Raw genomic sequence first — 59,573 nt, 5'->3', positions numbered from 1 at the left:
TCATGTCATCTGACCTCACACACTCCTCGCGACAGGCTACTACAGGTGGCAGTTATCGCTAGACTAGTGACAGAGCTCAGATTGGGAATGTTTTTTTTATTAATATTTTATAATAACGCAGGTTAAAATAAAAAAATTAAAAATAAAATATGGGAGATTTACGGGAAAATACTAATACGGGAGGACGACGGGAAAGAAGGGTAAAATATGTGACTTTCCCGGCCAAAACGGGATACTTGACAGGTATTAAATCAAGATTTCTTTTTCTCTCTCTGTGTGTGTGCTGTCTTTATGTATCTGTTATAGCCTATAGTGTATTATATCAATCAAGTTATTAATTTCTCCTGATGTCTATAGCTTTTAACATATTCAGATGGTACTTTACAGTGTTGCAGTCTGTGGTTTTACTTTATTGTTTTTTTTTTTTACTTTATTTAAAAATATTTTATAGTTTGTTATAGAAAATAAAGTTATGCTCAGAGTTCAGAGCCTCCATCATACGATTATAACAGATGCCTTCCGAGTGGAGACCTGCACTATCGAGTGCGGTGTGGGACACTTGATGGGCGAGTAGAGACTCGTGTGTGTGGATGCAGGAGAATAAGGGTGTATCTAGTGTGATCACTCCGTGCCGCGGTTCGTTTAGCTGGCCCCGGCTCGGTTGGAAGAGGTGGGCCAGAGCACGGTTCAGTTCGGTTCGGGTGTGGTGCACATGTAGTGTGAGCGGACCGCAGAATTTCTAACACATGCAGCGTGATTGTGTGAACATTTCTGAGCAACAAATGTGATAGATCTGTAAAACAATATATTCAAGATTCAAGATTTTATTTTTCACATAAAAGTTATATAACATACAAAAAGCAGTGAATTGTAGGTCTGGCATACTCTTTATAGACTGTGCTAAAAATAAGAAAATTAAATATACACAATATATTAAACTCTACACAGATGATGTGCAGAGATGCTACACAGAAAACTGCTTCACGGATGATTTCAGCAGATTTCTGTGTATTGTGAGAGGGCCGTGTTTTACCGCTTCCCAAAAGACTCAAAACAAATCGATGCACTCCACTGTGCTGAGCGAGAGCGCTTCTCTGCTGCCTTTACGTGTTAACAGAAACTTTGGGTTTCCCACTTATGAAGTCCTGAGCACTTCATGTGAGCTGCTGCAGTCTTAGGCCCACCACAAATGCTCTCATTGGTTGAGACACGTGATGACACCCATCCCAAGCCAGTACTGATCAACATCCCAATACTCCTAAAGCGTTAACGCGACAATAACACTTTAACTTAATATATATTCTAGTTTAAAACAGCTTTTCTGGGATGTTTTGGACTGCAGGGGACAGACGTGTAGACTGGGCCTCTGATACTGCTGCAACTATTGCAGGAACCATTGGAGAGCTGAAGATACAACAACTTCTGAGGTGGTCTTATGTGGTGGCCTGAAACAAAACAGAAACAAATACAGTATTATTACAGTGTTAAATACACTACGAATGACATTTTTATAAGGTAAAAACATACAACTTCTTAAATCTAACAATAAAAAGCAAAGCGAGAAAACTTGATTTGAAAATTGAAAAGAAAAATGTTAAACACGTCAAATTATTTTAAGGTGATCCTTAGGTTTAGTACCGTAAACCACTTGTGGAAAGGATTTCCTCCAGCTGAATTCGGTTCTTTGGCTTTATTTGCAGGAGAGCGCGGAGCAATCTGCAGCATTCTGTGCAAAAAAGATGAGAGGGACATCTGAATATTACTTTAAACTTAACACATGCTTTAATTTAATGATCATATTAATTGTACGATCTGAGTTCAGGCATCAGAAATCAAGAAAACTTCATGCATTTTCTAACGCCATCTTTCAGAAAGCCACTTGTCCTTGTTTTGTATGTTTTAAAATGATAACTGAACTCTTACCGTTTGACAGACCAGTTTTGGACCAGAGATGCAGTTTGAGCATGTGCAGATCTAAGAAACTTGGATAATATCCGGCCACTATTTTAAATAACAGAACCCCCAGTGACCAAACCGTCGCAGGCTTGCCGTGGTACTTTCCCTTTATGTGAAACTCAGGAGGGACGTATGTTGCTGTGCCTGGAAGAAAAAGATTTTGTTAGATGCGCAAGTTGGGTTCACAACAGTGACGAGATCCATGACTGTAACAGTGTCCGTAATTCTACTGTAATATTATATCGGGTGCTTCTTGTTGTTTTGGTGACCCACGCCTGGTCAACTCATAATATAATCGTCACTAGAGTTGTAGCTTTTAGATACAGTACATACCAGAGTATGACATGTAGACAGTTGTCCACAGAATGTCCCCACACCCAAAGTCAATTAGTTTGACTTCAAGTGTCTGGTTGTTGATGAGAAGGTTGCTCAGTTTGATGTCACGGGTGGAACACTTGGCGCTGGCAGCACACGTTCGCAGCTTTAGTCACCTGCATCATGACTCGCCGTGCTAAGCTCTCGTTGAGACGTCCACCCTGACGCCCCACAAAGTCTTCCAAAGTCTCGCAAGGAGAGGGACATTCAAGGATCATGACGAAATGGTCATTGTAGTCCTTCCAGTCCAGCAGCTGGATGATCTCTGGCACTCTGGGGCCTTTATTAGCCAGGATTGTGAGGGCGATCTCCAGTGGAACATGTTGCTGATATCCAGGCTAAAAGAAAGACGTTGGTAAGATAGAAGTTGTTTTCCAAATAAGCACTTAGTCCAGTTTTCCTACTAGTTAGTGAGAGGAGAACAGAGAGAGTGCATCTTACTTACAATGTATAAACTTGGCCTGTAGGTTTCGGTCTTATTAACATATTTGACCGCCACCTGATCAAGAAAACAAACAACAATTAACTTGTGAAGAGGCCACCATTAAATATATACAGACAAGTTTTGTAAAGTTGAATTTAAGTTCAACCAGGACAAAAAGATACACTGAGAGGCCTTGCAAACAATAGCATGACATCACAGGAGTATAAAGATGAGACGGGGCAAAATCACTTCGCTAGATGCATTTTCATCAAGTTTTCACTTACTTTAAGGTCATCCTCCAAACGTCTCGCCTCATACACAGAACCAAATCCACCTTCACCCAGCAGATCACCCAGCTGGTAGTGGCTGGAAATGAAGTCTGTTACAAGATAAACAACTGCACTTTTAAACATTTGTTATAGTTATTATTCCATTTGATTTTATATAAAATTCTTAAATTACAGATGATAGCATTTACATCAGTAGAGACTATATTAAATATGTTCATGTTATTATTTGTCATCCCTAAACTATGTGCATATAAAATTACAAAAACTGTTTATTTTACATTTCCCAGATGAAAGATCTGATCATGACCTTAATCCATTTTCAAGTTGATTTATATGTGTTGAAGTGGATTTTATTTATTTATAATTTCAGATTTAACACATTTTATCAATTCTTCATTGAGGAAACCTTAAAAATTAGACCAAATTAGAGACCAAACAAGATGCTTAAAAGCTATTATAATCTATAATTTAAAACTAGAATGATTCAATTGATTAATTAATGAATGTCCCAGTAATGGATGTGTAGGTGTGAATGATGACTGGTCATGCTCATGTCATTTACCATCACTGCATCTGGCTTTCTGTTCTTTCTGGTTCTTCACTTTCTCTCTCTGCTGCTCTTGCTCTTGCTTCAGCTCTTCTTCACCCTGAACTGGGTTCGAGCTGCGCTTCAGATGTTTCTTCACAGCTCCGTAGAAAGAGGCCACCCTCCACCACTTCTTTTCTTCTTCTCTTTCTCCATCACCTTCCTCTCCTGGTCGTTTCCCTCAGCAGCATCAGCAGTGCTCTCATGAGGATGTTGTTCCTCTGTGCTGCTGCTGGGGTTTGGGGGGGTGCTGAGATCACATCCGTGGCTATCTGGGCCTCTATTTGCCAGGATGTTGAGGTCCTTCTCCTCTGGAAGACGTTGTGGAGATCCAAGCTAAAAGAGAGACAGTTTTTACAACGGTAAGGTGAAAGTTCTTTTCCAAACGAGGATTTAGTTACTCTACTGAAATAAATAACTGTTTGTTTTAAAAGAGAGAAGAAGTGCATCCTACTAACAGTGTATAAACCTTCCACATCTTCATCAGTCTTGTTAAGATGTTTCACAGACACCTGATCAAGAAAATGAACAACTTACCTCATGTGTAGACGCCTCATCATTCCTGTCATGAAATCTATGCTACATTTTGTAAAGTTTGATTTAATTTAAACCCAACCAGGACAAAAAGACACACTGAGAGGCCTTCCTAACAATATAATTATATAACCAAATGATGAAGATAAGACAGGACTAAATGTATTTTCTAGCTAGGCAAGTTTTCATTCATCTTTTACTTACTTCAGGGTCATCCTTCAAACGTGTCGCCTCAGCGTCAAATCCACCTTCACACAGCTGATCACTCACGAGGTTGTGTCTGACAGTGTAGTCTGTTAAAAGATGAAACAACTGCAGTTAACCTAAAAGTTCAAATATTTGTATTATTCAATTTTAATTCATATATAATCTCATAGAATTATTTTTAAACATATCCTGGATCTTATCCTTGATCAGTCTTCAAGTTTCTTTATTTATTATTGTGCTTATATGAATGTTTTTATTTAAGATTCCCCTGATTTGACTTATCTATATTGAGGAAACATTAAAAAGATAGGAAAAGGGTATTGAAGACTAAATAAGACAACTATTATAATCTATCCTCTAGATTAATTTACTACAAATGGATATCCAGGGATAAATGATGGCATTTGATGTAAAGTACAGAGCTTCAGTAAACTGTGTAACATATTCTTATGAGTTGATCATTGATTTACCATCAATTGATTTACCACCACTGCATCTGTCTTTACACTGGTTCTGGTTCTTCACTCCCTCACTCTGCTCTTGCTCTTGCTGCAGCTCTACTTCACCCTGAACTGGGTTCGAGCTGCGCTTCAGATGTTTCTTCACAGCTCCAAACAAAGAAGACAACCTCCACCACTTCTTTTTCTTCTTCCCTTTCTCCATAACCTTCCTCTCCTCGTCGTTTCCCTCAGCAGCATCAGCAGTGCTCTCATGAGGATGTTGTTCCTCTGTGCTGCTGCTGGGGTTTGGGGGGGTGTTGAGATCACACACCTGACTCTCCGTCAACGGATGAACTCGACAAGGTCGCTGAAACATTGTTGTCAAAATCGATAACAATCGCTGAAAATAACTACTCAGTTTCACTCACCACTGCTACTAAACCCACAAAATGATTTCTTGGACTTATAAGTTCTACGAAATCGAATTCTTTCTGTGACGTCACGATAACCCGCGCGCCCTTTTTTTTTTTTTTTTTTTTCACGCCGCTCGCGCCGGATTCACGAAGCATTCTTAAGAAAAAAATATTCTTAACTGCCATGTTCTCCTTCTAACGTAAGGGGGAAAAAAGTATGCAATTTTCTTGCATTTTCGAGAATTTTAATTTTTTTTACAGAACAAGTCAGAAAGGGAGTTCATTTTTAATTTAAGCCAACAAATAAATGAACAATCTTTGGCGGTATTAAGCACACGTGCAGCGCGCGCACACTTCATCTCGTGACAGGCTCTTTATTCAAAAACATGCGCGTTTATTGTGATTATTACGAAGTGTTTTTCATTGAGTTTATCAGCGAGTCTTCAGCAAGAACCAGCACTGATTCAATAATGCATGTCATTTTCTTCTTCGGATTTTTTTTTTACAAGAATCGCATTTTTTAAGAACTTTTTGGAATTTTTCTTAGGATATTTCTTAACTTATTTTTCTTACAGATTTCTTAAGATGATTTTCGTGAATCAGACCCCTGATTTTAATATTTTAAACTGGAATCATAATGAATCCCAGGGGTCTATCATTCAATGACAATAGTAAACTATACCTAAAAGACCGATTAAACAATTGTTAAACAATTCACAATTAAACTAGTAAAGAAAAACATGTTGCCCACCATATGAAACAAAATATATGTATTAAATGTATTTTATGAATTTAAATATTTAAATTTCATATAAATGCAACTCTTATAATTATCTAGGCCTATCTGTCTATAGATATAGACTAAGGTGACCAGATTTCTGAAATTAAAACCGGGGGCACTTCAGTGGTCAAAATATCACTGAAATCTCACTTGTTATTATCTACGAATTAAAAAACTGGGACAGTATGTTTTTGTGTTTTTATTTGATTGTTGTGGGTTCCATACATTAATTTCATAATTGATACAGTGGTGTTTGAGGATCAAACCTACCCCAGGGTTTTATTTTTATTTTTATACAATTCACCAAAAATCACACCGAAAAATAATAACCATTGCAAATATCCTGGAGTGTAAAAAGTCCACTCTGGTAAGAACAACACTAAACATTTAAAAAAGCTGTCATGTCTATATATCAAAACATGAATTATATTTAAATTCTTGTCACTGACAGTATTTGCACTCAGCCATTTTGTGCATTCAACCAATATACTACAGCTTAAACATATATCAAAATGAAATATATATATATATATATATATATATATATATATATATATATATATATATATATATTAGGGCTGTAACGGTACTCAAAAATCACGGTTCGGTACGTACCTCGGTTTTAAAGTCATGGTTCGGTTCATTTTCGGTACAGTAAGCGATAGAAATGCAAACATTAAACTGCAGGTTGTTTATTACTATAAACTTTTTTTTTTTAACAATTTGTTTTTTAAAATACTTTTTAATGAAATATATATAAAATAAAAAAAGAATAAGAAATAAAATACTGCTGCAAAGTTCTCCACTAAATAAAATACTCTCAGTCTTAAACCACGCCACGCTCACGCCACGCAGCCAGTGTGTCACAGACCTTAGAATCAGGGCGGGATTTGCGCTGAACGCGGAGACTTCCGCCACTTAATATGTTCATTTGGAAACACAAAAATGTACCCATATTCTGCATACAAAATATTGCATTCGGTACACACGTGCACCATACCGAAAGCCCTGTACTGAAACGGTCCGGTACCAATACACGTACCGTTACACCCCCAATATATATATTTATATATATAAAGAGAGAGAGATATCTTTTAATTATTTATTTATCTATAAATAAAGCACAGAATTTCTAACACATGCAGCGTGATTGTATGAACATTTCTGAGCAGCAAATGTGATAGACCTGTAAAACAATATATTCAAGATTCAAGATTTTATTTTTCACATAAAAGTTATATAACATACAAAAAGCAGTGAATTGTAGGTCTGGCATACTCTTTATAGACTGTGCCAAAAATAAGAAAATTAAATATACACAATATATTAAACTTCTATACAGATGATGTGCAGAGATGCTACACAGAAAACTGCTTCACGGATGATTTCAGCAGATTTCTGTGTATTGTGAGAGGGCCGTGTTTTACCGCTTCCCAAAAGACTCAAAACAAATCGATGCACTCCACTGTGTTGAGCGAGACCGCATCTCTGCTGCCTTTACGTGTTAACAGAAACTTTGGGTTTCCCACTTATGAAGTCCTGAGCACTTCATGTGAGCTGCTGCAGTCTTAGGCCCACCACAAATGCTCTCATTGGTTGAGACACGTGATGACACCCATCCCAAGTCAGTACTGATCAACATCCCACTCCTCCTGTGACCCATGCTTTGACTGTATGTGTATTCAGAGCCAGTGAGCAATGGACTTTCATATTAACAAACAACTGTTAACGCGCGATAAAATAATTGTTGCCGTTAATCAATTAAAACGTTAAGGTGACAATAACATTTTAACTTAATATATATTCTAGTTTAAAACAGCTTTTCTGGGATGTTTTGGACTGCAGGGGACAGACGTTGTAGACTGGGCCTCTGATACTGCTGCAACTATTGCAGGAACCATTGGAGAGCTGAAGATACAACAACTTCTGAGGTGGTCTTATGTGGTGGCCTGAAACAAAACAGAAACAAATACAGTATTATTACAAGTGTTAATACACTACGAATGACATTTTATAAGGTAAAACATACAACTTCTTAAATCTAACAATAAAAGCAAAGCGAGAAAACTTGATTTGAAAATTGAAAATTGAAAAGAAAAATGTTAAACATGTCAAATTATTTTAAAGTGATCTTACGTTTAGTACCGTAAACCACTTGTGGGAAAGGATTTCCTCCAGCTGAATTCAGTTCTTTGGCTTTATTTGCAGGAGAGCGCGGAGCAATCTGCAGCATTCTGTGCAGAAAGATGAGAGGGACATCTGAATATTACTTTAAACTTAACACATGCTTTAATTTAATGATCATATTAGCTGTACGATCTGAGTTCAGGCATCAGAAATCAAGAAAACTTCATGCAATTTCTAACGCCATCTTTCAGAGAGCCACTTGTCCATGTTTTGTATGTTTAAAATGATAACTGAACTCTTACCGTTTGACAGACCAGTTTTGGACCAGAGATGCAGTTTGAGCATGTGCAGATCTAAGAAACTTGGATAATATCCGGCCACTATTTTAAATAACAGAACCCCCAGTGACCAAACCGTCGCAGGCTTGCCGTGGTACTTTCCCTTTATGTGAAACTCAGGAGGGACGTATGTTGCTGTGCCTGGAAGAAAAAGATTTTGTTAGATGTGCAAGTTCGGTTCACAACAGTGACGAGATCCATGACTGTAACAGTGACGTAATTCTACTGTATATATATCGGGTGCTTCTTGTTGTTTTGGTGACCCACGCCTGGTCAACTCATAATATAATCGTCACTAGAGTTGTAGCTTTTAGATACAGTACATACCAGAGTATGACATGTAGACAGTTGTCCTCAGAATGTCCCCACACCCAAAGTCAATTAGTTTGACTTCAAGTGTCTGGTTGTTGATGAGAAGGTTGCTCAGTTTGATGTCACGGTGGAACACTTGGCGCTGGCAGCACACGTTCGCAGCTTTAGTCACCTGCATCATGACTCGCCGTGCTAAGCTCTCGTTGAGACGTCCACCCTGACGCCCCACAAAGTCTTCCAAAGTCTCGCAAGGAGAGGGACATTCAAGGATCATGACGAAATGGTCATTGTAGTCCTTCCAGTCCAGCAGCTGGATGATCTCTGGCACTCTGGGGCCTTTATTAGCCAGGATTGTGAGGGCGATCTCCAGTGGAACGAGTTGCTGATATCCAGGCTAAAAGAAAGACGTTGGTAAGATAGAAGTTGTTTTCCAAATAAGCACTTAGTCCAGTTTTCCTACTAGTTAGTGAGAGGAGAACAGAGAGAGTGCATCTTACTTACAATGTATAAACTTGGCCTGTAGGTTTCGGTCTTATTAACATATTTGACCGCCACCTGATCAAGAAAACAAACAACAATTAACTTGTGAAGAGGCCACCATTAAATCTAAACAGACAAGTTTTGTAAAGTTGAATTGAATTTAAGTTCAACCAGGACAAAAAGATACACTGAGAGGCCTTGCAAACAATAGCATGACATCACAGGAGTATAAAGATGAGACGGGGCAAAATCACTTCGCTAGATGCATTTTCATCAAGTTTTCACTTACTTTAAGGTCATCCTCCAAACGTCTCGCCTCATACACAGAACCAAATCCACCTTCACCCAGCAGATCACCCAGCTGGTAGTGGCTGGAAATGAAGTCTGTTACAAGATAAAACAACTGCAGTTTTACACATTTGTTATAGTTATTATTCCATTTGATTTTATATAAAAATCTTAAATTACACATGATAACATTTACATCAGTAGAGACTATATTAAATATGTTCATGTTATTATTTGTCACCCCTAAACTATGTGCATATAAAATTACAAAAACTGTTTATTTTACATTTCCCGGATGAAAGATCTGATCATGACCTTAATCCATTTTCAAGTTGATTTATATGTGTTGAAGTGGATTTTATTTATTTATAATTTCAGATTTAACACATTTTATCAATTCTTCATTGAGGAAACCTTAAAAATTAGACCAAATTAGAGACCAAACAAGACGCTTAAAAGCTATTATAATCTATAATTTAAAACTAGAATGATCCAATTGATTAATTAATGAATGTCCCAGTAATGGATGTGTAGGTGTGAATGATGACTGGTCATGCTCATGTCATTTACCATCACTGCATCTGGCTTTCTGTTCTTTCTGGTTCTTCACTTTCTCTCTCTGCTGCTCTTGCTCTTGCTTCAGCTCTTCTTCACCCTGAACTGGGTTCGAGCTGCGCTTCAGATGTTTCTTCACAGCTCCGTAGAAAGAGGCCACCCTCCACCACTTCTTTTTCTTCTTCCCTTTCTCCATCACCTTCCTCTCCTGGTCGTTTCCCTCAGCAGCATCAGCAGTGCTCTCATGAGGATGTTGTTCCTCTGTGCTGCTGCTGGGGTTTGGGGGGGTGCTGAGATCACATCCGTGGCTATCTGGGCCTCTATTTGCCAGGATGTTGAGGTCCTTCTCCTCTGGAAGACGTTGTGGAGATCCAAGCTAAAAGAGAGACAGTTTTTACAACGGTAAGGTGAAAGTTCTTTTCCAAACGAGGATTTAGTTACTCTACTGAAATAAATAACTGTTTGTTTTAAAAGAGAGAAGAAGTGCATCCTACTAACAGTGTATAAACCTCCCACATCTTCATCAGTCTTGTTAAGATGTTTCACAGACACCTGATCAAGAAAATGAACAACTTACCTCATGTGTAGACGCCTCATCATTCCTGTCATGAAATCTATGCTACATTTTGTAAAGTTTGATTTAATTTAAACCCAACCAGGACAAAAAGATACACTGAGAGGCCTTCCTAACAATATAATTATATAACCAAATGATGAAGATAAGACAGGACTAAATGTATTTTCTAGCTAGGCAAGTTTTCATTCATCTTTTACTTACTTCAGGGTCATCCTTCAAACGTGTCGCCTCAGCGTCAAATCCACCTTCACACAGCTGATCACTCACGAGGTTGTGTCTGACAGTGTAGTCTGTTAAAAGATGAAACAACTGCAGTTAACCTAAAAGTTCAAATATTTGTATTACTCAATTTTAATTCATATATAATCTCATAGAATTATTTTTAAACATATCCTGGATCTTGCCCTTGATCAGTCTTCAAATTTCTTTATTTATTATTGTGCTTATATGAATTTTTTTATTTAAGATTCCCCTGATTTGACTTATCTATATTGAGGAAACATTAAAAAGATAGGAAAAGGGTATTGAAGACTAAATAAGACAACTATTATAATCTATCCTCTAGATTAATTTACTACAAATGGATATCCAGGGATAAATGATGGCTTTTGATGTAAAGTACAGAGCTTCAGTAAACTGTGCAACATATTTTTATGAGTTGATCATTGATTTACCATCACTGCATCTGTCTTTACACTGGTTCTGGTTCTTCACTCCCTCACTCTGCTCTTGCTCTTGCTGCAGCTCTACTTCACCCTGAACTGGGTTCGAGCTGCGCTTCAGATGTTTCTTCACAGCTCCAAACAAAGAAGACAACCTCCACCACTTCTTTTTCTTCTTCCCTTTCTCCATCACCTTCCTCTCCTGGTCGTTTCCCTCAGCAGCATCAGCAGTGCTCTCATGAGGATGTTGTTCCTCTGTGCTGCTGCTGGGGTTTGGGGGGGTGTTGAGATCACACACCTGACTCTCCGTCAACGGATGAACTCGACAAGGTCGCTGAAACATTGTTGTCAAAATCGATAACAATCGCTGAAAATAACTGCTCAGTTTCACTCACCACTGCTACTAAACCCACAAAATGATTTCTTGGACTTATAAGTTCTACGAAATCGAATTCTTTGTGTGACGTCACTATAACCCGCGCGCCCTTTTTTTTTTTTTTTTTTTTTTTTTTTTCACGCTGCTCGCGCCGGATTTACGAAGCATTCTTAAGGAAAACTGCCATGTTCTCCTTCTGACGTAAGGGGGTAAAAAGTATACAATTTTCTTGCATTTCCACGATTTATTATTTTTTTTTTTTTACAAAACAAGTCAGACAGGGAGTTCATTTTTAATTTTAGCCAACAAATAAATCAATAATCTTTGGTGGTATTAAGCACACCTGCAGCGCGCACACACTTCATTTCGTGACAGGCTCTTTATTCAAAAACATGCGCGTTTATTGTGATTATTACGAAGTGTTTTTCATTGAGTTTATCAGCGAGTCTTCAGCAAGAACCAGCACTGATTCAATAATGCATGTCATTTTCTTCTTCTGATTTTTTTTTTTTACAAGAATTACATTTCTTAAGAACTTATTGGAATTTATCTTAGGAAATTTCTTAACATATTTTTCTTACATAATTCTTAAGATGATTTTCGTGAATCGGACCCCTGATTTTAATATTTTAAACTGGGATCATAATGAATCCCAGGAGCCTATCATTCAATGACAAGAGTAAACTATACCTAAAACACCCAGATTAAACAATTGTTAAACGATTCACAATTTAAGTAGAAAAGAAATACATGTTGCCCACCATATGAAACAAAATGTATCTATTAAATGTATTTTATGAATTTAAATATTTAAATTTCATATAAATGCAACTCTAATTATCTAGGCCTATCTTTCTAGGTAGATAGACTAAGGTTATCAGATTTCTGAAATTAAAACCGGGGGCACCTTGAGTGGTCAAAATATCACTGAAATCTCACTTGTCATTATCTACGAATTTAAATAGGACAGTATGTTTTTGTGTTTTTTATTTGATTGTTGTTGGTTGCATACATTCATATCATAATTGATACAGTGGTGTTTGAGGATCAATCCTACCCCAGGGTTTTTTATTTTATTTTTTATACAATTCACCAAAACTCACACTGAAAATAATAAACATCGCAAATATCCTGGGGTGTAAAAAGTCCACTCTGGTAAGAACATACATCACTAAACATCATTTATAATAAATATAACATACGAGGCTCATTTAAACACGTTTTGGAAATTTGTAACATTTCATTTAAAAAAGCTGTCATCTCTATACCAAAACATGAATTGTATTTGAATTTGTGTCACTGATAGTATTTCAGCCAATATGTACAGCTTAAAAATATATCAAAATGAAAAATATATACAGTATTGTTCAAAATAATAGCAGTACAATGTGACTAACCAGAATAATCAAGGTTTTTCGTATATTTTTTTATTGCTACGTGGCAAACAAGTTACCAGTAGGTTCAGTAGATTCTCAGAAAACAAATGAGACCCAGCATTCATGATATTAGTTGAATTAGTTGAAAGGGGTGTGTTCAAAAAAATAGCAGTGTGGCATTCAATCACTGAGGTCATCAATTTTGTGAAGAAACAGGTGTGAATCAGGTGGCCCCTATTTAAGGATGAAGCCAACACTTGTTGAACATGCATTTGAAAGCTGAGGAAAATGGGTCGTTCAAGACATTGTTCAGAAGAACAGCGTACTTTGATTAAAAAGTTGATTAGAGGGGGAAAACCTATAAAGAGGTGCAAAAAATGATAGGCTGTTCAGCTAAAATGATCTCCAATGCCTTAAAATGGAGAGCAAAACCAGAGAGACGTGGAAGAAAACGGAAGACAACCATCAAAATGGATAGAAGAATAACCAGAATGGCAAAGGCTCAGCCAATGATCACCTCCAGGATGATCAAAGACGGTCTGGAGTTACCTGTAAGTACTGTGACAGTTAGAAGACGTCTGTGTGAAGCTAATCTATTTTCAAGAATCCCCCGCAAAGTCCCTCTGTTAAAAAAAAGGCATGTGCAGAAGAGGTTACAATTTGCCAAAGAACACATCAACTGGCCTAAAGAGAAATGGAGGAACATTTTGTGGACTGATGAGAGTAAAATTGTTCTTTTTGGGTCCAAGGGCCACAGGCAGTTTGTGAGACGACCCCCAAACTCTGAATTCAAGCCACAGTACACAGTGAAGACAGTGAAGCATGGAGGTGCAAGCATCATGATATGGGCATGTTTCTCCTACTATGGTGTTGGGCCTATTTATCGCATACCAGGGATCATGGATCAGTTTGCATATGTTAAAATACTTGAAGAGGTCATGTTGCCCTATGCTGAAGAGGACATGCCCTTGAAATGGTTGTTTCAACAAGACAATGACCCAAAACACACTAGTAAACGGGCAAAGTCTTGGTTCCAAACCAACAAAATTAATGTTATGGAGTGGCCAGCCCAATCTCCAGACCTTAATCCAATTGAGAACTTGTGGGGTGATATCAAAAATGCTGTTTCTGAAGCAAAACCAAGAAATGTGAATGAATTGTGGAATGTTGTTAAAGAATCATGGAGTGGAATAACAGCTGAGAGGTGCCACAAGTTGGTTGACTCCATGCCACACAGATGTCAAGCAGTTTTAAAAAACTGTGGTCATACAACTAAATATTAGTTTAGTGATTCACAGGATTGCTAAATCCCAGAAAAAAAAAAATGTTTGTACAAAATAGTTTTGAGTTTGTACAGTCAAAGGTAGACACTGCTATTTTTTTGAACACACCCCTTTCAACTAATTGCCCAATTGCACAGCCTTAAGAGTGTGCATATCATGAATGCTGGGTCTTGTTTGTTTTCTGACAATCTACTGAACCTACTGGTAACTTGTTTGCCACGTAGCAATAAAAAATATACTAAAAACCTTGATTATTCTGGTTAGTCACATTGTACTGCTATTATTTTGAACAATACTGTATATAGAGAGAGAGATTTTTTATATATTTATTTTATTTATTTATTGAGGGAAAAAACAGCAACTTTGTTACCTCAAAATGCTTCTTCAGATTCGACATTTGATGCCAGAAATGTACCTGGTTAAAGTTATGCTGAAATGTGTGTGCTTAATGTGTGAAAACAAACCTCATTGGATTTTGCACATCAAAGGCACATTTGAATTTCTGTTAACCATATTTAATGTACATGAGATAAAATAAAAAAATAAAAATGACTGAGTACTTCTTAAGTTAATATAAAATGTAATGGAGTAAAAAGTACAGTATTTTTCTGCAGAAAGGTAATCAAGTAAAAGTACAAGTAATCAGTTTACATTTTGCATGAATAAAGTACAAATACCCCCAAAATAATCCTCACACTAAAAAATGTTGATTTAAAAATAACCCAACCTGTAATCCAGCTACGGGTTGGTATAGCACCTTCCCATCTGTGGGTTATTTCAACCCAAAAAGTTAAAAGTTACCCAACAGTTGAGTTAATTATTTATATTAATTAACATCAGTATTTTTATAAAAAAAAAAAATTACTTAATACAACCATGTTTTGAAACTACTTTGTTGTAACTTACAGATTTTTTTCAGATATTTTAAAATATTTTACTTAAATGTACAAGAACGTGTAAAAATACAACTGACATTTTCAAGATGTACAAATGTGTCGATTCATATTCATATCAAAACACACAAATGTGCTAATACAGTTCACAGCTGTGGCCTAATGGTTAGAGTTGGACCTGTAACCCAAAAGTTGCAGGTTTGAGTCTCGGTGCTGGCATGAGTTGTAGGTGGAGGGAGTGAATGAACAGTGCTCTCTCCCACCCTCAATACTCATGACTGAAGTGCCCTTGAGCAAGGCACTGAACCCCCAGTTGCTCCCCAGGTGCTGGATCTATAGCTGCCCACTGCTCTAGGTGTGTGTTCACTTTTCACTGCTGTGTGTGTGCACTTGGACGGGTTAAATGCAGAGCACCAATTCCGAATATGGGTTACCACACTTGGCAAATATTAAGACTTTCAAATAAAATGAACATAACATATAATAAAACAAAAAAATAATCATAAAATCAAGTAATAATAATAAAAAATATACTGCTGGACCTACTGATGATCAATGAAATAAAATAAAAATTACTGATTACTAAATACAAAGTTTTTCAGGAAGAGACACTGTGCAGAAGAAACTATTAAAGACTGTGTGTTACAAAAACTCAAATATGAGCAGAGGGCTTTGGGTAGTAGATGTCATATACAAAGAAAAGTTTGAAACACAGATCGACTGCTTGTAGTATCGTCTCCTGTTCCATCGCCTCCCCGTTTAAAATAATAAAATCTTGGGAGGAGTTTTCCTTGTCACCAAGCACCAGGACATGTGGGAAAATGGTATATGTGAGGATTTCCAGTCAGGATTTAGACCGTATCATAGTACTGAGGACTGCTCTCCTTAGAGTTACAAATGATCTGCTCTTATCATCTGATCGTGGGTGTATCTCTCTATTAGTTTTATTGGATCTTAGTGCCGCGTTTGACACAACTGACCACAGCATTCTTTTGCATAGACTTGAACACTTTGTTGGCATCAGTGGAAGTGCATTAGCATGGTTTAAATCGTACTTATATGACCACCATCAGTTCGTAGCAGTGAATGAAGATGTATCATATCGATCACAAGTGCAGTATGGAGTACCTCAGGGCTCAGTACTAGGGCCGCTACTCTTCGCGCTTTATATGTTACCCTTGGGAGATATCATCAGGAAACATGGTGTTAGCTTTCACTGTTATGCTGATGATACTCAGCTCTATATTTCTTCACTGCCCGGTGAAACACACCAATTTGAAAAACTAATGGAATGCATAGTCGATATAAAAAATTGGATGACGAGTAATTTCTTACTGCTAAATTCAGAAAAAACAGAGATGTTAATTATAGGACCTAAGAACTCTGCTTGTAATAACCTAGAACACTGTCTAAGACTTGATGGTTGCTCTGTCAATTCTTCGTCATCAGTTAGGAACCTAGGTGTGCTATTTGATCGCAATCTTTCCTTAGAAAGCCACGTTTCTAGCATTTGTAAAACTGCATTTTTCCATCTCAAAAATATATCTAAATTACAGCCTATGCTCTCAATGTCAAATGCAGAAATGTTAATCCATGCATTTATGACCTCAAGGTTAGATTATTGTAATGCTTTATTGGGTGGTTGTTCTGCACGCTTAGTAAACAAACTACAGCTAGTCCAAAATACAGCAGCAAGAGTTCTTACTAGAACCAGGAAGTATGACCATATTAGCCCGGTCCTGTCATCACTGCACTGGCTCCCTATCAAACATCGTATAGATTTTAAAATATTGCTTATTACTAGGGATGCACGATAATATCGGCACAACATCGGTATCGGCCGATAAAAGCTTAAAATGACCATTATCGGTATCGGCCGATATGAATATTTCTGCCGATGAGCCAAACCGATATTCTCCAAGTGAAATAATTGACCTGTTTTTCAGATGTGAATGTCTGTCTACATTTGTAAAATAATAAATTTATGGTAGAATCAGTACAGAAGAGATACATGGATTTCTCTTCAGTAAAATTAAAGTTTAAATATATCAGTATATATTTGTAAATATATCAGTATATATTTTTATATATATCGATATCGGTATCGGCATCGGCCAAAATTATTTAGAAAATATCGGCATATCGAATATCGGCCAAAATCCAATATCGTGCATCCCTACTTATTACTTATAAAGCCCTGAATGGTTTAGCACCTCAGTATTTGAATGAGCTCCTTTTACATAATACTCCTCTATGTCCGCTATGTTCTCAAAACTCAGACAATTTGATAATACCTAGAATATCAAAATCAACTGCGGGCGGCAGGTCCTTTTCCTATTTGGCGCCTAAACTCTGGAATAACCTACCTAACATTGTTCGGGAGGCAGACACACTCTTGCAGTTTAAATCTAGATTAAAGACCCATCTCTTTAACCTGGCATACACATAACATACTAATATGCTTTTAATATCCAAATCCGTTAAAGGATTTTTAGGCTGCATTAATAAGGTAAACCGGAACCGGAAACACTTCACATTACATGTACCTTCTACATCATTAGAAGAATGGCATCTACACTAATATTTGTCTGTTTCTCTCTTGTTCCGAGGTCACCGTGGCAACCAGATCCAGTCTATATCCAGACCAGAGGGTCACTGCAGTCACTCGGATCCAGTACGTATCCAGACATGATGGTGGATCAGCACCTAGAAAGGACCTCTACTGCCCTGAAAGACAACGGAGACCAGGACAACTAGAGCCCCAGATACAGATCCCCTGTAAAGACCTTGTCTCAGAGGACCACCAGGACAAGACCACAGGAAACAGATGATTCTTCTGCACAATCTGACTTTGGTGCAGCCTAGAATTGAACTACTGGTTTCGTCTGGTCAGAGGAGAACTGGCCCCCCAACTGAGCCTGGTTTCTCCCAAGGTTTTTTTTCTCCATTCTGTCACCGATGGAGTTTCGGTTCCTTGCCGTTGTCGCCTCTGGCTTGCTTAGTTGGGGTCATTTCATCTACAGCGATATCATTGACTTGATTGCAAATAAATGCACAGACACTACTTAAACTGAACAGAGATGACATAACTGAATTCAATGATGAACTTGTGACGCCTGGTTAAAGGACAGTCTGGAAACAATAGCGAGTACAAATATTTAATGAGAGGATAGATGATGGTACAAAGACACACAATGACGATGATACAGCAACACTCCAGAGGGAGGGTTTTGGCGGTGAGAAGTCCAGACGGTGGTGGAGAGAAGCTGAGGAATCCGGGTGTTGACGGCGTGAGGCAGCAGGAGAGAGTGGCACAGGAACTGCGGGGAACAGAGCCAAAGGTAAGTGTCCGTGGCTGAGTGATCGTGCGGAGAGTGGATGAGGTTCTGGGGAAACACAGACATCCAACGCAAACTACACAGAAGCCAGACGGGGGTAAACACAACGACATAAAACAGTTCCCAGAAGGGCCTACCTGCTGAATGAATTCATCAATAAGGGAGTGATCCAATATGTCCCTAGCAGGTACCCAACTCCTCTCCTCCGGACCGTAACCTTCCCAGTCCACCAGATACTGGAATCCTCATCCCCTCCGTCTCGAGTCCAGAATGCGATTAACCGAATAAGTCGGTTCCCCATCTACGAGACGCGGCGGCGGGGGAACCGGAGTAGGCGGATTAATACGTGCATAAAACACGGGTTTAATTTTGGACACATGAAAGGCGGGGTGTATCCTCTTGTATGCAGGAGGTAGTTTGAGGCGGACTGTCACCGGACTAATGATCTTGGTGATAGTGAACGGGCCGATAAATTTGGGAGCTAGTTTATTAGAAACGGATCGCAATGGAATGAAATGTGCCGCCTTCGAGAACCGGTCCACTACAGTCAAAACGACTGTCATGCCATTAGAGGGTGGGAGGGCGGTGACAAAATCTAGAGCGATAAGTGACCAGGGTCTCGAAGGGACAGACGGTTGAAGAAGCCCATCAGGAGGTCGGTTAGATGGCTTACCACTGGCGCAAACTGAACAAGCCAAAACAAAATCGCGGACATCGCGAGCCATAAGTGGCCACCAGAGTGCTGAGACTACTAATCTCTCAGGCAAAATACACTCGGGAGTAGCGGGACGGGCGGAGGGATCAAAAAGACGAGACAAAGAATCGGGTTTAAAATTATTGGAACCCGGGCAGTACGATTGGGTAAATTCAAAACGGCCGAAAAAAAGTGCCCACCGAGCCTGCCTGGAATTGAGTCTTTTGGCAGTTCTGATGTACTCTAAATTCTTGTGATCGGTCCAAACAATAAAGGGAACCCCTGAACCCTATAACCAGTGGCGCTACTCCTCCAACGCTAATTTGACCGCCAACAACTCTCTATTGCCAATGTCATAATTAAGTTTGGCAGGAGATAATCGATGAGAGAAAAATGCGCAAGGGTGTACCTTATCGTCTGAAGCAGCACGTTGGGACAACACTGCTCCTACCCCCACCTCTGATGCGTCGACCTCCACCACGAACTGCCGTGTGGGATCAGGGGCGACAAGGATGGGAGCCGAAACAAAGCGGTTCTTGAGGTTAGAGAACTCAGCCTCAGCTGCGTCAGACCACCTGAACGGAGTACTGGGGGAGGTCAAGGCTGTCAGAGGTGAGGCTAGTTGGCTGTAATTACGAATAAAACGCCGATAGAAATTGGCAAACCCCAGAAACTGCTGTAGGGCCTTACGGGAATCTGGAGATGGCCAATCTATCACAGCTCTGACCTTGTCAGGGTCCATACGTATTCCCTCGGATGAGACGATGTACCCTAGGAAGGGAACAGACTGTGCATGGAATACGCATTTCTCCATCTTGACAAAAAGCCCATTCTCAAGTAACCTCTGGAGCACTCGTCTGACGTGTTGAACGTGTTCCTGGAGAGATGAAGAAAAAATCAGTATGTCATCCAGGTAAACATATATAAACTGATCTACCATATCTCTCAACACGTCATTCACGAGTGCTTGGAAAACCCCGGGCGAGTTGGATAGCCCGAACGGCATCACCAAGTACTCAAAGTGCCCTCTAGGGGTATTAAAGGCGATTTTCCATTCATCCCCCTTCCTGATGCGGACCAAATGATAAGCATTACGTAAATCTAATTTTGTGAATATGGATGCTCCCTGCAACCTCTCGAAAGCTGAAGACATGAGTATTAAAGGATAAGTATTCTTAATAGTAATGTTGTTCAGCTCTCTGTAATCAATGCAAGGTCGCAGAGAACCATCCTTCTTACCCACAAAAAAGAACTGCACCACCGCTGGAGAAGAGGAAGGACGGATGAACTCAGAGGCTAAGGAATCAGAAATTTATTTCTCCATGGCCTCCCTCTCAGGAATAGATAGAGAGTATAACTTGCTCTAGGGTGGAGACTTACCTGACACTAAGTCTATGGCACAGTCGTAGGGACGATGCGGAGGGAGAGAAGCAGCACGGGACTTACTGAACACCTCCTTCAGGTCCAGATACTCAACGGGCACGTTTGGCAAAACTATGTTCTCCTTCTGAAAGACAGAAACCAGACAAGACTCATGACATCTTTCACTCCACAACGTGACAGTGTTAGAACCCCATTCCACTCGTGGATTATGTTTGGACAACCAGGGGTGACCTAAAACAATGGGAGCAACAGGGGAGTCCATGAGAAAAAAGGATATGGTTTCTTGATGGTTTCCAGATGTGATCAGTGTGATGGGTTCACTATGGTGTGTGACGTGAGGTAGTTCCTGGCCGTTGAGTGCGGTGACATGGATGGGGAGAGACACAGGAAGGACATGAATGTTCAGGTGATGTGCAAGTGAAGAATCCATGAAATTACCTTCGGCTCCGGAGTCCAGAAGGGCGTGACACTCGTGATGTTGATTCTTCCACCGCAGTTTCACCGGAAGGAGGGTGATGTAGGTGAGGACTTCTCAGCGCAGATCCCACCCGATAGTAGCCTCAAATTTACTACCGGGTTGGCTCTTTTAACCGGGCATGAGTTGATGTTATGAGTAGAGCCTCCACAGTACAAGCACAGTCCTTGGGACCTCCGCTGTTCCCTCTCTCTCCGGGACAGCCGAGCTCTACCCACCTGCATGGGCTCGTGATCATCGACAGAACCGACCGTGTTCTCTCTAATCAAGCGCCCCCTAAAAGGAGAGACGGTAGATCTAGAAGGACTGTGTTGGCGGCCCAGGCGATTAAACCTAGCGTAAACTCGTAACACCAATTCAATTAGTCCATTGAGAGTAGTGGGCAGCTCGAGGAGGTAGATCTCCTGCTGAACACGGTCGGATAACCCATGCAGGAATCTATCCCACTGCGTCGCCTCGTTCCACTGGCACGCGGCTGCCAGGGTGCGGAACTCGATGGAGTAGTCGGTGACGGAAGAAGATCCTTGCCGGAGTTCCGAGAGGCAATGGGCGGCCTTCCTGCCAGGACGTGGAATGAGGCACAAAACAGGTGTTGATTCTCCCACACCGCCGTCCCCCATAAGGTAGCCTTGCCAGACAGTAGTGTGAGCGTAAACGCTACTTTAGACTCTTCAGTAGTAAAAGTGCGGGGCTGTAGGGCGAAATGCATCGAACACTTGCTTAGAAATGTTCTACAAAACGCTGGCTCATCCGCATAGTCCTCTGGCGCCGGAAGTCGCGGCTCTAGCCGGAAGTGGTCCTGGGGAATCTCCCGGGGGACGGGCGGCGCAGGCGGTGCGATGGGCACAGTGGGAGATTTGAGCTAATGGATCCGCTGGGTGAGCTCTGACACCTGTGCCACCAGCACTCGGATAGCGCGTCTGGTGTTAGAGATGCTCTCCTGCTGCTGATCCATGCGTTGACCACTGTGATGCATAAAATATGTGAGGGTGTTGGTGCTTGCTGCTTCCATGGTATGTGACGGTGGGTGAAAGGACAGTCTGGAAGCAATTGCAAGTTGACGGATTTAATGAGAAGATATAAAATGAGTACATAAACAAACAATGACGATGAGACAGCGACACTCCGAGGAGATGGTGAAGAGGAGAGGAATCCAGCTGATGGTGGAGAGAAGGTGAGTAATCCGGATGATGACGGCGTGAGGCAGCAGGAGAGGATGGCACAGGAACTGCGGGGAATAGAGCCGAAGGTAAGTGTCCTTGGCTGAGTGAACGTGCGGAGAGTGGATGAGGTTCTAGGGAAAACACAGACATCCAAACGCAACAACACTGAGATCCAGACGAACAGGGTAACCACATCAAACATTAGACAACGATCTTACAAACACAAGACCTGAGACAAGCCAGTATATAGTGGATGAGTAATGAGTGGCAGCTGTTGCTGATACAATTAACGGAGACGCCCACAACTGATCAGTGCAGACGCGGAACACACAGAATTCATCACAGTGAGTGTAAACACCCTGAGATCACGGTTTACCAACCGTGACAACCAGCCTCCTCCATATCTCTCTCACTCTCTCTTTTCTGGGGGATAGTTTGGAGAGGTTTTCCGTCACATGTGTATGAAGTGCAAGCCCTTTGTCTCGAGGCTGTTTAGCATTTAAGTGAGTGGTCTGCCTTAAGCATTGGATGAAGTGAGTGGAGCGATAAACAGAGAGAGAGAGAGAGAGAAAGAGAGACAGTAGAACAAAACTTGTAGATGATGGAGCCTTCCGTGGGATTAGCTGGTACGAGAGGCCTAAAAAACAAACGTGTTTTTTACCACTTCACAAAAGACTCAAAACAAATCGATGCACTCCACTGTGCTGAGCGAGAGCGCATCTCTGCTGCCTTAACGTGTTAACAGAAACTTTGGGTTTCCCACTTATGAAGTCGTGAGCGCTTCATGTGAGCTGCTGCAGTCTTAGGCCCACCACAAATACTCTCATTGGTTGAGACACGTGATGACACCCATCCCAAGTCAGTACTGATCAACATCCCCCTCCTCCTGTGACCCATGCTTTGACTGTATGTGTATTCAGAGCCAGTGAGCAATGGACTTTCATATTAACAAACAACTGTTAATGCGCAATAATTGTTGCTGTTAATCAATTAAAGCATTAACGTGACAATAACACTTTAACTTAATATATATTCTAGTTTAAAACAGCTTTTCTGGGATGTTTTGGACTGCGGGGGACAGACGTGGTGGTAGACTGGGCCTCTGATACTGCTGCAACTATTGCAGGAACCATTGGAGAGCTGAAGATACAACAACTTCTGAGGTGGTCTTATGTGGTGGCCTGAAACAAAACAGAAACAAATACAGTATTATTACATTTGTGAATACACTACGAATGACATTTTATAAGGTAAAACATACAACTTATTAAATCTAACAATAAAAGCAAAGCGAGAAAACTTGATTTGAAAATTGAAAAGAAAAATTTTAAACATGTCAAATTATTTTAAGTTGATCTTATGTTTAGTACCGTAAACCACTTGTGGGAAAGGATTTCCTCCAGCTGAATTCGGTTCTTTGGCTTTATTTGCAGGAGAGCGTGGAGCAATCTGCAGCATTCTGTGCAGAAAGATGAAAGGGACATCTGAATATTACCTTAAACTTAACACCTGCTTTAATTTAATGATCATATTAGCTGTACGATCTGAGTTCAGGCATCAGAAATCAAGAAAACTTCATGCATTTTCTAACGCCATCTTTCAGAAAGCCACTTGTCCCTGTTTTGTATGTTTAAAATGATAACTGAACTCTTACCATTTGACAGACCAGTTTTGGACCAGAGATGCAGTTTGAGCATGTGCAGATCTAAGAAACTTGGATAATATCCGGCCACTATTTTAAATAACAGAACCCCCAGTGACCAAACCGTTGCAGGCTTGCCGTGGTACTTTCCCTTTATGTGAAACTCAGGAGGGACGTATGTTGCTGTGCCTGGAAGAAAAAGATTTTGTTAGATGCGCAAGTTCGGTTCACAACAGTGACGAGATCCATGACTGTAACAGTGTCGTAATTCTACTGTATATATATCGGGTGCTTCTTGTTGTTTTGGTGACTCACGCCTGGTCCACTCATAATATAATCGTCACTAGAGTTGTAGCTTTTAGATACAGTACATACCAGAGTATGACATGTAGACAGTTGTCCTCAGAATGTCCCCACACCCAAAGTCAATTAGTTTGACTTCAAGTGTCTGGTTGTTGATGAGAAGGTTGTTCGGTTTGATGTCACGGTGGAACACTTGGCGCTGGCAGCACACGTTCGCAGCTTTAGTCACCTGCATCATGACTCGCCATGCTAAGCTCTCGTTGAGACGTCCACCCTGACGCCCCACAAAGTCTTCCAAAGTCTCGCAAGGAGAGGGACATTCAAGGATCATGACGAAATGGTCATTGTAGTCCTTCCAGTCCAGCAGCTGGATGATCTCTGGCGCTCTGGGGCCTTTATTAGCCAGGATTGTGAGGGCGATCTCCAGTGGAACATGTTGCTGATATCCAGGCTAAAAGAAAGACGTTGGTAAGATAGAAGTTGTTTTCCAAATAAGCACTTAGTCCAGTTTTCCTACTAGTTAGTGAGAGGAGAACAGAGAGAGTGCATCTTACTTACAATGTATAAACTTTGCCTGTAGGTTTCGATCTTATTAACATATTTGACCGCCACCTGATCAAGAAAACAAACAACAATTAACTTGTGAAGAGGCCACCATTAAATATATACAGACAAGTTTTGTAAAGTTGAATTGAATTTAAGTTCAACCAGGACAAAAAGATACACTGAGAGGCCTTGCAAACAATAGCATGACATCACAGGAGTATAAAGATGAGACGGGGCAAAATCACTTCGCTAGATACGTTTTCATCAAGTTTTCACTTACTTTAAGGTCATCCTCCAAACGTCTCGCCTCATACACAGAACCAAATCCACCTTCACCCAGCAGATCACCCAGCTGGTAGTGGCTGGAAATGAAGTCTGTTACAAGATAAAACAACTGCAGTTTTACACATTTGTTATAGTTATTATTCCATTTGATTTTATATAAAAATCTTAACAGATTTAGTGATATTTTTTCATCAGTAGACACTACATTGAATGTGTTCATGTTATTATTTGTCACCCCTAAACTATGTACATATAAAATTACAAAAACTATTTTTTTTTTTACATTTCCTGGATGAAAGATCTGATCATGGCCTTAATCCATTTTCAAGTTGATTTATATGTGTTGATGTGGATTTTATCTATTAAAAATTCAGATTTAACACATTTTATCAATTCTTCATTGAAGAAACCTTAAAAATTTGACCAATCAGAGACCAAACAAGATGCTTAAAAGCTATTATAATCTATAATTTAAAACTAGAATGATTCAATTGATGAATTAATGACTGTCCTAGTAATGGATGTGTAGGTATGAATGATGACTGGTCATGCTCATGTCATTTACCATCACTGCATCTGGCTTTCTGTTCTTTCTGGTTCTTGACTTTTGGCATGACTTTTGCTTTAATAACTTGTGGCTAGTTTACATTTTCATTTGTCTGCAGGCTTCTTCCAAATCATACCTGTCAAATTTTGGTTTTGAAAATAAGGGAAATTTTCTAATCATGCCAACAAAGCTCCAGTATCCCTTACATTTTAAGACAGGTGTTATAGCCCAAATGAAAACACAAAAGGGTATATATGAAGAGCATTTATTTAAAGGCTTCTTTGCATATTGTCTGTTAATTTAACATTGCTTGTCTTTACATTTACATTTTATTTTCATTCCACACATTCTTTTCACTTCATATTGCTTTTCTTTTACAGTTTTTCTTTTTATTTCACATAACTTTTGTGTTGTTGAACAAATTTGTTGCAGACTTTGCATTCTTTAAAAAAGTAAATTCGCTGTCCCATTTATCCTGGTATTTACAAATGGGGTTTGGTTCTTTGGCAGGTGTGCCTTCACTCTCTATCGTAGCATCCATCATCCGTCTCGGTTTTTTCTTTTGTTGTTGTTGTTTTTCCCGCGTTATAACTCATGTCATCTGACCTCACACACTCCTCGCGACAGGCTACTACAGGTGGCAGTTATCGCTAGACTAGTAACAGAGCTCAGATTGGGAATGTTTTTTTTATTAATATTTTATTAATAACGCAGGTTAAAATAAAAAAATTAAAAATTAAAATATGGGAGATTTACGGGAAAATACTAATACGGGAGGATGACGGGAAAGAAGGGTAAAATATGTGACTTTCCTGGCCAAAACGGGATACTTGACAGGTATTCAAATCAAGATTTCTTTTTCTCTCTCTGTGTGTGTGCTGTCTTTATGTATCTGTTATAGCCTATAGTGTATTATATCAATCAAGTTATTAATTTCTCCTGATGTCTATAGCTTTTAACATATTCAGATGGTACTTTACAGTGTTGCAGTCTGTGGTTTTACTTTATTGTTTTTTTTTTTTACTTTATTTAAAAATATTTTATAGTTTGTTATAGAAAATAAAGTTATGCTCAGAGTTCAGAGCCTCCATCATACGATTATAACAGATGCCTTCCGAGTGGAGACCTGCACTATCGAGTGCGGTGTGGGACACTTGATGGGTGAGTAGAGACTCGTGTGTGTGGGATGCAGGAGAATAAGGGTGTATCTAGTGTGATCACTCCGTGCCGCGGTTCGTTTAGCTGGCCCCGGCTCGGTTGGAAGAGGTGGGCCAGAGCACGGTTCAGTTCGGTTCGGGTGTGGTGCACATGTAGTGTGAGCGGACCGCAGAATTTCTAACACATGCAGCGTGATTGTGTGAACATTTCTGAGCAGCAAATGTGATAGATCTGTAAAACAATATATTCAAGATTCAAGATTTTATTTTTCACATAAAAGTTATATAACATACAAAAAGCAGTGAATTGTAGGTCTGGCATACTCTTTATAGGCTGTGCCAAAAATAAGAAAATTAAATATACACAATATATTAAACTTCTACACAGATGATGTGCAGAGATGCTACACAGAAAACTGCTTCACGGATGATTTCAGCAGATTTCTGTGTATTGTGAGAGGGCCGTGTTTTACTGCTTCCCAAAAGACTCAAAACAAATCGATGCACTCCACTGTGCTGAGCGAGAGCGCTTCTCTGCTGCCTTTACGTGTTAACAGAAACTTTGGGTTTCCCACTTATGAAGTCCTGAGCGCTTCATGTGAGCTGCTGCAGTCTTAGGCCCACCACGAATGCTCTCATTGGTTGAGACACGTGATGACACCCATCCCAAGCCAGTACTGATCAACATCCCACTACTCCTAAAGCATTAACGTGACAATAACACATTAACTTAATATATATTCTAGTTTAAAACAGCTTTTCTGGGATGTTTTGGACTGCAGGGGACAGACGTTGTAGACTGGGCCTCTGATACTGCTGCAACTATTGCAGGAACCATTGGAGAGCTGAAGATACAACAACTTCTCAGGTGGTCTTATGTGGTGACCTGAAACAAAACAGAAACAAAATCAGTATTATTACATGAGTAAATACACTACGAATGACATTTTATAAGGTAAAACATACAACTTATTAAATCTAACAATAAAAGCAAAGCGAGAAAACTTGATTTGAAAATTGAAAATTGAAAAGAAAAATGTTAAACGTCAAATTATTTTAAGGTGATCTTAGGTTTAGTACCGTAAACCACTTGTGGGAAAGGATTTCCTCCAGCTGAATTCGGTTCTTTGGCTTTATTTGCAGGAGAGCGCGGAGCAATCTGCAGCATTCTGTGCAGAAAGATGAAAGGGACATCTGAATATTACTTTAAACTTAACACCTGCTTTAATTTAATGATCATATTAGCTGTACGATATGAGTTCAGGCATCAGAAATCAAGAAAACTTCATGCATTTTCTAACGCCATCTTTCAGAAAGCCACTTGTCCCTGTTTTGTATGTTTAAAATGATAACTGAACTCTTACCATTTGACAGACCAGTTTTGGACCAGAGATGCAGTTTGAGCATGTGCAGATCTAAGAAACCTGGATAATATCCGGCCACTATTTTAAATAACAGAACCCCCAGTGACCAAACCGTCGCAGGCTTGCCGTGGTACTTTCCCTTTATGTGAAACTCAGGAGGGACGTATGTTGCTGTGCCTGGAAGAAAAAGATTTTGTTAGATGCTCAAGTTCGGTTCACAACAGTGACGAGATCCATGACTGTAACAGTGTCGTAATTCTACTGTATATATATCGGGTGCTTCTTGTTGTTTTGGTGACCCACGCCTGGTCCACTCATAATATAATCGTCACTAGAGTTGTAGCTTTTAGATACAGTACATACCAGAGTATGACATGTAGACAGTTGTCCTCAGAATGTCCCCACACCCAAAGTCAATTAGTTTGACTTCAAGTGTCTGGTTGTTGATGAGAAGGTTGCTCAGTTTGATGTCACGGTGGAACACTTGGCGCTGGCAGCACACGTTCGCAGCTTTAGTCACCTGCATCATGACTCGCCGTGCTAAGCTCTCGTTGAGACGTCCACCCTGACGCCCCACAAAGTCTTTCAAAGTCTCGCAAGGAGAGGGACATTCAAGGATCATGACGAAATGGTCATTGTAGTCCTTCCAGTCCAGCAGCTGGATGATCTCTGGCACTCTGGGGCCTTTATTAGCCAGGATTGTGAGGGCGATCTCCAGTGGAACAAGCTGCTGATATCCAGGCTAAAAGAAAGACGTTGGTAAGATAGAAGTTGTTTTCCAAATAAGCACTTAGTCCAGTTTTCCTACTAGTTAGTGAGAGGAGAATAGAGAGAGTGCATCTTACTTACAATGTATAAACTTTGCCTGTAGGTTTCGGTCTTATTAACATATTTGACCGCCACCTGATCAAGAAAACAAACAACAATTAACTTGTGAAGAGGCCACCATTAAATATATACAGACAAGTTTTGTAAAGTTGAATTGAATTTAAGTTCAACCAGGACAAAAAGATACACTGAGAGGCCTTGCAAACAATAGCATGACATCACAGGAGTATAAAGATGAGACGGGGCAAAATCACTTCGCTAGATAAGTTTTCATCAAGTTTTCACTTACTTTAAGGTCATCCTCCAAACGTCTCGCCTCATACACAGAACCAAATCCACCTTCACCCAGCAGATCACCCAGCTGGTAGTGGCTGGAAATGAAGTCTGTTACAAGATAAAACAACTGCACTTTTAAACATTTGTTATAGTTATTATTCCATTTGATTTTATATAAAAATCTTAAATTACAGATGATAACATTTACATCAGTAGAGACTACAATGAATATGTTCATGTTATTATTTGTCACCCCTAAACTATGTGCATATAAAATTACAAAAACTATTTTTTTTTATATTTCCTGGATGAAAGATCTGAATGTCCTAGTAATGGATGTGTAGGAATGAATGATGACTGGTCATGCTCATGTCATTTACCATCACTGCATCTGGCTTTCTGTTCTTTCTGGTTCTTCACTTTCTCTCTCTGCTGCTCTTGCTCTTGTTTCAGCTCTTCTTCACCCTGAACTGGGTTCGAGCTGCGCTTCAGATGTTTCTTCACAGCTCCGTAGAAAGAGGCCACCCTCCACCACTTCTTTTTCTTCTTCTCTTTCTCCATCACCTTCCTCTCCTGGTCGTTTCCCTCAGCAGCATCAGCAGTGCTTTCATGAGGATGTTGTTCCTCTGTGCTGCTGCTGGGGTTTGGGGGGGTGCTGAGATCACATCCGTGGCTATCTGGGCCTCTATTTGCCAGGATGTTGAGATCCTTCTCCGCTGGAAGACGTTGTGGAGATCCAAGCTAAAAGAGAGACAGTTTTTACAATGGTATGGTGAAAGTTATTTTCCAAATGTAGTTTGTAGTTTGATTTAATTTAAATCCAACCAGGACAAAAAGATACACTGAGAGGCCTTCCTAACAATATAATTATATAACCAAATGAAGATAAGACAGGACTAAATGTATTTGCTAGCTAGGCAAGTTTTCATTCATCTTTTACTTACTTCAGGGTCATCCTTCAAACGTGTCGCCTCAGCGTCAAATCCACCTTCACACAGCTGATCACTCACGAGGTTGTGTCTGACAGTGTAGTCTGTTAAAAGATGAAACAACTGCAGTTAACCTAAAAGTTCAAATATTTGTATTATTCAATTTTAATTCATATATAATCTCATAGAATTATTTTTAAACATATCCTGGATCTTGCCCTTGATCAGTCTTCAAATTTCTTTATTTATTATTGTGCTTATGTGAATGTTTTTATTTAAGATTCCCCTGATTTGACTTATCTATATTGAGGAAACATTAAAAAGATAGGAAAAGGGTATTGAAGACTAAATAAGAAAGCTATTATAATCTATCCTCTAGATTAATTTACTAAAAATGGATATCCAGGGATAAATGATGGCATTTGATGTAAAGTACAGAGCTTCAGTAAACTGTGTAACATATTCTTATGAGTTGATCATTGATTTACCATCACTGCATCTGTCTTTACACTGGTTCTGGTTCTTCACTCCCTCACTCTGCTCTTGCTCTTGCTGCAGCTCTTCTTCACCCTGAACTGGGTTCGAGCTGCGCTTCAGATGTTTCTTCACAGCTCCAAACAAAGAAGACAACCTCCACCACTTCTTTTTCTTCTTCCCTTTCTCCATCACCTTCCTCTCCTGGTCGTTTCCCTCAGCAGCATCAGCAGTGCTCTCATGAGGATGTTGTTCCTCTGTGCTGCTGCTGGGGTTTGGGGGGGTGCTGAGATCACACACCTGACTCTCCGTCAACGGATGAACTCGACAAGGTCGCTGAAACATTGTTGTCAAAATCGATAACAATCGCTGAAAATAACTGCTCAGTTTCACTCACCACTGCTACTAAACCCACAAAATGATTTCTTGGACTTATAAGTTCTACGAAATCGAATTCTTTCTGTGACGTCACGATAACCCGAGCGGCCCTTTTTTTTTTTTTTTTTCACGCCGCTCGCGCCGGATTCACGAAGCATTCTTAAGGAAAACTGCCATGTTCTCCTTCTAACGTAAGGGAAAAAAGTATGCAATTTTCTTGGATTGCCACGAATTTTTATTTGTTTTACAAAACAAGTCAGACAGGGAGTTCATTTTTAATTTAAGCCAACAAATAAATGAATAATCTTTGGCGGTATTAAGCACACATGCAGCGCGCGCACACTTCATCTAGTGACAGGCTCTTTATTCAAAAACATGCGCGTTTATTGTGATTATTACGAGTTTATCAGCGAGTCTTCAGCAAGAACCAGCACTGATTCAATAATGCATGTCATTTTCTTCTTCGGAATTTTTTTTACAAGAATCACATTTCTTAAGAACTTCTTCTTTTCGTACAGATTTCTTAAGATGATTTTCGTGAATCAGATCCCTGATTTTAATATTTTAAACTGGGATCATAATGAATCCCAGGAGCAGCCTATCATTCAATGACAAGAGTAAACTATACCTAAAACACCCAGATTAAACAATTGTTAAAAAATTCACAATTAAAGTAGTAAAGAAAAAAATGTTGCCCACCATATGAAACAAAATATATGTATTAAATGTATTTTATTAATTTAAATATTTAAATTTCATATAAATGCAACTCTTATAATTATCTAGGCCTATCTGTCTACAGATATAGAGTAAGGTGACCAGATTTCTGAAATTAAAACCGGGGGCACTTCAGTGGTCAAAATATCACTGAAATCTCACTTGTCATTATCTACGAATTTAAAAACATGGACAGTATGTTTTTGTGTTTTTTATTTGATTGTTGTGGGTTCCATGCATTAATTTCATAATTGATAGTGGTGTTTGAGGATCAAACCTACTCCATGTTTTTTTTTTTTTTATAAAATTCACCAAAAATCACACTGAAAAAAATGTATATCTGTATATATATATATATATATATATATATATATATATATATATATATATTAGGGGTGTAACGGTACTCAAAAATCACGGTTCGGTACGTACCTCGGTTTTAAAGTCACGGTTCGGTTCATTTTCGGTACAGTAAGGGATAGAAATGCAAACATTAAACTGCAGGTTGTTTATTAATAGAAACTTTTTTTTTAACAATTTTTTTTTTTTTAAATACTTTTTAATAAAATATATATAAAATAAAAAAATAAGAAATAAAATACTGCTGCAAAGTTATTCACTAAATAAAATACTCTCAGTCTCAAACCAATATCATATAATAAAATATAATGAAAAATATAAATAAATAACTATGATTACAGTGCAGCATTACCAATCCCACCTTGTAGGCCTGCTCATATTAAAAAAAATATATATATATAACTTTTCCAAAGTGTAAAGTGCAGCATTAACCGTTTCAGTTTTTAGACCTGCTCAGATTTCGTTATTGCCTTGGACCGATCGGAATTAAGAGCAAAGGTCTGTTTAAATGCCGACGGGAGCTGCATTTGAATCACGGTCGTTTTTTTCCTAGTTGTAGTGATGTTCACACTCGCGTGATGCCTTTTGAAAACCTTAGGCCGGTGACACACTGGCATATTGCACCTGTCAAACATAGTCTATTTTGCTGGTGTCATTTATTAGTAGGCTTTATATTTATGCTCAACATGAAGTATAGATATTGTTGTCGTGAAGACAAGATCCTGGTCTGTCAAAGGCCTCCCTCTATGTCACCTACAGTAGCAGCAGCACGCCAGTGCCGCGTCAGGCCTGATTCTGGTGTGTAAAGACAGAGAAAATGCGAAGCAGCCGTCACGCAACTGACACGCAGCAGAAACGCCACACTCACAGCATGCCACGCAGCCATTGTGTTACCGGCCTTAGAATCAGCTGCAGGGCGGGATTTGAGCTGAACGCTGAGACTTCTGCCACTTAATATGTTCATTTGGAAACACAAAAATGTACCCATGTTCCGCATACAAAATATTGTACACATATGTACACACATGCTCCATACCGAAAGCCCTGTACTGAAACGGTCCGGTACCAATACACGTACCGTTACACCCCTAATATATATATATATATAGAGAGAGAGAGAGAGAGAGAGATCTTTTAATTATTTATTTATCTATAAATAAAGCACAGAACTTCTAACACATGCAGCGTGATTGCGTGAACATTTCTGAGCAGCAAATGAGATAGATCTGTAAAGCAATACATTCAAGACTCAAGATTTTATTTTTCACATAAAAGTTATATAACATACAACAAGCAGTGAATTGTAGGTCTGGCATACTCTTTATAGACTGTGCCAAAAATAAGAAAATTAAATATACACAATATATTAAACTTCTACACAGATGATGTGCAGAGATGCTACACAGAAAACTGCTTCACGGATGATTTCAGCAGATTTCTGTGTATTGTGAGAGGGCCGTGTTTTACTGCTTCACAAAAGACTCAAAACAAATCGATGCACTCCACTGTGCTGAGCGAGAGCGCTTCTCTGCTGCCTTTACGTGTTAACAGAAACTTTGGGTTTCCCACTTATGTTTAAAACAGTTTAAAACAGCTTTTCTGGGATGTTTTGGACTGCAGGGGACAGACGTTGTAGACTGGGCCTCTGATACTGCTGCAACTATTGCAGGAACCATTGGAGAGCTGAAGATACAATAACTTCTCAGGTGGTCTTATGTGGTGACCTGAAACAAAACAGAAACAAATACAGTATTATTACATTTGTAAATACACTACGAATGACATTTTATAAGGTAAAACCTACAGCTTATTAAATCTAACAATAAAAGCAAAGCGAGAAAACTTGATTTGAAAATTGAAATGTAAAAAAGAAAAATGTTAAATATGTCAAATTATTTTAAGGTGATCTTAGGTTTAGTACCGTAAACCACTTGTGGGAAAGGATTTCCTCAAGCTGAATTCGGTTCTTTGGCTTTATTTGCAGGAGAGCACGGAGCAATCTGCAGCATTCTGTGCAGAAAGATGAGAGGGACATCTGAATATTACTTTAAACTTAACACATGCTTTAATTTAATGATCATATTAGCTGTACGATCTGAGTTCAGGCATCAGAAATCAAGAAAACTTCATGCATTTTCTAACGCCATCTTTCAGAAAGCCACTTGTCCTTGTTTTGTATGTTTAAAATGATAACTGAACTCTTACCGTTTGACAGACCAGTTTTGGACCAGAGATGCAGTTTGAGCATGTGCAGATCTAAGAAACTTGGATAATATCCGGCCACTAATTTAAATAACAGAACCCCCAGTGACCAAACCGTCGCAGGCTTGCCGTGGTACTTTCCCTTTATGTGAAACTCAGGAGGGACGTATGTTGCTGTGCCTGGAAGAAAAAGATTTTGTTGATGCGCAAGTTCGGTTCACAACAGTGACGAGATCCATGACTGTAACAGTGTCGTAATTCTACTGTATATATATCGGATGCTTCTTGTTGTTTTGGTGACTCACGCCTGGTCAACTCATAATATAATCGTCACTAGAGTTGTAGCTTTTAGATACAGTACATACCAGAGTATGACATGTAGACAGTTGTCCTCAGAACGTCCCCACACCCAAAGTCAATTAGTTTGACTTCAAGTGTCTGGTTGTTGATGAGAAGGTTGCTCAGTTTGATGTCACGGTGGAACACTTGGCGCTGGCAGCACACGTTCGCAGCTTTAGTCACCTGCATCATGACTCGCCGTGCTAAGCTCTCATTGAGACGTCCACCCTGACGCCCCACAAAGTCTTCCAAAGTCTCACAAGGAGAGGGACATTCAAGGATCATGACGAAATGGTCACTGTAGTCCTTCCAGTCCAGCAGCTGGATGATCTCTGGCACTCTGGGGCCTTTATTAGCCAGGATTGTGAGGGCGATCTCCAGTGGAACGAGTTGCTGATATCCAGGCTAAAAGAAAGACGTTGGTAAGATAGAAGTTGTTTTCCAAATAAGCACTTAGTCCAGTTTTCCTACTAGTTAGTGAGAGGAGAATAGAGAGAGTGCATCTTACTTACAATGTATAAACTTGGCCTGTAGGTTTCGGTCTTATTAACATATTTGACCGCCACCTGATCAAGAAAACAAACAACAATTAACTTGTGAAGAGGCCACCATTAAATATATACAGACAAGTTTTGTAAAGTTGAATTGAATTTAAGTTCAACCAGGACAAAAAGATACACTGAGAGGCCTTGCAAACAATAGCATGACATCACAGGAGTATAAAGATGAGACGGGGCAAAATCACTTCGCTAGATACGTTTTCATCAAGTTTTCACTTACTTTAAGGTCATCCTCCAAACGTCTCGCCTCATACACAGAACCAAATCCACCTTCACCCAGCAGATCACCCAGCTGGTAGTGGCTGGAAATGAAGTCTGTTACAAGATAAAACAACTGCACTTTTAAACATTTGTTATAGTTATTATTCCATTTGATTTTATATAAAAAATCTTAAATTACACATGATAGCATTTACATCAGTAGAGACTACAATGAATATGTTCATGTTATTATTTGTCATCCCTAAACTATGTGCATATAAAATTACAAAAACTATTTTTTTTTAATATTTCCTGGATGAAAGATCTGAATGTCCCAGTAATGGATGTGTAGGAATGAATGATGACTGGTCATGCTCATGTCATTTACCATCACTGCATCTGGCTTTCTGTTCTTTCTGGTTCTTCACTTTCTCTCTCTGCTCTTGCTCTTGCTTCAGCTCTTCTTCACCCTGAACTGGGTTCGAGCTGCGCTTCAGATGTTTCTTCACAGCTCCGTAGAAAGAGGCCACCCTCCACCACTTCTTTTTCTTCTTCTCTTTCTCCATCACCTTCCTCTCCTGGTCGTTTCCCTCAGCAGCATCAGCAGTGCTTTCATGAGGATGTTGTTCCTCTGTGCTGCTGCTGGGGTTTGGGGGGGTGCTGAGATCACATCCGTGGCTATCAGGGCCTCTATTTGCCAGGATGTTGAGATCCTTCTCCTCTGGAAGACGTTGTGGACATCCAAGCTAAAAGAGACAGTTTTTACAATGGTAAGGTGAAAGTTATTTTCCAAATGTAGTTTGTAGTTTGACTTAATTTAAATCCAACCAGGACAAAAAGATACACTGAGAGGCCTTCCTAACAATATAATTATATAACCACATGAAGATAAGACAGGACTAAATGTATTTGCTAGCTGGGCAAGTTTTCATTCATCTTTTACTTACTTCAGAGTCATCCTTCAAACATGTCGCCTCAGCGTCAAATCCACCTTCACACAGCTGATCGCTCACGAGGTTGTGTCTGACAGTGTAGTCTGTTAAAAGATGAAACAACTGCAGTTAACCTAAAAGTTCAAATATTTGTATTACTCAAATTTAATTCATATATAATCTCATATAATTATTTTTAAACATATCCTGGATCTTATCCTTGATCAGTCTTCAAATTTCTTTATTTATTATTGTGCTTATATTAATTTTTTTTATTTAAAATTCCCCTGATTTGACTTATCTATATTGAGGAAACATTAAAAAGATAGGAAAAGGGTATTGAAGACTAAATAAGACAACTATTATAATCTATCCTCTAGATTAATTTACTACAAATGGATATCCAGGGATAAATGATGGCATTTGATGTAAAGTACAGAGCTTCAGTAAACTGTGCAACACATATTCTTATGAGTTGATCATTGATTTACCATCACTGCATCTGTCTTTACACTGGTTCTGGTTCTTCACTCCCTCACTCTGCTCTTGCTCTTGCTGCAGCTCTACTTCACCCTGAACTGGGTTCGAGCTGCGCTTCAGATGTTTCTTCACAGCTCCAAACAAAGAAGACAACCTCCACCACTTCTTTTTCTTCTTCCCTTTCTCCATAACCCTCCTCTCCTGGTCGTTTCCCTCAGCAGCATCAGCAGTGCCCTCATGAGGATGTTGTTCCTCTGTGCTGCTGCTGGGGTTTGGGGGGGTGTTGAGATCACACACCTGACTCTCCGTCAACGGATGAACTCGACAAGGTCGCTGAAACATTGTTGTCAAAATCGATAACAATCGCTGAAAATAACTGCTCAGTTTCACTCGCCACTGCTACTAAACCAACAAAATGATTTCTTGGACTTATAAGTTCTACGAAATCGAATTCTTTCTGTGACGTCACGATAACCCGCGCGACCTTTTTTTTTTTTTTTTTTTTTTTTCACGCCGCTCGCGCCGGATTTACGAAGCATTCTTAAGGAAAACTGCCATGTTCTCCTTCTAACGTAAGGGGCTAAAAAGTATGCAATTTTCTTGCGTTTCCACGAATTTTAATTTTTTTTTACAAAACAAGTCAGACAGGGAGTTCATTTTTAATTTTAGCCAACAAATAAATCAATAATCTTTGGCGGTATTAAGCACACCTGCAGCGCGCGCACACTTCATCTCGTGACAGGCTCTTTATTCAAAAACATGCGCGTTTATTGTGATTATTACGAAGTGTTTTTCATTGAGTTTATCAGCGAGTCTTCAGCAAGAACCAGCACTGATTCAATAATGCATGTCATTTTCTTCTTCTGATTTTTTTTTTTTACAAGAATTACATTTCTTAAGAACTTATTGGAATTTATCTTAGGAAATTTCTTAACATATTTTTCTTACATATTTCTTAAGATGATTTTCGTGAATCAGACCCCTGATTTTAATATTTTAAACTGGGATCATAATGAATCCCAGGAGCCTATCATTCAATGACAAGAGTAAACTATACCTAAAACACCCAGATTAAACAATTGTTAAACAATTCACAATTTAAGTAGAAAAGAAATACATGTTGCCCACCATATGAAACAAAATTTATCTATTAAATGTATTTTATGAATTTAAATATTTAAATTTCATATAAATGCAACTCTAATTATCTAGGCCTCTCTGTCTACATAGATAGAGTAAGGTGACCAGATTTCTGAAATTAAAACCGGGGGCAGTTCCTACTTCAGTGGTCAAAATATCACTGAAATCTCACTTGTCATTATCTACGAATTTACATATGACAGTATGTTTTTGTGTTTTTTATTTGATTGTTGTTGGTTGCATACATTCATATCATAATTGATACAGTGGTGTTTGAGGATCAAACCTACCACAGGGTTTTTTATTTTATTTTTTATACAATTCACCAAAACTCACACTGAAAAATAATAAACATCGCAAATATCCTGGGGTGTAAAAAGTCCACTCTGATAAGAACATACATCACTAAACATCATTTATAATAAATATAACATACGAGGCTCATTTAAACACGTTTTGGAAATTTGTAACATTTCATTTAAAAAAGCTGTCATCTCTATACCAAAACATGAATTGTATTTGAATTTGTGTCACTGATAGTATTTCAGCCAATATGTACAGCTTAAAAATATATCAAAATGAACAATATATATATAGAGAGAGATTTTTTATATATTTATTTTATTTATTTATTGAGGGAAAAAACAGCAACTTTGTTACCTCAAAATGCTTCTTCAGATTCGACATTTGATGCCAGAAATGTACCTGGTTAAAGTTATGCTGAAATGTGTGTGCTTGATGTGTGAAAACAAACCTCATTGGATTTTGCACATCAAAGGCACATTTGAATTTCTGTTAACCATATTTAATGTACATGAGATAAAATAAAAAAATAAAAATGACTGAGTACTTCTTAAGTTAATATAAAATTTAATGGAGTAAAAAGTACAGTATTTTTTCTTCAGATATGTAATCAAGTAAAAGTACAAGTAATCAGTTTACATTTTGCATGAATAAAGTACAAATACCCCCAAAATAATCCTCACACTAAAAAATGTTGATTTAAAAATAACCCAACCTGTAATCCAGCTACGGGTTGGTATAGCACCTTCCCATCTGTGGGTTATTTCAACCCAACCCATTGGGTTAAAAGTTACCCAACAGTTGAGTTAATTATTTATATTAATTAACATCAGTATTTTTATTTTAAAAAATTACTTAATACAACCATATTTTGAAACTACTTTGTTGTAACTTACAGATTTTATATTGATATGCAAGCAACACATTTACAAATATATTTTAAAATATTTTATTTAAATGTACAAGAACGTGTAAAAATACAACTGACATTTTCAAGATGTACAAATGTGTCGATTCATATTCATATCAAAACACAGAAATGTGCTAATACAGTTCACAGCTGTGGCCTAATGGTTAAGAGTTGGACCTGTAACCCAAAAGTTGCAGGTTTGAGTCTCGGTGCTGGCAGGAGTTGTAGGTGGAGGGAGTGAATGAACAGTGCTCTCTCCCACCCTCAATACTCATGGCTGAAGTGCCCTTGAGCAAGGCACTGAACCCCCAGATGCTCCCCAGGTGCTGGATCTATAGCTGCCCACTGCTCTAGGTGTGTGTTCACTTTTCACTGCTGTGTGTGTGCACTTGGACGGGTTAAATGCAGAGCACCAATTCCGAATATGGGTTACCACACTTGGCAAATATTAAGACTTTCAAATAAAATGAACATAACATATAATAAAACAAAAAATAATCATAAAATCAAGTAATAATAATAAAAAATATACTGCTGGACCTACTGATGATCAATAAAATAAAATAAAAATTACTGATTACTAAATACAAAGTTTTTCAGGAGGAGACACTGTGCAGAAGAAACTATTAAAGACTGTGTGTTACAAAAACTCTCAAATATGAGCAGAGGGCTTTGGGTAGTAGATGTCATATACAAAGAAAAGTTTGAAACACAGATCGACTGCTTGTAGTATCGTCTCCTGTTCCATCGCCTCCCCGTTTAAAATAATAAAATCTTGGGAGGAGTTTTCCTTGTCACCAAGCACCAGGACATGTGGAAAAATGGTATATGTGAGGATTTCCAGTCAGGATTTAGACCGTATCATAGTACTGAGACTGCTCTCCTTAGAGTTACAAATGATCTGCTCTTATCATCTGATCGTGCGTGTATCTCTCTATTAGTTTTATTGGATCTTAGTGCCGCGTTTGACACAACTGACCACAGCATTCTTTTGCATAGACTTGAACAATTTGTTGGCATCAGTGGAAGTGCATTAGCATGGTTTAAATCGTACTTATATGACCACCATCAGTTCGTAGCAGTGAATGAAGATGTATCATATCGATCACAAGTGCAGTATGGAGTACCTCAAGGCTCAATACTAGGGCTGCTACTCGTCACGCTTTATATGTTACCCTTGGGAGATATCATCAGGAAACATGGTGTTAGCTTTCACTGTTATGCTGATGATACTCAGCTCTATATTTCTTCGCGGCCCGGTGAAACACACCAATTTGAAAAACTAATGGAATGCATAGTCGATATAAAAAATTGGATGAGGAGTAATTTCTTACTGCTAAATTCAGAAAAAATAGAGATGTTAATTATAGGACCTAAGAACTCTGCTTGTAATAACCTAGAACACTGTCTAAGACTTGTTGGTTGCTCTGTCAATTCTTCGTCATCAGTTAGGAACCTAGGTGTGCTATTTGATCGCAATCTTTCCTTAGAAAGCCACGTTTCTAGCATTTGTAAAACTGCTTTTTTCCATCTCAAAAATATATCTAAGTTGCAGCCTATGCTCTCAATGTCAAATGCAGAAATGTTAATCCATGCATTTATGACCTCAAGGTTAGATTATTGTAATGCTTTATTGGGTGGTTGTTCTGCACGCTTAGTAAACAAACTACAGCTAGTCCAAAATACAGCAGCAAGAGTTCTTACTAGAACCAGGAAGTATGACCATATTAGCCCGGTCCTGTCATCGCTGCACTGGCTCCCTTTCAAACATCGTATAGATTTTAAAATATTGCTTATTACTTATAAAGCCCTGAATGGTTTAGCACCTCAGTTTTTGAATGAGCTCCTTTTACATTAAACTCCTCTACGTCCGCTACGTTCACAAAACTCAGACAATTTGATAATACCTAGGATATCAAAACCAACTGCGGGCGGCAGGTCCTTTTCCTATTTGGCGCCTAAACTCTGGAATAACCTACCTAACATTGTTCGGGAGGCAGACACACTCTTGCAGTTTAAATCTAGATTAAAGACCATCTCTTTAACCTGGCATACACATAACATACTAATATGCTTTTTAATATCCAAATCCGTTAAAGGATTTTTAGGCTGCATTAATTAGGTAAACCGGAACCGGAAACACTTCACATAACATGTACCTTCTACATCATTAGAAGAATGGCATCTACGCTAATATTTGTCTGTTTCTCTCTTGTTCCGAGGTCACCGTGGCAACCAGATCCAGTCTATATCCAGACCAGAGGGTCACTGCAGTCACTCGGATCCAGTACGTATCCAGACATGATGGTGGATCAGCACCTAGAAAGGACCTCTACTGCCCTGAAAGACAACAGAGACCAGGACAACTAGAGCCCCAGATACAGATCCCCTGTAAAGACCTTGTCTCAGACGACCACCAGGACAAGACCACAGGAAACAGATGATTCTTCTGCACAATCTGACTTTGGTGCAGCCTAGAATTGAACTACTGGTTTCGTCTGGTCAGAGGAGAACTGGCCCCCCAACTGAGCCTGGTTTCTCCCAAGGTTTTTTTTCTCCATTCTGTCACCGATGGAGTTTCGGTTCCTTGCCGTTGTCGCCTCTGGCTTGCTTAGTTGGGGTCACTTCATCTACAGCGATATCATTGACTTGATTGCAAATAAATGCACAGACACTACTTAAACTGAACAGAGATGACATAACTGAATTCAATGATGAACTTGTGACGGCTGGTGAAAGGACAGTCTGGAAACAATAGCGAGTACAAATATTTAATGAGAGGATAGATGATGGTACAAAGACACACAATGACGATGATACAGCAACACTCCAGAGGGATGGTTTTGGCGGTGAGAAGTCCAGACGGTGGTGGAGAGAAGCTGAGGAATCCGGGTGTTGACGGCGTAAGGCAGCAGGAGAGAGTGGCACAGGAACTGCGGGGAACAGAGCCGAAGGTAAGTGTCCGTGGCTGAGTGATCGTGCGGAGAGTGGATGAGGTTCTGGGGAAACACAGACATTCAACGCAAACTACACAGAAGCCAGGCGGGGGTAAACACAATGACATGAAACAACGATCTCACAAACACAGGACGTGAGACAAGCCATTATATAGTGGATGGGTAATGAGTGGCAGCTGTTGCTGATACAATTAACGGAGACGCCCACAACTAATCAGTGCAGACGCAGAACACACAGAATTCACCACAAAGTGTAAACAACCCGAGATCACGGTTTACCAACTGTGACAGTACCCCCCACCCCCCCCCCCAAGAAGGAGGAGTTCCCAGAAGGGCCTACCTGCTGATTGAATTCATCAATAAGGGAGTGATCCAATATGTCCCTAGCAGGTATCCAACTCCTCTCCTCCGGACCTTAACCTTCACAGTCCACCAGATACTGGAATCCTCGTCCCCTCCGTCTCGAGTCCAGAATGCGATTAACTGAATAAGTCGGTTCCCCATCTACGAGAAGCGGCAGCGGGGGAACCGGAGTAGGCGGATTAATACTGCATAAAACACGGGTTTAATTTTGGACACATGAAAGGCGGGGTGTATCCTCTTGTACGCAGGAGGAAGTTTGAGGCGGACTGTCACCGGACTAATGATCTTGGTGATAGTGAACGGGCCGATAAATTTGGGAGCTAGTTTATTAGAAACGGATCGCAATGGAATGTTACTGGTAGAAAGCCACACTTTTTGACCCACGACGTAGACGGGAGGCTTTGACCGGTGGCGATCGGCCTTGGCCTTAGTGCGCTCCCTCACCTGGAGCAGAGTCTCACGGGCTCTGGTCCAGGTGCGGTGGCACCTCTGGTCAAAAGCGTGAGCGGAGGGGACCGCGACTTCAGATTCCAGACTGGGAAACACTGGTGGCTGGTACCCTACACTACACTGAAACGGAGAGAGGCCCGTAACTGACACTGGCAACGAATTGTGGGCGTACTCCACCATAGAGAGTTGTTGACTCCAGGAAGAAGGATTCTTGGAGACCAAACATCTCAACGTCCTCTCCAAATCTTGGTTGGCTCGCTCAGATTGTCCGTTGCTTTGGGGATGATAACCCGACGACAAGCTAACTGACGCTCCTCATAATTTGCAAAACTCTTTCCAAATTTGGATATAAACTGAGATCCCCTGTCTGAAACCACATCTACCGGGAGGCCATGAAGCCGAAAGACATGATCTAAAACAGTAACCGCTGTCTCCTTGGCTTCATGTAATTTGGGCAAGGGAATGAAATGTGCCGCCTTCGAGAACCGGTCCACTACAGTCAAAACGACTGTCATGCCATTAGAGGGCAGGAGGGCGGTGACAAAATCTAGAGCGATATGTGACCAGGGTCTCGAAGGGACAGACAGCGGTTGAAGAAGCCCATCAGGAGGTCAGTTAGATGACTTACCACTGGCGCAAACTGAACAAGCCAAAACAAAATCGCGGACATCGCGAGCCATACGTGGCCACCAGAATCGTTGTCTAACCAACCCATTAGTTCTACTTATCCCTGGATGACAAGCCATGTTGGAACAATGACCCCACTGGACAACTTCGGACCTTAACTCTTCTGGCACAAATAAGCGGTTCGGTGGGCAACCGGACGGAGGCATTACCCCTTCTAAGGCCGTCTTGTCCTTCAACTCGACCTCCCATATGAGTGCTGAGACTACTAATCTCTCAGGCAAAATACACTCGGGAGTAGCGGGACGGGCGGAGGGATCAAAGAGACGAGACAAAGAATCGGGTTTAACATTTTTTGAACCCGGGCGGTACGATAGGGTAAATTCAAAACGGCTGAAAAAAAGTGCCCACCGAGCCTGCCTGGAATTTACTCTTTTGGCAGTTCTGATGTACTCTAAATTCTTGTAATCGGTCCAAACAATAAAGGGAACCCCTGAACCCTCTAACCAGTGGCGCCACTCCTCCAAAGCTAATTTGACCGCCAACAACTCTCTATTGCCAATGTCATAATTACGTTTGGCAGGAGATAATCGATGAGAGAAAAGCGCGCAAGGGTGTACCTTATCGTCTGAAGCAGCACGTTGGGACAACACTGCTCCTACCCCCACCTCTGATGCGTCGACCTCCACCATGAACTGCCGTGTGGGATCAGGGGCGAAAAGGATGGGAGCCGAAACAAAGCAGGAAGGGTTTTAAAGACAATTTCTGCATGAAGGCCTTTAAATGACAAAAGTATAGAGATTTTACAGACAAGTAAAAAAAAAAAAAAGCTAAGCTTACGGTTTACATTTTTACAGTCTTTGTGGGGATCCACTATCATTTGCATTAAGAGACAGACTAAACCAGTTTTCACTCCCTCCAGAAAATTTGTGGCAATATTTGTGGCTAATGTGAGTAAATTTTCCAACCCTTTACCCTTCGACTGATTTGGACTTGTAGGGAGGAACAAAAGTACACTGTAAATGAAAGGAAGCTTTGTTGGATGGAATGCAACAATACACTTATTTCACCTCATTTGTCCTTTTTCATAACTTATGTATCATTAATTTAAATGGGTTACTTACCTTGAAATGCTTCAGTTAACAGGCAGAAATTCTATTGTTCCATTTTTTCCTCCACAAAAAAAGTCCATTGTCTAAAACATAAGTATAAAGACATTTAGTACAACACATTTAAAAAACATGTCAATCAATCTAGCTTCATAAGAGAAACTGCTGTAATTATAGGGTATTCCAATAGATGCGTAACAATATTCAATAATAAATCATAAAAACACTTTTTACAGTAGGCTACAATTAATTAGTGCTGGTGCGCTAAGAAGAATATGGCTTCTGTTTTACACTCCCCTCTTAAAGGTTTGTTGTAGGAGTAACGTTAACGTTATGTAAATTTGGGGCACTGGTATAAACTTTCGCTGAAAGAGCAGATTACCTCACGACTGCGCGCTTTTCTTTGTTCTGTGTTTTTACCTTTTATAACAGAAAATTGCAGGTTCATTCAAACGATTCTCGCGGAGTCTGTCTGTCGCATGACTGATGTGTGCTCAGCTCGAGCAGCGTCTTTCACAGGTCCGATCCGATAAATGGTCCGTGCGGCTTTTCTAACATTTTTATTAACTCTAAGTAATACTTGTCTAAACATTTTTTGCAGCTTATCTTTTAGTGTATTAATACTGGCGAACAAACATGAATAGCATTCATTTACAGTCCATTCTGATTATCTGGGGGAAACAAACGGACTAAAGGGAATTAAAACTTTTTAACATATAAAAAACCAAGAAATTAACGTATCAGACACATTACTTAATGTTATGAAAGTTATATACATCACACGATTATATTAACAAGTTACTTACCCTTCATAATCAGGCAGGCTGCCACACTGATGTCCGAGCTGAGTCTCTGACTGGACCGTTAAAATTTGAACAGGAGTGAAGCGGGAAAAATATTTAACCCAACAGATGGGTTATAAATAAAAATAACCCAATGACGAAAAAAAAATTACCCAACAAATTTTAAGATAACCCAACACATTGACCCAACATGTGAAACCCAACCGTTGTGTTAAAAAAAACAACCCAACGTTTTTTGCTGGGCTTAAGTACAATAATCAAGTAAAATTACTCAAGTACCATATTTTACACCCCTGCAAACAGGAAACATCTAAAAACAGGCTGGTATTAAAACAAAATTATGGCTTTACAAAAACACATTAAAATAAAACAGTAAATATGATAACATATGATAAATAAAACAACAAATATGTTATTTTCTAACTGTATTTAACATTTTCACAACTGTCGAAAACCTTTCGAATTTTGTTTATAAAAACATGCTTCTGGAAATGGATCTTTTCTATCCCTAATCAGGGTTAATATTTAGCATTTCAGGCTCATATTGACTACAAAGTATGTGCTTTCTGCAAATGTAATTGTGCAAGTGTAACTGATTAGTTTATTATTTTTTATATCATTCAAATCAGAGACTTCAGAGTTGTGTCGCAGAGTTTCAGGAATGTTTAATAGGCCTATTGTGCAAAACAATCCCGCAACCTACATTTTAATATGTATATAATGCAGTCTCTTTTGATAACTGATGATAATAGCGCTATGCTCTTGTCCAAGCTTTTCATGGCTACAATAACGGCTTGCGAGATGTGACCAAGTAATCGCAATAGTTGCAATCATATGATATCCAGAAGGCTAAATGGTTCTAGCATTTCCAGTGTGTTCGCTGGTTATTTTGAATGGGGACATCTGGTCACCCTAATATAGAATGCATATATAAACACTTTGTCTCAGTGTTTCAATCGATTTTATATACAAAAATGTATTTCACAACAAATCCAATGCATAACTTTTACTGGAATATGTATGTATTGTCCAGTTTAATGACAATTCAATACATATATTTTATGTAAAATACTAATAAAGGCATGACTTTTGCTTTAATAACTTGTGCAGGCTTCTTCCAAATCAAGATTTATTTCTCTCTCTCTGTGTGTGTGTGTGTGTGTGTTTGTGTGCTGTCTTTGTGTATCTGCTATAGCCTATAGTGTATTATATCAATAAAGTTGTTAATTTCTCCTGATGTCTATAGCTTTTAACATGTTCAGATGGTACTTTACAGTGTTGCAGTCTGTGGTTTTACTTTGTTTGTTTTTTTACTTTATTTAAAAATATTTTATAGTTTGTTATAGAAAATAAAGTTATGCTCAGAGTTCAGAGCCTCCATCATACGATTATAACAGATGCCTTCCGAGTGGAGACCTGCACTACCGAGTGCGGTGTGGGACACTTGATGGGCGAGTAGAGACTTGTGTGTGTGGGATGCAGGAGAATAAGGGTGTATCTAGTGTGATCACTCCGTGCCACGGTTCGTTTAGCTGGCCCCGGCTCGGTTGGAAGAGGTGGGCCAGAGCACGGTTCAGTTCGGTTCGGGTGTGGTGCACATGTAGTGTGAGCGGACCGCAGAATTTCTAACACATGCAGCGTGATTGTGTGAACATTTCTGAGCAGCAAATGTGATAGATCTGTAAAACAATATATTCAAGATTCAAGATTTTATTTTTCACATAAAAGTTTTATAACATACAAAAAACTGTGAATTGTAGGTCTGGCATACTCTTTATAGACTGTGCCAAAAATAAGAAAAATTAAATACACACAATATATTAAACTTCTACACAGATGATGTGCAGAGATGCTACACAGAAAACTGCTTCACGGATGATTTCAGCAGATTTCTGTGTATTGTGAGAGGGCCGTGTTTTACCGCTTCCCAAAAGACTCAAAACAAATCGATGCACTCCACTGTGCTGAGCGAGAGCGCTTCTCTGCTGCCTTTACGTGTTAACAGAAACTTTGGGTTTCCCACTTATGAAGTCCCGAGCACTTCATGTGAGCTGCTGCAGTCTTAGGCCCACCACAAATGCTCTCATTGGTTGAGACACGTGATGACACCCATCCCAAGTCAGTACTGATCAACATCCCACTCCTCCTGTGACCCATGCTTTGACTGTATGTGTATTCAGAGCCAGTGAGCAATGGACTTTCATATTAACAAACAACTGTTAATGCGCGATAAAATAATTGTTGCCGTTAATCAATTAAAACGTTAAGGTGACAATAACATTTTAAGTTAATATATATTCTAGTTTAAAACAGCTTTTCTGGGATGTTTTGGACTGCGGGGGACAGACGTGGTGGTAGACTGGGCCTCTGATACTGCTGCAACTATTGCAGGAACCATTGGAGAGCTGAAGACACAACAACTTCTGAGGTGGTCTTATGTGGTGACCTGAAACAAAACAGAAACAAATACAGAATTATTACATGTGTAAATACACTACGAATGACATTTTATAAGGTAAAACATACAACTTATTAAATCTAACAATAAAAGCAAAGCGATAAAACTTGATTTGAAAATTGAAAAGAAAAATGTTAAACATGTCAAATTATTTTAAAGTGATCTTAGGTTTAGTACCGTAAACCACTTGTGGGAAAGGATTTCCTCCAGCTGAATTCGGTTCTTTGGCTTTATTTGCAGGAGAGCGCGGAGCAATCTGCAGCATTCTGTGCAGAAAGATGAGAGGGACATCTGAATATTACTTTAAACTTAACACATGCTTTAATTTAATGATCATATTAGCTGTACGATCTGAGTTCAGGCATCAGAAATCAAGAAAACTTCATGCATTTTCTAACACCATCTTTCAGAAAGCCACTTGTCCTTGTTTTGTATGTTTAAAATGATAACTGAACTCTTACCATTTGACAGACCAGTTTTGGACCAGAGATGCAGTTTGAGCATGTGCAGATCTAAGAAACCTGGATAATATCCGGCCACTATTTTAAATAACAGAACCCCCAGTGACCAAACCGTCGCAGGCTTGCCGTGGTACTTTCCCTTTATGTGAAACTCAGGAGGGACGTATGTTGCTGTGCCTGGAAGAAAAAGATTTTGTTAGATGCTCAAGTTCGGTTCACAACAGTGACGAGATCCATGACTGTAACAGTGTCGTAATTCTACTGTATATATATCGGATGCTTCTTGTTGTTTTGGTGACTCACGCCTGGTCAACTCATAATATAATCGTCACTAGAGTTGTAGCTTTTAGATACAGTACATACCAGAGTATGACATGTAGACAGTTGTCCTCAGAATGTCCCCACACCCAAAGTCAATTAGTTTGACTTCAAGTGTCTGGTTGTTGATGAGAAGGTTGCTCGGTTTGATGTCACGGTGGAACACTTGGCGCTGGCAGCACACGTTCGCAGCTTTAGTCACCTGCATCATGACTCGCCGTGCTAAGCTCTCGTTGAGACGTCCACCCTGACGCCCCACAAAGTCTTCCAAAGTCTCGCAAGGAGAGGGACATTCAAGGATCATGACGAAATGGTCATTGTAGTCCTTCCAGTCCAACAGCTGGATGATCTCTGGCACTCTGGGGCCTTTATTAGCCAGGATTGTGAGGGCGATCTCCAGTGGAACATGTTGCTGATATCCAGCCTAAAAGAAAGACGTTGGTAAGATAGAAGTTGTTTTCCAAATAAGCACTTAGTCCAGTTTTCCTACTAGTTAGTGAGAGGAGAACAGAGAGAGTGCATCTTACTTACAATGTATAAACTTTGCCTGTAGGTTTCGGTCTTATTAACATATTTGACCGCCACCTGATCAAGAAAACAAACAACAATTAACTTGTGAAGAGGCCACCATTAAATATATACAGACAAGTTTTGTAAAGTTGAATTGAATTTAAGTTCAACCAGGACAAAAAGATACACTGAGAGGCCTTGCAAACAATAGCATGACATCACAGGAGTATAAAGATGAGACGGGGCAAAATCACTTCGCTAGATACGTTTTCATCAAGTTTTCACTTACTTTAAGGTCATCCTCCAAACGTCTCGCCTTATACACAGAACCAAATCCACCTTCACCCAGCAGATCACCCAGCTGGTAGTGGCTGGAAATGAAGTCTGTTACAAGACAACTGCAGTTTTAAACATTTGTTATAGTTATTATTCCATTTGATTTTATATAAAAAATCTTAAATTACAGATGATAGCATTTACATCAGTAGAGACTACAATGAATATGTTCATGTTATTATTTGTCATCTCTAAACTATGTGCATATAAAATTACAAAAACTATTTTTTTTATATATTTCCTGGATGAAAGATCTGAATGTCCTAGTAATGGATGTGTAGGTATGAATGATGACTGGTCATGCTCATGTCATTTACCATCACTGCATCTGGCTTTCTGTTCTTTCTGGTTCTTCACTTTCTCTCTCTGCTGCTCTTGCTCTTGCTTCAGCTCTTCTTCACCCTGAACTGGGTTCGAGCTGCGCTTCAGATGTTTCTTCACAGCTCCGTAGAAAGAGGCCACCCTCCACCACTTCTTTTTCTTCTTCTCTTTCTCCATCACCTTCCTCTCCTGGTCGTTTCCCTCAGCAGCATCAGCAGTGCTCTCATGAGGATGTTGTTCCTCTGTGCTGCTGCTGGGGTTTGGGGGGGTGTTGAGATCACATCCGTGGCTATCTGGGCCTCTATTTTCCAGGATGTTGAGATCCTTCTCTTCTGGAAGACGGTGTGGAGATCCAAGCTAAAATTGAGACAGTTTTTACAACGGTAAGGTGAGTTATTTTCCAAATGTAGTTTGTAGTTTGATTTAATTTAAATCCAACCAGGACAAAAAGATACACTGAGAGGCCTTCCTAACAATATAATTATATAACCAAATGATGAAGATAAGACAGGACTAAATGTATTTGCTAGCTAGGCACGTTTTCATTCATCTTTTACTTACTTCAGGGTCATCCTTCAAACGTGTCGCCTCAGCGTCAAATCCACCTTCACACAGCTGATCGCTCACGAGGTTGTGTCTGACAGTGTAGTCTGTTAAAAGATGAAACAACTGCAGTTAACCTAAAAGTTCAAATATTTGTATTATTCAATTTTAATTCATATATAATCTCATAGAATTATTTTTAAACATATCTTGGATATTGCTCTTGATCAGTCTTCAAGTTTCTTTATTTATTATTGTGCTTATATGAATTTTTTTTATTTAAGATTCCCCTGATTTGACTTATCTATATTGAGGAAACATTAAAAAGATAGGAAAAGGGTATTGAAGACTAAATAAGAAAGCTATTATAATCTATCCTCTAGATTAATTTACTAAAAATGGATATCCAGGGATAACTGATGGCATTTGATGTAAAGTACAGAGCTTCAGTAAACTGTGTAACATATTCTTATGAGTTGATCATTGATTTACCATCACTGCATCTGTCTTTACACTGGTTCTGGTTCTTCACTCCCTCACTCTGCTCTTGCTCTTGCTGCAGCTCTTCTTCACCCTGAACTGGGTTCGAGCTGCCCTTCAGATGTTTCTTCACAGCTCCAAACAAAGAAGACAACCTCCACCACTTCTTTTTCTTCTTCTCTTTCTCCATCACCCTCCTCTCCTGGTCGTTTCCCTCAGCAGCATCAGCAGTGCTCTCATGAGGATGTTGTTCCTCTGTGCTGCTGCTTGGGTTTGGGGGGGTGTTGAGATCACACACCTGACTCTCCGTCAACGGATGAACTCGACAAGGTCGCTGAAACATTGTTGTCAAAATCGATAACAATCGCTGAAAATAACTGCTCAGTTTCACTCACCACTGCTACTAAACCCACAAAATGATTTCTTGGACTTATAAGTTCTACGAAATCGAATTCTTTCTGTGACGTCACGATAACCCGCGCGCCCTTTTTTTTCACGCCGCTCGCGCCGGATTCACGAAGCATTCTTAAGAAAAAAATATTCTTAACTGCCATGTTCTACTTCTAAAGTAAGGGGAAAAAAGTATGCAATTTTCTTGCATTTCCACGAATTTTTATTTTTTTTACAAAACAAGTCAGACAGGGAGTTCATTTTTAATTTAAGCCAACAAATAAATGAATAATCTTTGGCGGTATTAAGCATACATGCAGCGCGCACACTTCATCTCGTGACAGGCTCTTTATTCAAAAACATGCGCGTTTATTGTGATTATTACGAGTTTATCAGCGAGTCTTCAGCAAGAACCAGCACTGATTCGATAATGCATGTCATTTTCTTCATCAGATTTTTTTTTTTTTTTTTTTTACAAGAATCGCATTTCTTTAGAACTTATTGGAATTTATCTTAGGAAATTTCTTAACTTATTTTTCTTACATATTTCTTAAGATGATTTTCGTGAATCAGACCCCTGATTTTAATATTTTAAACTGGGATCAATGAATCCCAGGAGCCTATCATTCAATGACAAGAGTAAACTATACCTAAAAGACCCAGATTAAACAATTGTTAAACAATTCACAATTTAAGTAGAAAATAAATACATGTTGCCCACCATATGAAACAAAATGTATCTATTAAATGTATTTTATGAATTTAAATGTTTAAATTTCATATAAATGCAACTCTTATAATTATCTAGGCCTATCTTTCTAGGTAGATAGAGTAAGGTGACCAGATTTCTGAAATTAAAACCGGGGGCAGTTCCTACTTCAGTGGTCAAAATATCACTGAAATCTGACTTGTCATTATCTACGAATTTACATAGGACGGTATGTTTTTGTGTTTTTTATTTGATTGTTGTTGGTTGCATACATTAATATCATAATTGATACAGTGGTGTTTGAGGATCAAACCTACCACAGGGTTTTTTATTTTATTTTATTTTTTATACAATTCACCAAAAATCACACTGAAAAATAATAACCATCACAAATATCCTGGGGTGTAAAAAGTCCACTCTGGTAAGAACATACATCACTAAACATCATTTATAATAAATATAACATACAGGGCTCATTTAAACACTTTTTGGAAATTTGTAACATTTCATTTAAAAAAAGCTGTCATCTCTATACCAAAACAGCTTAAAAATATATCAAAATGAACAATATATATATATAGAGAGAGACAGAGAGAGAGAGAGAGATTTATTTTATTTATTGAGGGAAAAAACAGCTACTTTGTTACCTCAAAATGCTTCTTCAGATTCGAGATATAATAAAAAAATAAAAATGAATGAGTACTTAAGTTAATATAAAATTTAATGGAGTAAAAAGTACAGTATTTTTCTTCAGAAAGGTAATCAAGTAAAAGTACAAGTAATCAGTTTACATTTTGCATGAAATAAAAGTACAAATACCCCCAAAATAATCCTCTCACTAAAAAATGTTGGGTTAAAAATAACCCAACCTGTAATCCAGCTACGGTTGGTATAGCACCTTCTCATCTGTGGGTTATTTCAACCCAATCCATTGGGTTAAAAGTTACCCAACCGTTGAGTTAATTTATATTAATTAACATCAGTATTTTTATTAAAAATTATTTAACACAACCATATTTTGAAACTTTGTTGTAACTTACAGATTTTATATTGATATGCAAGCAACACATTTACAAATATTTTATTTAAATGTACACGACCGTGTAAAAATACAACTGACATTTTCAAGATGTACAAATGTGTCGATTCATATTCATATCAAAACACAGAAATGTGTTAATATAGTTCACAGCTTAATGTTTAGAGTTGGACCTGTAACCCAAAAGTCGCAGGTTTGAGTCTTGGTGCTGGCAGGAGTTGTAGGTGGAGGGAGTGAATGAAGAGTGCTCTCTCCCACCCTCAATACTCATGGCTGAAGTGCCCTTGAGCAAGGCACTGAACCCCCAGTTGCTCTCCGGACGCTCGTGATTCAAATACAGCACTAATTAGTGCCAGCCTTAAAAGAATTTTAAAAAAAAGTTAAGTTAACATGCATTGTGATGATATTTCACTGATCCTCACTTTACGAATGAGTGAATTTAAATGAGTTAAAAGCTATAGCGAATTTAAATAGGTTAAAGTGATACTTCACCTATACATTAAAATTCTGTCATCATTTTATTAAAAATCTCTTCTTGGAACTGTTTGTATTCTACAATGTGTGTCTTATACAAAATAAATAAAGGTGACTTGACTAAACAGGGCACTGTAATTTTAAGTGTTGCTTTTACTTACAGGTTGAATGTCAATGAAGGACCGCTTCATTTCCGTGTGTGATGTGCACACCATTTTTCCATTTGTGTGGTATGGTGCAGATGGCAGGAAGGGTTTTAAAGACAATTTCTGCATGAAGGCCTTTAAATGACAAAAGTATAGAGATTTTACAGACAAGTAAAAAAAAAAAAAAATCTAAGCTTACAGTTTACAGTCTTTGTGGGGATCCACTATCATTTGCATTAAGAGACAGACTAAACCAGTTTTCACTCCCTCCAGATAATTTGTGGCAATATTTGCGGCTAATGGGAGTACATTTTCCCACCCTTTTGTTGTGTGGAGGGGTTGGGATGAACTCAGATGCAGACAGGAAGTACCAAAACACAGGATTTATTAAATACAAAAGGGGGAAACAAAACCCACGAGGGGGAAAACAACGACTAGGGCTGAGACTAAACGATTCAACAAGACTTGGTCAACACGATAAACAAAGACTCTTAACACAAAAACACTAACTTCAGATACACAAACAAAGGACTCACAACGTCTTCTTCTAGGATACAGAAACATATAGAGACACTTACGATATGGTAAACAATCATATATGTGGAACAATGAACCGACGAAAGACAGAGCACACTAGGGGATCTAAATAGGGGAACTAATTGAGACACAACAGGTGGCACAGATAAGGCAATCACGACAAGACTAGGATGACAAGGGGGGCAGGGCAAGGGAACGAGACAACACAATCACATGGCCCAATCACCGCTGCTGGCTCGGGCAGCCTCGCCGGGTCAGGAGGAGACAGAGACGCAGGACCGGGAGACCCCTTCTTCCTCTTCCTCCTTGGCCGCGGTGCAGAGGTCATAGCTGGGTCAGAGAAGGGTTGGGGGAGTATTGTCTCAGGCAGGGCAGACTCTGATGCCAACGATTCCGAAGCTGACTCCCACGAAAATAGTCTCACTCGCTTCCTGGGGAGACTGATGGCTGTGGAAGGCGCCTTAGGACTCTGGGAGGGATCTGCCTGTTCCCCCAGTGTAGTAACAGCCAGGAGATGACCTTCTGGGATCACTGGCAGCTGGGTCGATGGTGGGGACCTCTGGGGTGAAACCTGCGGCTCCTCCTGGGAGAACTTCTCCCACAGCTGGGCATAATTGTGAAGGATCCACTCGCCTTCTGACGAACATGGGAGGGCAACCCTCCTGTCTGCTGAGTTCTTAAGTGGTCGGTTCATTCTGTTGTGTAGGGGTTGGGATGAACTCAGATGCAGACAGGAAGTACCAAAACACAGGATTTATTAAATACAAAAGGGGAAAACAAAACCCACGAGGGGGAAAACAACGACTAGGGCTGAGACTAAACGATTCAACAAGACTTGGTCAACACGATAAACAAAGACTCTTAACACAAAAACACTAACTTCAGATACACAAACACAGGACTCACAATGTCTTCTTCTAGGATACAGAAACATATAGAGTAGAGCTGTAGTCAAGTCCAGCTTTGTCGAGTCCAAGTCAAGTCCAAGTCCAGGACTAGTCAAGACCGAGTCCAAAGAGGTTCGAGTCCAAGTCAAGTCCAAGTCCAAAAGTTTCGAGTCCAAATGAGAGAAAAAAGGGTCCTCTTCAAGACCACATACTTAACTACTGATAATGTTTGTGATGCGAGAGACAGCATATCTCCTATTCTAAGAAAATAAATGTACATTATTATTTGTAATGATCAAAAAGCATGTGCAAAGTAACAACTCTGTAGGACAGGGGTCTCCAAACTACATCTTGGAGGGCCAATGTCCTGAAAAGTTTATCTCCACCTGGCCTTAACACACCTGGAAGATTAGTGTTTATAGTAAGAGCTTGATTAGCTGGTTCAAGTGGTTAAAGCTAACAGGGGCGTTACACAAGATCCCGGGCTCTATGCATAGGCAGTCCTGATGGGCCATCATGCCCCCCACCCATGAAAATATCCAGGTAAAATAAAATATATTTCAGATTCCTAATCACTACTGGTTTTACCCCCAGTCCGACCCTGGGAGATAAACTATAAAGAACACTGGCCCTCTAGAACAGAGTTTGGAGCTGTAAGGTCAAATTATTTTTATGTACTTTATTTTCATTTTAATTACTTACTAATGCTGCTTTTGCTGACATTATGTCTGTGTTCAAAAATTTAAATGACTGATGCCTTGCCTTGGCACAGTGCACAGACGCATGCAAAGCTCGGGATATGACAAATGCGCGCAGCAAGCAAGGTATACGTTTGGCTCTACTGGGCATGCGCATATAAATACATCGACATACTGTACTTAGTGCTTGCATAGACTACTCTGCGCTGTCGGAAACACTCAACTACTCCAGCATGCATTAACCATAATTCACACAAAGTGTTTGCAAGTGCGACGTGAATTTTAGAATTATAATATTGCGTGGAGCTGTTACTATATGACCTTATCTATGTTGCATGTAAAAATAAAATATGTAATGTAATAATTAGGGTTGTGCCTGAAGCCGAATACCTTATTCGGAATGGCAAGGATAATGGCTTAAAAAACGAATAACGCACAAGGAATAATTCTGCCTGAATACTCGGCTGAAGCTGACACAGTCTGGTGTTTGCTAGATAACAGATGAGCATGGGTTTGGTCTCAGCTTAGGTGGGGACACCCCCCCCGGGGACACCCCCCCCCCCCCCCAGTGATTTAATGGTAATGATACCAGTTATTTAATGGTGATTTAGGCTAGTATAACTGTATAATCTCAAAAATGCACTCTCAAAAAATAAACATCTGAGACTGTGTAATGCTGAACAACCAAACGTTTTATTAAGATAAATTATTACGTACATTAGTATTTACACTAACAAAAAATACTCTGCCACAAGGAGTTAAGGTAACTTCCAGGCTAATTGACATTCAGTTACTTGCTAACGTAGCATTCTATCATCCTGGGTAATACTATCATCAGTTAATACTATTTTCCACAGAATAAGCATTTGAAAGTCACTACTGCTAGTTTATTTGTGTGGCTAGCTAGTTATTTTGCCTACTTACACTCCGACTCTGCTTTATGAAAAAGCTTCTTATGTCCCCTTTCTTCTTCTTGGGTGGCATCTACAAAGTACAAAAAGGGGCAAAAAAAAAAACCCGGAATATTAAAATGTTTTTACTCTGGCCTTTGTATGTGGCAGAGAGACAGCTCTTGTAACTTAACGTCGGCGTCGTCAACGTCAACATGCGCGCGCACACAAACCACCCGCTCGCTGCTAGTGCAAGCACAAAAGCAGTCCTGGCCCATCGCGTGTAGCCTGTCAGATACCCCGTCGCCAATCAAATTACGGTGTTTCTTGTACTGTCGTCAGTAGCGGTTTTAGGCACGGGCGAACCGGGCAGCCGCCCGGGGCGTCATTTTTTCGTGACACATTGGGGGGCGGCAGCACGAGCAGATAAACAAAAAATCCTCTGTGTCGCGAAGCGGTTTTTCATCATTTATATAATTTCACTGTGTGTGGAATTGGCAAATTGGCGCTCCCTGCAGCTGCCGGCGCCCCTGCTTGCTGAAAATGTACACTGAAAATGCAAACAGAAGCTTTGTGTTGTGAGAGAAGTGTAAGGGGGTGGGGCGAGAGGCGTGTGCGACATTTCACCTCTGGGTATCTCTCAAATGGAACGGACAGGGCGGGGGTGGACGGGGACGGGGGATCCACACTAGTAATATAATTAATAATAGGCTAAAGTCAGTCACACACCTCGACTTTCTTCCAAATAACGCACATTTCATTCATAATGTTATAATACAGGCCTATAGTTCCTGCAAATGAAACTAGGTAATACAAAACGATTATGCGGTCATCAAGGTGAATTGGTTTAGTCCTGACTTCTGGTCCTGAGTGACAGTTGGGGGCATGGGAAATCTGTTGATTGTCGAGTGCCAAATAAACAGAGATGGAGAAGAAAAGATCAGAGCCATCAGGTGCCCAGTTTCGAATAGAAGAAGAGGAGAAACGAGCAAAAGATAAAGGTATGCAACTATTGTCTCTGTATCATTACAGTATCCATTTCATGAATGAAGGGCTAATGTTAATTGGTGGTGGGTATAACTCTTTGTTTATCCTTTTTGCTATGATGCTTGCTATTCTTATACAACAATAATTTGGTTTCAACTCAATCACGAGATCTAATTTATAATATTGTGCTTTGCAATAAAACTGTTACAAGTTCAGTTATCATTTCCATCATTTTTTTAACGTTAGGCCCTGTAAATAACCAACGGCATTTTCAAATCTGTAGGTTAAAGATGAACATTTGCTATTTATTTGCTACACAGTATGCAAAGTATAGTTTCCTAAATATAGTTTTACAAGTCATAACTAAAAGTGTGTCATGCGTATAATTTGAGGCAGTATCCTAATGGCTAATGGTACCTCCATGAAAGTTAGATTAACATACAAATTTTGGTTGAAAAATATCCTGAAACCCAAAAAGTTTTTGGTGATTAAAAAATAAAATCCCATTGTTTTTGCCTATACATATAATTTAAAGTCATTTTATTTTTTTAAACAACTGAGTCCCAGTGACCATAGCATAACATGAATAAAATAGAATTTTTCTATATTTATATATATATATATATATATTTTACTACTCGAAAGGGGTCTCGCCCAGGGTGTATTTCAATGTAGAACCGCCACTGACTGTCGTTGTCCTGGCCGCTAGAATCGATCCAAATAGCAGTTCAAAGTAGCTTGCTAAATATTGGTGGGGACAAATTTGTCATCTCAAAATATTGATAGGGACTAGTAGTACCTAGCGTCCCCCCCTAAACCTACACCCATGCAGGTGAGCCAGGGGATCAGCGCCAGAAGTGAATGAATGTAAACTTTATGAGTGAAAAGAGCGCAAATCAAACACTGCATTGTTGTCGCCTCTCTGTGCATCTCTCAGAAATCAGAGCGTTGCAAGAGTAATTTTACCTATAATAATACATCATACACGTTATAGTATTTGTAAATATTTAAAAGGCAATGCTTTAAAGCTTAGGCTACGATATGATACGAATGAATGGAATAAGCACAGCGCGCTCACCAATCAAACAGCAACGTTGCGCGTCTCAGTCTCTCAAAAACCAAACCATTTCCCTCTCAAGAGTAGGCTAATAATCAGCTTAGATACGGATACATTTTCTACTTGTCCTACATGTTTGCATCTTTACCTTTTGCTGGTTTGCGCGGCACACACACATTTGTTTAGTGAAGTTCACTAAACATTATAGACTCGCTTAAAGTGTTTAAAGTGTGCCCATTGAATGGATTCAGTCGTGTTCAAATGATCACTAAACATTTGTCATGACATCTCTCTGCTTGCATGATAAATATTATTTTAGAAATTACTAATTATTTTAGTTTAACACGACATACTTGTTCAGTGATAACTACGAAAAAAATATAAAAAGTCATAACAGTCTTATCAAGTAACTGTACGATGTTGTATCCGAATGCAGATAGGAAAAATTTTGTGATTGTTACAGATACAAATACTGGCTGTTACATGACAATTTAAATATGTAATGTCATAATTATAAAGTTTTTAAAATTTATATATGTAACTGTTGCATAAGGCTATACATTAATAAGCGTTTATCAATTAAAAAAAAGATTTAGTGTTTTCATTTACAATAGCATGAACCACGAGTCGAGTAGCTAACTCAAGCATATTTTTTTATAAAAAAATCGACTAGTAGAAATCAGTAGTCTTGCAACCCCTATACTGTACAACAATAATTAGTATTTCATTATTGTAAAGGGGACGTTTGAGGCGATCTAGGTGTAGACGTAAATAAAACACAATCTAACATATAGAAAATTAAATTAGAAACATCTAAACTTTTCAGG

General features: G+C 39.3%; 4 protein-coding genes and 1 long non-coding RNA gene across 6 annotated transcripts; all 5 read right to left on the bottom strand.

The window, feature by feature from the left end:
* Window positions 1-1,358: 1,358 nt before the first annotated feature.
* On the bottom strand, window positions 1,359-2,313 carry LOC113076032 (serine/threonine-protein kinase pim-2-like). The gene is made up of 4 exons (XM_026248681.1): window positions 2,290-2,313; window positions 1,924-2,100; window positions 1,639-1,726; window positions 1,359-1,445 (listed from the first exon to the last, which is right to left on the bottom strand). The coding sequence occupies exons 1-4, from the start codon at window positions 2,300-2,302 to the stop codon at window positions 1,382-1,384; spliced, it is 342 nt and encodes a 113-aa protein (XP_026104466.1). The 5' UTR covers window positions 2,303-2,313; the 3' UTR covers window positions 1,359-1,381.
* A 96-nt stretch (window positions 2,314-2,409) lies between these two features.
* On the bottom strand, window positions 2,410-4,453 carry LOC113076034 (uncharacterized). Its single transcript, XR_003281091.1, has 5 exons — window positions 4,370-4,453; window positions 3,608-3,967; window positions 3,040-3,134; window positions 2,777-2,830; window positions 2,410-2,669 (listed from the first exon to the last, which is right to left on the bottom strand). It is a non-coding gene; the product is annotated as an uncharacterized LOC113076034 (long non-coding RNA).
* A 2,868-nt stretch (window positions 4,454-7,321) lies between these two features.
* Window positions 7,322-11,821, bottom strand: LOC113076031 (serine/threonine-protein kinase GRIK1-like). Of its 2 annotated transcripts, XM_026248680.1 has the most exons (9): window positions 11,358-11,821; window positions 10,885-10,973; window positions 10,122-10,482; window positions 9,553-9,647; window positions 9,285-9,338; window positions 8,799-9,177; window positions 8,436-8,612; window positions 8,152-8,240; window positions 7,322-7,955 (listed from the first exon to the last, which is right to left on the bottom strand). In XM_026248680.1, exons 1-8 carry the CDS (start codon window positions 11,686-11,688, stop codon window positions 8,191-8,193), a joined length of 1,536 nt encoding a protein of 511 aa, XP_026104465.1. In that variant the 5' UTR covers window positions 11,689-11,821; the 3' UTR covers window positions 7,322-7,955; window positions 8,152-8,190. The 2 variants fall into 2 exon arrangements, with proteins under 2 accessions (XP_026104465.1, XP_026104464.1); XM_026248679.1 differs by lacking the exon at window positions 7,322-7,955 and having other exon boundaries at window positions 8,203-8,612.
* A 15,727-nt stretch (window positions 11,822-27,548) lies between these two features.
* Window positions 27,549-31,176, bottom strand: LOC113076033 (serine/threonine-protein kinase pim-2-like). Its single transcript, XM_026248683.1, has 9 exons — window positions 30,692-31,176; window positions 30,219-30,307; window positions 29,655-30,015; window positions 29,288-29,382; window positions 29,020-29,073; window positions 28,534-28,912; window positions 28,171-28,347; window positions 27,887-27,975; window positions 27,549-27,692 (listed from the first exon to the last, which is right to left on the bottom strand). The coding sequence occupies exons 1-9, from the start codon at window positions 31,020-31,022 to the stop codon at window positions 27,681-27,683; spliced, it is 1,587 nt and encodes a 528-aa protein (XP_026104468.1). The 5' UTR covers window positions 31,023-31,176; the 3' UTR covers window positions 27,549-27,680.
* Window positions 31,177-33,844: 2,668 nt separating this feature from the next.
* On the bottom strand, window positions 33,845-51,420 carry LOC113076037 (serine/threonine-protein kinase pim-2-like). Its single transcript, XM_026248685.1, has 9 exons — window positions 50,945-51,420; window positions 50,471-50,559; window positions 49,906-50,266; window positions 49,542-49,636; window positions 49,274-49,327; window positions 34,700-35,078; window positions 34,338-34,514; window positions 34,054-34,142; window positions 33,845-33,856 (listed from the first exon to the last, which is right to left on the bottom strand). The coding sequence occupies exons 1-9, from the start codon at window positions 51,273-51,275 to the stop codon at window positions 33,845-33,847; spliced, it is 1,587 nt and encodes a 528-aa protein (XP_026104470.1). The 5' UTR covers window positions 51,276-51,420.
* Between the last annotated feature and the right edge of the window lie 8,153 nt (window positions 51,421-59,573).

This window comes from Carassius auratus, unplaced genomic scaffold (genome assembly GCF_003368295.1).
Source record: "Carassius auratus strain Wakin unplaced genomic scaffold, ASM336829v1 scaf_tig00018356, whole genome shotgun sequence".
Taxonomy (NCBI): domain Eukaryota; kingdom Metazoa; phylum Chordata; class Actinopteri; order Cypriniformes; family Cyprinidae; genus Carassius; species Carassius auratus.
This window is presented reverse-complemented; position numbering and strand designations above follow the sequence as displayed.

Excerpts from the sequence above, each read along its gene's own strand:
- LOC113076031 (XM_026248679.1), bottom strand. The coding sequence starts at position 11,688 with ATGTTTCAGCGACCTTGTCGAGTTCATCCGTTGACGGAGAGTCAGGTG. Across the intron at positions 10,483-10,884 it reads GTTTGAAGGATGACCCTGAA|CTTGGATCTCCACAACGTCT; the intron begins GTAAGTAAAAGA and ends TCTCTCTTTTAG. Across the intron at positions 9,339-9,552 it reads GTTTGGAGGATGACCTTAAA|GTGGCGGTCAAATATGTTAA; the intron begins GTAAGTGAAAAC and ends TTTCTTGATCAG.
- LOC113076033 (XM_026248683.1), bottom strand. The coding sequence starts at position 31,022 with ATGTTTCAGCGACCTTGTCGAGTTCATCCGTTGACGGAGAGTCAGGTG. Across the intron at positions 28,913-29,019 it reads ACAGGCAAAGTTTATACATT|CCTGGATATCAGCAGCTTGT; the intron begins GTAAGTAAGATG and ends TCTTTCTTTTAG. Across the intron at positions 28,348-28,533 it reads TGTCTACATGTCATACTCTG|GCACAGCAACATACGTCCCT; the intron begins GTATGTACTGTA and ends TTTTTCTTCCAG.
- LOC113076032 (XM_026248681.1), bottom strand. Across the intron at positions 1,727-1,923 it reads CAAAACTGGTCTGTCAAACG|AATGCTGCAGATTGCTCCGC; the intron begins GTAAGAGTTCAG and ends TTTTTTGCACAG. Across the intron at positions 1,446-1,638 it reads CTTTCCACAAGTGGTTTACG|GCCACCACATAAGACCACCT; the intron begins GTACTAAACCTA and ends GTTTTGTTTCAG.
- LOC113076037 (XM_026248685.1), bottom strand. The coding sequence starts at position 51,275 with ATGTTTCAGCGACCTTGTCGAGTTCATCCGTTGACGGAGAGTCAGGTG. Across the intron at positions 50,267-50,470 it reads GTTTGAAGGATGACCCTGAA|CTTGGATCTCCACACCGTCT; the intron begins GTAAGTAAAAGA and ends TCTCAATTTTAG. Across the intron at positions 34,143-34,337 it reads CAAAACTGGTCTGTCAAACG|AATGCTGCAGATTGCTCCGT; the intron begins GTAAGAGTTCAG and ends CTTTCTGCACAG.